General features: G+C 48.5%; 1 protein-coding gene and 1 long non-coding RNA gene across 3 annotated transcripts; one reads left to right on the forward strand and one right to left on the reverse strand.

Annotated features, from left to right (window-relative positions):
* Positions 1 to 4,893: 4,893 nt before the first annotated feature.
* Positions 4,894 to 6,778, reverse strand: LOC137428766 (uncharacterized). Of its 2 annotated transcripts, XR_013623424.1 has the most exons (3): positions 6,767 to 6,778; positions 6,505 to 6,645; positions 4,894 to 5,677 (listed from the first exon to the last, which is right to left on the reverse strand). It is a non-coding gene; the product is annotated as an uncharacterized LOC137428766 (long non-coding RNA). The 2 variants fall into 2 exon arrangements; XR_010984730.2 differs by lacking the exon at positions 6,767 to 6,778 and having other exon boundaries at positions 6,505 to 6,696.
* An 810-nt stretch (positions 6,779 to 7,588) lies between these two features.
* On the forward strand, positions 7,589 to 52,652 carry LOC137427880 (uncharacterized). The gene is made up of 4 exons (XM_068117678.2): positions 7,589 to 7,642; positions 9,287 to 9,719; positions 49,100 to 49,240; positions 49,370 to 52,652. The coding sequence occupies exons 2-4, from the start codon at positions 9,299 to 9,301 to the stop codon at positions 50,824 to 50,826; spliced, it is 2,019 nt and encodes a 672-aa protein (XP_067973779.2). The 5' UTR covers positions 7,589 to 7,642; positions 9,287 to 9,298; the 3' UTR covers positions 50,827 to 52,652.
* Positions 52,653 to 72,089: the final 19,437 nt, after the last annotated feature.

Consider the following 72,089-nt stretch of genomic DNA (forward strand, 5'->3'; position numbering starts at 1 on the left):
TACGCTTTGGCTGCCCGCAGCATTTTGTAACGCTTTGGTTGCCAGCAGCATTCGCTGCCCTTTGTTTGCTCGCTAGTCGAGTAACACGAGGTAGGCCTGAGAAGAGGGAGGACCGTGGGGTCAGGGTGGGGCGGCGTCAAGGAGCGCGTCAGAGGCGATGACGGTAAGGGCCACCAGCCAACCAGGGCTCTAAGGGCATGGCGTGATAGGGCGTGGGAAGGTGCGTCTCGTAAGTGCTAGAAGGTTCGTGAGGCATGCCTATAAAAGCCTTTGCACAAAGCCCATAAGGAGGACTTGCTACCAGGAGGACCCGTTGGGAAAGGACTTATGAGAAGACTTGCCAGAGCACGAGAGAGAGCACGAGTGAATGGTGAACAGGACTCGACTGAAGCAGCACTCGCTTTGGGGGGCATATACACGATATCTCAGTATTACATACGTGCCGAAGGAAAGGCAGCCAGACGCGCCGGTGGCGAATATCACCTATTCAGCCACGCGAGTGAACGCAGCAATAGCCGCCAGTGTTAACCACCAACCGCCAAAGCCCAGACCCTACCGTTCGCCCCGTATTATCCCGTGTGTGCTGAACGACACGCGGAGAGCTCCTGCCCCTCCACTTACCATCTGCCCGGGACGAACCGGAGGCCGGAGGGAGCTGCACGAGAGCCATCCCTGGACGTGGTGAACGTCATCCTGCAGCTGCAAGCCCCGTGTGAGTGTGTCTGTGTGTGAGACGGGCCCGTTTGTCCTGGGGATTAAGTAAGACTGTTTTTAAGGCTGCACTGTGTCCTTGTTTTCTCGGAATCATTGTAAATAGTGTGAATAAAGTCTGTTCTTCCTTCCTTCCCAATTCGACCGCTTCTGTGATTTCTCCATTGGCTAAGCATGGTACGAACGACATCGCTAGAACCGGGGTCACCATATAAACAGCACGAATTGCATGTACGCACCGCTTGGCGTCTCAGCACGCGTGATTCGTGCGGGGCTTATTTCCTCGTTTCAGGGCAGCGCGAGTAATTAGGTAATAGTGATTCTAGTCCTACGACCCTATTTCGCGCTGTCCGAGAAGGACCTCAAAGGTCCCGGGTCCCGTCGGCCAGTCAAAGACAAGGGGACTAATCCCCCCTTGGTAAGGGGAGAAGGCTGGCGCAGAGATCCGCAACAATATATATATTCCAGATACTTACCTTGCCTTACCTATTCTTCTTACCTTGCCAGAGGAGAGGGTATTGCATTGGGGCTCACTAGTTACTTGGAAAAAAAAAACCTGACATGTTGAAATGTGTCTGTCTGTCTGTCTGCACAGAACAGGAGTATGATTTTTCTCTGCAATTGTTGGTCCGATTGCCAAGAAATTTTCACCAGAGCAGCGGCCCCTCCTGTAGAATTTTTTATGATAGTTATGACGTCATATGTCATGTGGTACAGGTGCCATCTTGAGGGAAAAAAACTTTGCACCTCGATACTTCCAAAACCGCTGCATGGGAAAAAATTGAAACATGGCTCATTGTCAAGCACTCCCATGGCGAACAACATATATTCATGATGATGTCATCGGTGCCTTCATTATGACGTCATAATGACACAAGTATCAAGCTTGATCCGAGGAGTTTGAAATTTCTTGAGCATGGCCTGCACAAAAATTGCATGGGAGAATAAATTGTTGACGTCATCAGTCACGTGGGTGGGTAGCTATTGTGGAAGTGTAAATTTTATCGAGTGATTTATATGAGCCACAACCTGTCAAACGCGTGTGTTTATAACCTGCTCACCTCTTGTGCAATTTTTTTTGTGACTTCCATACAGAAGTTGAGATTTTCTCAAGTAGGTGAATTATCTCTGGCACCCTGATCAAAATTGTTTGCTCGAGTTCATAAACTCTTAAGAGGCAACGTTAGACCACATCTTGTCATAATTCTGTGGAGAACCACAGAATGGTAAAATCATTTTTTATGTCATGTTGGATCGGGTCTTCCCAGATGATAAATGATTCTGTGCAATATCGAATAATGATTCAGAAAATCATTATTGCGTTGTGTTTTAATACACTCAAATATAGAAATAAAATGTTTTTATACTAAGTTCTATAAGCAAATTGTAGAAAAATGAGGCTTTCTTGGTAAACAAGCATTCTGAGTATTGCGCTGCAATACATGTCCCCTACCGGCAGTCTGTCGTCCGGAAAACTGTTGGCGCACACTGAACAGATGGATCTCCAAAAATATGCAAATTTATGCACGGTTCATGCTGGTTTTCAAACTTGATCTGAGTTATGCTGAGACACATGTGTGTACAAAATTTTGTGGAAATCAGCCACTATTTCGTGGTTATCGCACGGAAACCAAAGTGTGACAGACGAACTTCATTAAATATGCAAATATATGCACGGTTGAATGTGGGCGCGGATGATGTGAGACCGGGTTATCCTGACCGGGTTATCCTGACCGGGTTATCCGTGGACCGTGGAAGCTAGGTTACTTCTGACGCATGCTGTATATACTGCTAAGAGGGCAGAGTGACAGGAATATCCTTTGTGAATGAATGAATGATCGTTGTAAGGCCATTTTTCCCTGCGAGAGCAGGGTTTAGCCTTGCAGGCCCCATGACAATCATGGTTCCCTTTTTGAGGCAATGTTTTTTGATGGCCGGATGCCCTTCCTGACGCCATTCATTCATTCATTCACATTCACGTAGTATAAAGTGAATGACTTTCACATTGTTCTTGAAGTCTCCAAGCAGAATTGGGAGAGTCTTGGCTCCGCGAGGTCTGATGCGAACAAAAGAACATATCTTCCTCATTAAGGATATTTTAATATGCATTCTTCAATCTCCCCACTCAGCGGGATATCCCTCCCACCCCAATATTTCATTCGACCAATCACAATGTATCCCTCGATCTTAGCGGCTTCCCACCCCAATATTTCATTTGACCAATCCCCACTGCCCTCATCCCTCCCACCTACACTTTGCTCAACCAATCCTACTATTCTCCTCCCCTTTTCTTCATGCGACCAATCCCATCTTCGCTCCTCCTTTTTGACTTGCTCCTCCCAATTCCAGCGAGTAGGGGAAGGCGGGGCAAGTTGAGCATTGGGGTACGTTGAGCCACCACCTCCCAGCCAGTTATGAATGAGTCAGACTTTGTGGTGGCGCCATCTATAGATGCCCCATTGCATAACTCCAAATTCTGCCATATTGTTTTCTAAATTGAAACAGAAACCAGTGTTGCAGAGGGAAAAATCCAATTTCAGCCATAAAAGTAAAAAGGTGTAAAACAGGTAAGTTCACGTTTCTTCCATATGCAGCATTGGGGTACGTTGAGCCACCACCTCCCAGCCAGTTATGAATGAGTCAGACTTTGTGGTGGCGCCATCTATAGATGCCCCATTGCATAACTCCAAATTCTGCCATATTGTTTTCTAAATTGAAACAGAAACCAGTGTTGCAGAGGGAAAAATCCAATTTTCAGCCATAAAAGTAAAAAGGTGTAAAACAGGTAAGTTCACGTTTCTTCCATATGCAGCATGGATATATAGATATAATATGGATATCAGATGACAATTGTTAGTCCAGGTATGTGTCTCCATTCTTGTCATAGACTTTAATACGATGGATGCATAGAATATGTGTGTATGTGGAGACATCTCAGAAAGTTCAGACTGGGGTAAGTTGAGGCAGACCCTACGGGGCAAATCGAGCCATGGCTCAACTTGCCCCGTAGGGTCTGGCTCAACTTGCCAACTCATGTTGGTGGAGATAATAATAATACGTATCACCATCTGATGTTCACCCATTTCCGAAAGCAACAGCAAGAAAGAAAACGAAAGCTGGTCGCAAAAAAGGCAGCACAAAGATTCTGACTGACACCCCAGTACGCCAGGGGCTTGCAGCCCTATCTGAAAATCGCAAACGGAAGCCATCAGCCAAGAAATCAAAGAGATGCTTGTTCAAAGCTAATGGGAAAAAGACATGTCCCCCAAGATCAAAAACCCCTAGTTCCAGTGAGACAGATGGTGATTCAGAAGTTGAGTATGATGACGAATCAGATGTGGACAGTGATATGGATATCATTGAAGGTGACTTTGTAGTTGTCAAATGTGCTGGCAAATCATGATTTGTGCATTACATTGCTCGGGTTGATGTACTGAATGGAGAGGAATTTCAGTTTGAAGGTGTCTTCCTGCAGAAGGTTGCTGGAAAAGTTGGATCTGACAACCCAGTGTTTGTTCCAAACCCAAAGGATGAAGCAGGATTTGAACTGGAAGACATCGTGCGTAAGCTGCCACAGCCTAAGTGCGTTGGCAGTTCTGCCCGTTGTTCTGGACAGCTTGTGTTCAATTGTGACTTGTCAGTTTGGCAGCTTAATTGACTTGATTTCTGACATGTTTTAGTTTTAGTTCCAGATCCAAATGATGAAGCTGGCATTGATGAGCAAGATATTGTGCCTTAATTGCCACAGTCTGACTGTTGGCCTTTCTGGGTGTATTTGGGACACTTTTGTTTTATTGTGACTTAAAACCTGTGGCAGCTGTTTTCAACTCAATCCAGCTGCCACATTGAATTATAACCATGAACACAAGGTACATGTAAATATTTCGTTTAGTGTTGTAACAAGTACATTAAATATTTTTCAGGCAGACCAATTTTTGTACTTCAGTTATCTTTATTTGGGGCAATGATCAACTATTTGGGATACTTTTTGTTTAATTGTGACTTGAAACTGTGACAGGTGGATTGAGTTGACTTTTCTTACCACAGTTGACAATATTGTTTTTCTATGAGAGTGACTCAATTTGTTCGTAACTGATTACTATAACCATGAACACAAGGTAATCATTTCGTTCAGTGTTGTAGAACTTTACAACATTAAATATTTTTCTGGCAAAACAATGGTTTTCTACTTTAGTTATCTTTATTTGGGGCAATGATCAACTTACCCCTATGTGGTACAACTTACCCCAGAGGTTGGATCAACTTACCCCATCAGGTGGGCAAGTTGAGCCATTTGGCCTCCGTTTTTTCAAAAGTCACAGTGACTTTCAGTGTGGGGATAGAAAGTAAGAACTAGCTACAAAATGTTTCCCAAGGATTAAATTAGAAGGCAAGATACTCATTTGTGCAAGATCATCAGTAAGTTCAGTCCTAACATTCCAAGAACAAAAACTGGCTCAACTTGCCCCACCTTCCCCTATTGTCCAAAATATCCACAACACTATATTGGATTGAACATAAATCTACATCAGCAATAAAACACAAAATACACCAAACAATCACATCCTGGGAGGGTATGCAATCTCTGCTCTTTCTTGTTTGCTTATGCGAGAGCTGAAGGTGTTGCTCTATTTATATGGCTTTGGCCAGTGAGAGCTAATCTCCCATATCGAGGAGTTTTTTCCGAGATCCTCTTTGCATCGGTATTCGGAATCCATGAAAATTATCCTCAGAATTTTTATTAAATGATCAAAAGAATCCCCACTCCGCTGGTGCCTTTGTTTCGGGTGGTGTCTGGCAACTCTCTTCGCTTTCTGGGTGGCACATCGTCCTGAAATTTGATGAGCATTTCCTCCAGATCGTCTTGGTCTCCTTCCCCCCCCCCAAGCGTGAGTTTAGTGGATTTGATGACCTCATTCGCTGTTCCACGGTCCGAGCCATCCTGCTTGACGAGGCTTCATTATACCTGCGGGCATCCCAGACAAGACAAAAAATGACGTGATTTCTTAAACGACGAAACTCCTCATGGAGATCGAGACAACAAAAGTGAAACTCCAACAACAAAAGATGTGTGTGTGTGTGTGTGTGTGTGTGTATATATGTGTGTGTGTCTCTTCCATAACTCCGAAGCCATAAAATGTATCAGCCCAAAACTCTGCATGCATCCGAAGGGAACTCCAAGGGGGGGCATGAATGAAAATTAAGTGTTTGGGTAAATAACCAGGTTGAACAAAGTATTTGATGGTTTCCATTCACAGGGATTTGTTGTAGCTGTGTCCAATAAGCTGACTGCTGTCGTAATCGAGGCAACACCGGTCAACGAGCGTATTATGAGGTGTGCACAGGTGTGCACTGTATCAAAGGAAGAGCAACACCTGTCATGATGCAACCAGCATCCTCAATTCAGGAATGAATCCCAGTCCAACATGAACTTGCTAATAACCACCAGGTGGTTGATCAAGGTTTACAAAGCGTGTTACTCCACCAATCCATTTTGAGACTTGTCCTGGTGAAAGTCACTGGTTTTGTTCATGAAACTCGCCTCAGGTTTACTGAAAGGGACCGCCATCTGAAAGGTAACAACAGAGCACCACCCAGACACACCACCACCATAACCTGACACATCAGAGTTGCCCCGTGCTTTACCTCCTGTCATCAAAGAATGGGGGTCCCTGAGGCTTTGGTCCAGTCACATCATCTGGTGAACTGTCGGGTTCATCGTACTTTTACTTGTGTTTTACGGGAGCCGGAGTTCAAATCTTGCCACATACCTCCTTGAAAAAGGTAACCCACCTGCAGGAGGACATCCGCAGACACAGTTGGGCACCAGATATGGATGGCTGTTGGCTCACGTGGAGCTCCTCCGCCCCTTGACGGGTTTTGTTTTTAATCCTGTTGGGTGTCCATATCCATACACCCTCCGAACCAGGACACCTGGTGGGGGAGTCGGTTTAGTCGGTGACAACCTGACCATGAAACAGGTTAGCACAGGTTTACATAGTACTTGCAGCAAGTGACAGGCATGACCTACAGGTTGTTAACTTCACGGACATACACGGCAGTCGACCTGTGCTGGGTTCCTGCCCACGTGGGCATTGGCGGGAATGAATCACGTGACTAGGCAGACAAACGCGCTCTCAGGTTGGATTCGGAACGCCCAGTTCCGCTGTTCTGGCAGGTCTCGAATTAACTAAACAGAATTTAATAATTTTCATTAATTCATAATAATATAAATTAATTAATAATTAAACAGAATTTAATAATAATTTAAAACGAATTTAATAATTTAATCAAATCAACAATGAATGGAAATCTCAATGGGAGTTTTCTCCACCAAGGGGAGATGGTGCCACGAGGTTCACCATTTGGTTCAATTCTCTGGGTCGTTCCCTGGCTCTCCCGAAGGGATCAGACAATCTTACATAAGCTGCGACTCGGACACTGTTCTCTCAACTTCTACCGACATCAGATATGACGTCACCCGACGCCGACGGGGTTGTGTGGCCGGTGTGAGGTTCCCGAGGATTTGGATCATGTTTTCTCTTTCTGCCCTCGGCATGAGGAGCTCAGATCGCGTCGACGTCGACCGCACACTGTCCGTCACGTGGGGATGACGTGGTGATCACGTGGTCAGGTCCACCCGATGTATTTCTCGGTCTAACTCAGAAGTATCCTCGATTCTGCAGATCAGTTTTAAGATTTATTAAAGGAACGGAGCAAGTAATATAATTATAAACCTCCAGTATCCATATCCGAGGTATTCAGGTGCGTGGCGTATATAGATCCTCGCGACGACTCTGAAAACACCAACAAATACTCATGAAAAATAGAAGAAGAAGAATTTATTAAAGACAAAGAACTTCCGGTTGAACTTCTCAACCTCGGACTGGAACTTCCTGTGACGAAGGTTCACGTGGTCTGATCGAAAGAGGTTTGTTCTGAGGTTGTCATTTTATTAATAATACTGAGAAATATCTGTGGAACGTTCATTTAAAGATAAAATAATTTCCTGTTCGTTGATGACGAGAAAGAAGGAAAGTTAAACGAGTTTATATTGAATGTGCGATGAGGTATTTGATTGTTCATTTAATGAGGTGTTTTTCACTCGTTTTGTTTCATTCACCACATTGTTTTATTTCACGTCATCACGAAACTTCCCACAACGATGATTAAACCTCTTTCTTCATTTTAACTACAAATCAGTCACAAAGTGTTTATAATTATCTTGTATATCCAATGTGACCTGTAAATGAGGAGGTGTAACTGTAACATTAACAAGGGTACGATGTACAATTTTATGTACAATTATGTATGTACGATGTACCGTAACGATGTACAATTATGTATGTACGATGTACCGTAACGATGTACAATTATGTATGTACGATGTACCGTAACGATGTACAATTATGTATGTACGATGTACCGTAACGATGTACAATTATGTATGTACGATGTACCGTAACGATGTACAATTATGTATGTACGATGTACCGTAACGATGTACAATTATGTATGTACGATGTACCGTAACGATGTACAATTATCTACTTTCCCTCTTCTGGTGGATATTTAACGTTCACAACCTAAATGTCGATGGAAAACCTGATTCGTAATCTCGAAATATCAAAAATGTCCTGTGGGTCTAAACTCTAAAATGTAACATTCCTGGTTTATCTTCCCACTGAGATTATATCCTTGCTTAAATTGGACTCAAGGAAATTAATCTGGAATTCCAGAACTGCGAGTCCGTGTCTGTGTTTGTCTCTGGCGTGCCGGTCTGTGTCTATCTCTGGCGTGCCGGTCTGTGTCTGTCTCTGCCGTGCCGGTCTGTGTCTGTGTCTGTGTCTATCTCTGGCGTACCCGTCTGTGTCTGTCTCTGCCATGCCGGTCTGTGTCTGTCTCTGGCGTGCTGGTCTGTGTCTGTCTCTGGCGTGCCGGTCTGTGTCTGTCTCTGGCGTGCCGGTCTGTGTCTGTCTCTGGCGTGCCGGTCTGTATCTGTCTCTGCCGTGCGAAGCGTACAACACCCAGCCTTCGATGTAGACGTCTCCCATCCAAGCACAAACCTAGTTTCTGGGATGACAGGATTATGCGTGTTGAACCTGAAAAGTTCAACTTCCAGGAAAGTGGAGACGCTTTGGAACGTGTGTGAGACAATTGCAGTGAGAGGAAAATAAAAAACATGTTTTATATGTCCATGTGTATTAAACAAGAGGAACTACTCTGACCCTGAACGCGACATGATGCTGATGTCGTTTTCGTAAATTATACCAACACATCAACTTCAGATTGGGAGAGCATCCATGTGGTACTCAGGTCTTTGAAGACGGATATTTTTGGTCACAAATACCTGGAATTAGATTGGCCGATCCAGCTTGCACCCTTATTATGGGCTCATCAGGATAACGTTATCCCAAATCAATATTTGTGGTGAACAAGCTGGATACGTTTACCGTTTAACTGGATATGTGATCAAATTGGATAAGATTATGACTCACAAAATATTCCAAACTGTGCAAAGAAAATAACATGTATAACCTTTCTGTGATTAACATGAGCTTTGTATCCCTGGCAGGTCATTTGTGAAATGGAGAGCTTCTTGGAATGGCTCCAATCACAAGGACTGAGAGCAGAAACAGCCCAAGCAGTGATCGAAAAGCTTGGAATTGAGAATCAGAAGGTTATTCGAGCTTGTACTGAGTCGGATCCATTGCGGGACGAGCTCCTCTCTCTCGCCAAAGAGAAATTTCAATTTGCAATGTATGCTGACTTCTGTAAATTTATGAATTCTTTTTCGAAGCCGCAAGATGTCCAGATTGCAGGTTCTTCTCTTTTGGGAAGCATTTTCGTCAACTTGGAGAATGTTATTCGGGAACTTTCCAGTTTCTGTGAAAAGATTTTCGCATCCCAAAATGTGCAGCTGGACCACGATTCTGGTTTCTGTCGAATCGGGCTCGGTGATTTCTGCAGTCTCCAATTTCAGGATGATGGATCAACACCCAAATCTGGTAGGTGACGTATTTTTATGCCTCCGTCGACCAAGTCAAAGGTCAAAGTCTGTAATATGTCTGTAAAGTGTAACTTGAGAATGGCGAAAGTGATCCAATTTAAACTTGTTACAGACATGCATAATGATGTAAGGATTAACTGATTAGATTTTGGAGTCCTCAGGTCAAAGAACAGAGGTCATGTCAGGTAAAAATGTGATTACTTGAGAACAGCTGAATTGATTTGTAGCAAACTTCGTACAAGTATTATAATGATGTAATAATATGGGCAGATGCATATCGGTCGATGTCGTGATGTCGAAGAGTGTCATTCTAGTTTAAATGTAACGCAGCATGTCAAGAAGTAACCTTTATTGGTTCACAGTTATCAAACAGAGTGACCACTATATTCGCCATGGGTGTGTGTGTGTGTGTCTGTGTGTCTGTCTGTCTGTCCGCAGCATAACTACCCGATGATATCATCCGATCTTGATGAAACTTTGGTGGGAGGTTGATATCATGATCTAGTTGTGTCCTGCCTAGAGTGGGCGTATTGCGCCCATTGTGGGCGGAGCAACGCCCGAAAAAGTCGTCTTTTTAGGGGGTAATCGAGTTCAAGCTACATCTTCTCCGAGGGAGTTGGTGGAATCTGACAGGGGTTTTGGTATTTGGTTAGGCCAATGTCACGTGTCCAGCCGCATTCTAGCTCGATTTTTCATTTTTGTCACAAGGTCACGAATTCTAGGAAAGTGGATTTTTGATGGTTTTCCATTGTTCGCTTCCTGATAGGGTGAAATGTCGTACATGATCTTATATTATCACATACATCATGAAATACAAGTTTTCCAACAAATTTCAGAATCTTCGACCTTTGACCTTTGAAAGTCACAAAGGTCACATTTTCAAAGTTGTCGGAATCTAACCAAATTTTCGGTATTGTGTGGCTAGCTAACCTCATAACTGATTATACATTATTAGTCCCCAACCGGTGTACACCGAAGGGGACGATAGCTTTGCACGCCGTCAGTCAGTCTGTCAGTCGTCGTGAAGTTCGAACTTGATCTGTAACTTATCATGAGGAAACCATGTGCTAAGTTTGAAATCATTAGCATTAAGCATTTAGAAAAAAAAGTCCGGTAAACTGTTCTTTGCGTGATGGACTGACAGACTGACTATAAAAAGCATCTAAAGGTGCGGCTGCGCGCCCCTACTCCGAGCCCGAAACTGCTGCGGGTGACCACCCCTACTACGCGACGCACCGCGTGGCCGCTGAACCTCCTGCAGGTGACCACCCCTACTACGCGACGCACCGCGTGGCCGCTGAACCTCCTGCGGGTGACCACCCCTACTACACGACGCACCGCGTGGCCGCGGAACCTCCTGCGGGTGACCACCCCTACTCCGAGGGGTGCCTCGTGGCGGCCGCCACGCCACGCCCACCTCCGCCGCCGCGGAAAAAACCGCAAGCCTGGTGCCGGTTTCACACCAAGTTCGGCCACGAGGCTCGGCAGTGTCGCCCGCCGTGCTCATTCGGCAGGTCGGGAAACGCCCAGGCCGGCCCTCGGTAGTGGCACTGAGCGCCGGCCGTTCAAACAGCCTACTGTTCATAACGGACACCTTGTCCGGGCGCCGTTACCTGTGCGACACGGGAGCGCAGGTGAGTGTCGTTCCCGCCGGTACGTCCGACAAGCAAACCGCGGGCTGGGGCCCCGCGCTGCTTGCTGCCAACGGTACGTCCATACGCACATACGGAAAACGCTGCCTCTCTCTGCGGTTCGGAGGGCAGGTTTTCCGGTGGTCGTTCGTCACTGCCGACGTGCGCATGGCACTGCTTGGCGCGGACTTCCTGTGTGCAAATGGGCTGTTGGTGGACGTAAAGCACAGAAGGCTCGTCCAGGCCGAGATGTTCAGCTCGCTCGCTTGCGCGCTGCCCGGCTCGCCGAGCGGCTTGCTGAGCGGTTCGGTTCCGGCCAGGTTGATCTGTACGCTTCCGGCAGTGGACGAATTCACCCACCTCCTCGCCGGCTTCCCGGCCCTCACGCGGCCCACCTTCTCAGCGGGGGCCGTGAAGCATGGGGTGGAACACCACATCCCCACCGCCGGGCCACCGGTCTACGCCCGGGCACGCCGCCTCGAGCCGACGAAGCTCGCTGTAGCTAAAGCGGAGTTCGCTACGCTGGAGCGGCTCGGCATCGTGCGGCGCTCTGAGAGTGTTTGGGCGTCGCCGCTCCACATCGTGCCAAAGCCCGGCGGGGGATGGCGACCGTGCGGGGACTACCGGCGCCTCAACGACGCCACCACCCCCGACCGCTACCCCGTCCCCCACATTCAGGACTTCACCCGGTTGGCGGGCATGTCCTTCTTTTCAAAGGTGGACCTCATACGCGGCTACCATCAGGTCCCCGTCAGGCCGGAGGACATCCCGAAGACGGCCGTCATCACGCCATTCGGACTTTTCGAATTTCTTCGGATGCCCTTCAGGTTGAAGAATGCGGCTCAGGCGTTCCAGCGACTAATGGACAGCGTCTTGCGCGACTTGGATTTCGTGTATGTCTACCTGGACGACATCCTCGTCACCAGCGCGTCCCGCGAAGAGCACCTCCACCATCTCCGCACGCTCTTCGAACGCCTGGGCCAGCATGGCCTCATCGTGAACCCTGCCAAGTGCCGGTTCGGCGTCGCCGACATCGACTTTTTGGGGCACTGCGTCACCAGGCACGGGGCCGTCCCCCTACCGGCCAAGGTGGAGGCGGTGAAGGGGTTTCCGCGCCCCCGCACGATCAAGGGGCTCCAGGAGTTCCTGGGCATGGTAAACTTTTACCATCGGTTCCTGCCCCGCATCGCCCAGCTCCTGCGCCCCCTGCACGAGGCCCTCTGAGGGAAGCCGGGCAAAGGTGACGTTACCTGGACCGAGCAGATGGACGCGGCGTTCGCGGGCGCGAAGCTCGCCTTGGCTAACGCCACCATGCTCGCGCACCCGGCGCCCCGATGCACCGATCGCCCTCACCACCGACGCCTCGGACTACGCGGTGGGCGCGGTGCACGAGCAATGGGTGCGTGGTGCCTGGCAACCGCTGGCGTTCTTCAGCCGGCAGCTTCGCCCCCGCCCGAACGCCGTTATAGTACCTTCGACCACGAGTTGCTCGGGCTTCACTTGGCGGTCAGGCACTTCCGCCATCTGCTCGAGGGCCGTGCGTTCACGGCCTTCGTCGACCATAAGCCACTGGTCTTCGCGATGGGCAAGGTCACCGAGCCGTGGCCAGCCCGGCAGCAGCGTCACCTCTCGGCCGTGTCCGAATATACGACGGACATCTGGCACGTCACGGGGAAGGACAACCCGGTGGCGGATTGCCTTTCCCGGTCCGTCGCCCACGCAGTCCACCTCGGCATCAACAATGCCCGGATGGCGGCGGACCAGGCCGCCGACCGCGGCGTCCAGGCCTTGCGGACCACCGTCATGGGCCTCCGCGTCACCGAGGTGCCGTTCGACGGCGCGGGCACGGCCCTCTTGTGCGACGTCTCCCTCGGGCGGCCTCGCCCCATCGTGCCCGCGGGCTGGCAGCTCCAGGTTTTTGACGCCATCCACGGTCTGTCCCACCCGGGCACGAAGGCCTCCCAGAGGCTGGTCGCCGACAAGTTTGTCTGGCATGGCCTCCGGAAGGCCGTCCGCGGCTGGACCAGGACGTGCCTCGTGTGCCAGCGCGCGAAGGTGCACCGACACACCCAGGCCCCATTGGCCCCGTTTACGGTGCCGGAACGTAGGTTCGACCACGTTCACGTGGACCTGGTGGGACCTCTGCCCCCCTCGCAGGGTTTCACCCATGTCCTCACAATGGTGGACCGCACCACCCGGTGGCCGGAGGCCGTGCCTTTGGCGGCGGCGGACGTCGCGCAGGCGTTCATCGCCACCTGGGTCGCCCGGTTCGGCGCCCCCTCGGACATCTCGTCCGACCGCGGCCCCCAGTTCACCTCGGAGCTCTGGGGGGCGGTCGCGCGGGGGCTCGGGGTCCAGCTGCACAGAACCACGGCCTACCACCCCCAGGCCAACGGCCTGTGCGAGCGGTTCTACCGCTCGTTGAAGGCCGCGCTCCGGGCCACCCTCCGCGACGGCGGCTGGGTCGACAGGCTCCCCTGGGTCCTGCTGGGCCTCCAGACGGCGCCCAAGGACGACCTGCGCGCATCCGCGGCGGAGTTGGTCTTCGGACAACCGCTGCGGGTGCCGGGCGAGTTCCTCCCCGACCCCACGGCACCATGGTCCGCGGCGCAGGAGCGCTCCGTGCTGCAGGAGACAGCCCGGAGGTTCGCCCCGGTGCCGACGGCGCACCACGGGCACCCACCTACCCACCTACGCACGTCGCCACGGAGCTTCACACCGCGGAGTACGTCTTCGTCCGGCACGACGCCCACCGGACACCACTGCGGCCCCCGTACGATGGGCCTTTCCGCGTGCTGGAGACCGGGGTGAAACATTTCACCTTGGACATCGGCGGTACTCCCGACCGCGTCTCAGTGGATCGCCTCAAGCCGGCCCACCTCGACATGGACCACCCACCGCCGGTGGCTCGGCCCCCGCGTCGGGGCCGCCCCCCTGCAGGCGGACCCCCGGCACCGCCCAGCCCCGCCGGCATGCCGCCCCCCGGTCCTGCACCCATCCCGGGTGCAGCAGGAGGCATCCCAGCTGGCATCCCTGCACCCCGGACGTCGCCAGTCGCCAGAGGGCGCTTCGGCCGGGTCATCCGTTTGCCCCGCAAACTGGCCCTCCAGGTGCGCGGGAATTCTGGGGGGGGCGCGTGTGGCGGACACGAAAGCTCACTGGCGTGATGGCATCATTCCGCGCACCAAGTGGGCGTCGGCCACGCCCGTGGGGTAGGCGTGGCCTCGGGATATACATGGGGCTCGCAGCCCCGAGCTCCTCAGTGCTACAGTAGGGCTCTTTCAATAAAGACTCTTTTGATTTACCGCGTTGTCCGCTTCCTCCTTGGTAAGCAAGTAGCGCGCGTAGCACCGCGCTTCAATATCACCTTTATCTATCAATAGTGTTGAAATTAAGATCAAATAGCTGTATGTTGAAATATGTTGAAAAAGTCAAAACTTTACATGGGGTGTACTTACTTTTTCAAGTGACTGTATACACATCGATCATTGATCGTGAACCGGAAAATATAATAAATTATTGATATTTAGCGACTCGAAAGGTTCTTTATCAACAACGTATTTTCTCGTGCTACAGGTGACCTGTCTGCAAGGTGTATAAATCGAAGTCCCAAGTGCGAATCACAGGTGAGCCCGTCCTGAGCTAATTAGCGATTGGGAACGATTCAGAACCTGTGGGTAAATAACCCTTGGTAATTTCCCCAACAGACGACAGACTGCCGGGAGGGGACGTGTATTGCAGCGCAATACTCAGAATGCTTGTTTTCTATCATTTCAATGTCATTGACCTTCGTTTTGACATTTGAAGGTCACAAAGGTCAAATTTTCAAAGTTGTCGGAATCAAACCGAATTTTCGAAATAAACCGAAGAATACCGCTCGCTCGTGAACCATCGTCGTCTCCTGACTTGTGTTCTGATTATTTTTTTTATTTTTTTTTACCTCTGCAACCAAAGGTGTACGGAGGTTATGTTTTCACCCCTGTCTCTGTTTGTTTCTTGTCAAACAAACATTTTTTGACAAGTATGTTGATCACTCCGGTTTGTGTGTTTGTACGTGAGCGGACAGACAAACACACAAACCGGAGTGATCAACATACTTGTCAAAAAATGTTTTTTTGACAAGAAACAAACAGACACAATTTTAAATCGTTCTTCACGAAACTTCACCAAATGGTAGAGTTGGTGCTCTAACAGAAACCGATTTATTTTTGAGGTCGAAGGTCAAAAGTCAACAAAGGCCAAAGATCAACCACTTTTTTTCAAATTTCTAAAGTCCTCAATTGTCATCTGATTGACTTGAAATTTGAATGGGATATGCACATCAGCTGACTGAATTCAACCTCCATCTATTTTCAAGGTCAACATCAGGCAAAGGTCAACACCTAACAACCTTTACAAACCTCTAAAATCTTCAATTTTCATCTGATTTACTTGAATTTGCATGGCATTTTCATGTCAGCTTGCTGAATTCAACCACCAACTATTTTTGAAATCGGTGTCGGCCAAAATGTCAAAATAGGCCAGATTTCTAAAATTTTCAATTTTCATCCGAATTAACGTAAAATTTGAAGTCTATTCACATATCAGGTCACTGAATTCAACCACCAATTATTTTTGAGGTCAAAAAGATACTCCACTGAATGCCATTCCATTTTATTATATTGTATTATTAGAGACATGCACACACAACAGGCATTTTAAGGCCATTTTCCCTGCTGTAGTAGGGGTTAGCCTTTCGAGCCCCATGACAATCTTCTCCAACAGTTGTTTTTGTTGTGGAGAGGATTCTTGAGAAAGTATATGGAGGGTTTTCCAGACGGTGCTTTCGGAGAGACATGGTGAGGGTGTGAGATTTGTCATGATTGAACGACATGCGAGAGGATTTTCCAGAGCATCGGAAAGATCATTAATTCAGATCAGAAAAAGCACAGGGCCCAGAACACTGTCTTGAGGAATAGAAGGGGAACAAACACCAGAAACAGATTTGACCAGACGACTGCAGGATTTGGAGGAAGGTGACAGGTTTGAGAGTTCAGTCTTGAGAGTAGAGAGCCGGATACTTTGTTATCTTTTGCCAAGTGTCGCTCTATGATTGATTTTTCGCTCATATGATTCATTTTTCACTCTGCGAATGATTGTTTGTTTGTCTGAACAAGATATCTGAAAAAATTGTGGACGGATTTGGACGACATTTGACAGAGAGGCAGCGTTATGTGACAAGGATGAAATGATTAGATTTTGGGGAGATCCGAATCCGGATCCGGCTTGTAGAATTTTAAAAGTGATTCTTCACCATTTGAAGATGGGGCCAAAACCGATATACAGCACGATATCTCAAAATGTTATGAACGGATTTGGACTAAACTTGGTGGACAGGTTGGGTGTGTGACAAGGACGAATCGATTCGATTTGGGTGAAGATCTGAATATGGTTTCGGATAAGAGAAATATATTCTTTTTAAGTGATTCTTCACTCTTGAGAGATCAGGTGAAAAGCGATATTTGAAAATATTTTAAACATGATATTTTAAAAAGTTGTGGATGAGTCATGGCAAAACTTGGGGGATGAGTTGTTTTGGTGACAAGAACAAACCGATTGGATTTTCGTTCATGTCCGAATCCAGATCCAGCCTATCAGTGGGACACAAAACATAAACTGTTCAGCCTGGCGGACGTGCATTGCATTCAGAAAGTATTCAGACCCCTTCACTTTTTCACATTTTGTTATGTTGCAGCCTTATGCTGAAATCGTTTAAATTCATTTTTTTCCCTCATAAATCTACACTCAATACCTCAGAATCACAAAGAGAAGACAGGATTTTAGAAAGTTTTGCAAATTTATTAAAAAGAAAAAACTGAAATATCACATTGACATAAGTATTCAGACCCTTTGTGATGACACTTGAAATTTAGCTCAGGTGCCTCCCATTTCTCTTGATCATCTTTGAGATGTTTCTACACCTTGATTGGAGTCAACCTGTGGTAAATTCAATTGATTGGACATGATTTGGAAAGGCACACACCTGTCTATATACGGTCTCATAGCTGACAATGCATATCGGAGCAAAAACCAAGCCATGAGGTCGAAGGAACTGCCTGCAGAGCTCAGAGACAGGATTGTGTCGAGGCACAGATCTGGGGAAGCCTCCAAAAAAAATTCTGCTGCATTGAAGGTTCCTAAGAGCACAGTGGCCTCCATAATTCTTAAATGGAAGAAGTTGGGAACAACGAGGACTCTTCCTCGAGCTGGCCGCCCGGCCAAACTGAGCAATCGGGGGAGAAGGGCCTTGGTAAGAGAGGTGACCAAGAACCCGATGGTCACTCTGGCTGAGCTCCAGAGATCCTGTGTGGAGATGGGAGAAACTTCCAGAAGGACAACCATCACTGCAACACTCCACCGATCTGGGCTTTATGGCAGAGTGGCCAGACGGAAGCCTCTCCTCAGTGAAAGACACATGAAAGCCCGCTTGGAGTTTGCAAAAAAGCACCGAAAGGACTCTCAAACTGTGAGAAACAAGATTCTGTGGTCTGATGAAACCAAGATTGAACTGTTTGGCCTCAATGCTAAGCATCATGTCTGGAGGAACCAGGCACTGCTCATCACCTGCCCAATACCATCCCAACGGTGAAGCATGGTGGTGGCAGCATCATGCTGTGGGGGTGTTTTTCAGCAGCAGGGACTGGGGGACTGGTCAGGGTTGAGGGAACAATGAACGGAGCAAAGTACAGAGATATCCTTAATGAAAACCTGAAACAGAGCGCTCAGGACCTCAGACTGGGCCGAAGGTTCACCTTCCAACAGGACAATGACCCGAAGCACACAGCCAAGACAACGCAGAAGTGGCTTCGGGACAACTCTGTGAAGGTCATTGAGTGGCCCAGCCAGAGCCTTGACTTGAACCCAATCGAACATCTCTGAAGAGACCTGAAAATGGCTGTCCACCAACGGTCCCCATCCAACATGACAGAGCTTGAGAGGATCTGCAGAGAAGAATGGCAGAAAATCCCGCGACTCATTTGGACTGACATCTGTCAATTTCCCGACCCGGATCTCAGTTAACGGTATCTCTTCTTGACTTGGTTATGACTAACTTCTCTGCAAATGTCTGCTGTTCTTCTTCTCCAATCAGTTCATATGATCATATGCTTGTTAAAGTGGACATCTCTGGGCCATATTCAGAGAGCCTCCTCATCACTGATGTCTAGCATTTCACTCAGGCCGACTGGCGAGGTTTTCACCAGCCACCGAACATCTTTTTTCTTTTCTTTTTTTTTCTTCTTTTTTTGCACACAGAATCGAGGCTCGTGAAAGAGCTAACATTTATCACACAAACAAACCAAACAGACAAACAAGCAAAGTACGTATATAAAAAGGGGAGCGGTAGACAAGATGGGGAGAGAAGGGGAAGCACATAAACACAACATTTGAGAGCAGAGACTTCGGGAATGTGTGGGTGGGAGAGGGCTTGGGGGGGAGGCGGCGTGGGAAGGGGGATGGGGGGAGGGGTGGGAGAAGTATAAACACCAGGACACCAAGGACTTCCAGGAAAGAAGTTGGTATTTCAAAAAAGTGGATTTGGGGTGAAATTAGCGGGGGTAGAAAAGATCAAGGTTTTGGATGGGGGAAGATGAGAGTTGGTGGTGAACAGCTGTTTCAAAGACCTGGAGGGAGGAGTGGGATTGAAGAGTGAGGGAGTTTGTTCCAGAGGCAGGAGAAAAGAGGAATGAAGGAGAGAAGGTGAGCAGAGAATCTTGATTTTGGCAGTTTAACCACAAGAGGGTTGCAGGCAGATCTTGTGCGACCTGTCGGAATATTTGGGGGACAGAGCCCAGAGAGAGCTGGGGGAGCAAGGCCAGAGAGGAGTCGGTAGAAGACAGAAAGACCACCATCCTGCCTGCAGTGAGTAAATGAAAGGCCCTCGGAGGTCGCTTCATCGCGGGAGATTCCAACGATTCTGAACGCTTTGGTTTCAACAGCGTGAAGACGAGCTTGGTGTGAGGCAGGAGCACCAGCCCAGAGGGGAGAGCAGTATTCCATTGAGCTGTGGATGAAAGCCTTGTATGTGGTGAGGAGCTCAGGTGTGCCAAGGAAGGACTTCGCACGACGGAGGATGCCCAGTCGGCGGCTGGCTTTGGAGGCCAGATTTGAAATGTGGTTTTCCCAGGAAAGATCATGGCAGATAGTGAGACCCAAAAGCTTGAGTGACAGAACTTCTCGGAGAGGATTATTCAGAAAGTGGATGGGAGGGTTGTCCAGTCGGTCTTTTCGGAGAGACATGGTAAGAGTGTGCGATTTGTCAGGATTGAAAGGCATGTTCCACTTGTTTGCCCAGTCTGTGATTTTGTCCAGGTCTGCAGAGATTGAGGAGGCCGCAGACGGCCAATCTGAGGGATGAGGATTGGAGTGGAAGAGAGTGGAGTCATCAGCAAAGAGATAGAGAGGATTTTCAAGAGAGTCGGAGAGATCATTGATACAACAACAACAACATGCATTTTAAAGGCCATTTTCCCTACTAGAGCGGGGGTTAGCCTTGCGGTCCCCATGACAATCTTCTCCATTTTGCCCTATTTTCTGCATCTCTCCTTGTTAAACCCCTTGCCCGCATTTCTTCTTCCATCTTTAGCCAAGTCTTTCTCGGTCTTCCCCGTCCTCTACTTCCTTCTACATTCATTTCCATCACTCTTCTCAACCAGTCACTTTCATCCTTCCTCAACACGTGACCAAACCATCTCAACCTGTTCCTCTTCACAGCATCAATCACAGGCTCTATTCCCATCATCTTTCGCAATTCATCATTTGTCTTCCTCTCTCTCAACGATACTCCGCACATCCGTCGAACCATTCGCATTTCCACCCTTTCCAACCTTCGTTGCTGCTCTACGTTCATTACCCAAGTCTCGCTCCCATAAATCATAACAATTCTCACACATGCAGCATACACCTTTCCCTTCAGCTTCAACGACACTCCCCTCATCATCAGCACGCCACTCAGTTCCCGAAACTTCTTCCATGCACATCTCACTCTAGCAACCGTTGCCGAGTCTGATCCACCTTCTCCATTCAGCATGTCTCGGAGGTAGCAAAATGTTTTCACACCTTCCAGCTTCACGCCGTCTCCAAGATCCAACTCAACATTTGCTCCATCTGTAGCTCCCTCTGTGCACACCTTACATTTGAATGTAGCTGCCACACTGGTTAATGACCCTGTCAGACCACTACATTTTTGATGAACCCACTCAGCGCACATTGTACATTGAATGGAGTTCACTCCGACACCCTTCCGACACACAGCACAGGGCCACTTCCCAGTTCTTTCCACCTTACCACATGCTTTACCACTTGCCATCACCTTCGTCTTTCCGATATTCACCTTCAGACCTTTTGTCTCCATACATTCCTTCCACTTGTTCATCTTTTCCTTCAGTTCATCCATACTTTCCGCAATCAACACCAGATCATCTGCATACAACAACTCCCATGGTAAACCCTCCTTTACGTTCTGAGCCAGCACTTCCATCACAGCTACAAATAGTCGTGGACTTAGTACCGACCCCTGATGCACTCCCACCTTCACCTCAAACTCACCACTGTTCCCATTCTTCGTCCTTTCAGCTGTGCGCGCTCTTTTGTACATTGCCATCACTACTCTGATCAACCATTCCTCCACTCCTAACTTCCTCAATGCCCATGTCAATACTTTGCGTGGAACCCTATCGAATGCTTTCTCCAGATCAACAAACTCAAGAAACAACTTCTTCCTCTTCTCCATGTACTTCTCCTGCAACTGCCTCACAATGAAAATCACGTCTGTCGTTCCTCTTCCTGGCATGAATCAAAACTGCATTTCGTCGATCTTCACTTTCTTCCTTATCCTCCTCTCCAACACCCTTTCCAATACCTTCATTCCATGCTCCAATAACTTTATCGCTCGGTACGAGCCACACCAGAGGGTCCCCTTTCCCCTTGTATAGAGGGATGAGGGTACTCGGTTCCCAATCCACTGGAATGCGGCCATCTTTCACCACGAGATTACAGATCTCTGTCATTCTCTTCACACCCCAACTTCCTGCTGCCTTCAACATATCTCACACAACTCCCGTCGGCCCTCCCGCTTTTCTACCCTCCATTGCTTTTGTCGCTTCCTCAGCTTCCTTCTCAGTTATCTTCTCTGCCGGTCCTAAAACTGGGTTACTCTCTATGTTGCCATCCCATTCATTCTCTGTATTCAACAGCATTTCCATATATCTTTTCCATCTTCCTTTAATTCCATCTGGGTTGACAACGATTTGTCCCACTTCATCCTTCAAGCAACTCACCCCCATCACATCACACCTCTCTTTCGCTATCTGCTTTGCAATCCTAAATACTGCTTTGTGACCCTCTTCCAAATCCAAGCGTTCTCCGAACATTTTCCTACATGCCTCCTGCGCCTTTGCTACCTCTCTTTTTGCAACAATCCTGGCTGCCTTATAACTTTCATGCTCTGTTGTTTCTGCTCCCGTACCCTTCGCCTTCTGCCACTCCTTGAACTTCTTCCTCTTCTCGTCAATCCTCTTTCCAACTTAATCATCTCACCACCATGTTTCTGAGTGCCTCGGTGGTCCTTTTGTCCATCCACATACCTCACCAACGGCTCCCAACAGACGAGCTTTCATTGACATCCAACCACTTTCAAGCTCAACCACATCATCCTCGACCCTACTCAGCCTCTCTTTTAATGCCTTCCTTACTGTCACCTCTTTCAACCTCCACACCTCCACACCTTCATTCTCGGTTGGTACTTCACCCGCCGAGCTCTCCTCACACCTTTCACCCTTATGTCGCAGACAACCAAGTGGTGCTGTGAAACAGCCTCCTCCCCCGGGATCACCTTTGTGTCCCGGAGGTGCCCCCTAGCTTGCCTACGCACCATCAGGTCGTCAACGGTTGTCGTCGATCCACCTGACGTGTATGTAACAAGCTTATTATCCTCTTTCTGGAACTGAGTATAACAAATCAGCTCCATCAGCAAACTCCAAAATCCTTTCACCTTCTCCATTTCTCACACCATATCCGTAACCCCCATGAACTCCCTCAAAACCATCCATACTCCTTCCCATATGTCCATTTAGGTCTCCTCCTACCACAACAACTTCCTCATCTTTCACGTTTTCCATCAGCTTCTCTATCGCACACCAGAACTTGTCCTTCTCTTCATCACTCCGACCAACCTGCGGAGCATATACCGAGATGACGTTCACTAAGAGCTTTCCAATCATCATTTTCACCATCATCAACCTATCACTCACTCTAGTCACACTCACCACACTGTCTACAAACTCATCAGAAAACAGGACACCAATACCATTCACGCCCTCCGGGCACCCTTGCCACATAAACCTGAATTTCTGTCCCTGCCTACCTTTCACCATTCTCACACCACTTCCCTTCCATCTCGTCTCTTGCACACAACATATGTCCACTCTTCTTCTGACCAATACTTCCACCACTTCTCCTGATCTCCCTGTCATTGTCCCTACATTCCATGTCCCAAACCTCAGAAACCGATCTCCACTTTGGGCTGTACCCTGCCCATATGTAGTTGTTATTGTCATGGTTCTCTTTTTGAGGCAATGTTTTTATGGTCGAATGCCCTTCCTGACGCCAACCCTCTTAGTCGTCTCTTACGACACGCAGGGATACGGTGTATCTATTCTAATCCAGGGTACACACTGGGAAACGTTTAAAACATGGAAATTCTGGGGGGGGGGGGGGGGGGGGGGGGAGGGGTCGGTCAGCATCACGGCTGCGGTTTAAACATATTTAAACAAAACCATGAAAAAACAATATGGGAAAAGTCTCTAAGTGAGAACGTGGATTTGAGAAAGCAGGAGCAGAGGTGGAAGAAAAACGAGATATAGGGGGCGGGGCACAAGTCGAGACGAGGAGGAGAGCGAACAAGCACGTGTCCGGGAGGAGAGAAAGAATTAATATAGAAATTTTTTTTTTTGCTTGTTTATTTGTTACCTTCGCAAAAGCGGAAGGTTATGTTTTGATCGCTGTGTATTTATTTGTATGTGTGTGTGTGTATGTTAATCGCATAACTCAAAAAGTATTCAACCGAATTGCATGAAATTTGGTGGGATGATTGGTTATTATACGGGACACATTTGATTAGATTTTGGGAGCAATCGGGTCAAAGGTCAAGGTCAAGGTCACGAAAAGGTCAAAATCGTATTTTTGTTGTTCTGTTCCCTACACTCCCATGCCAAGTACAGAACAGTAGCTGCGGCGAAGGTATGCGCTCTACCGAGTGCCCGAGTTCTAGTTTGTTCTGTTTTCAAAACGCTGGACAAAGGGTAAGATATTCGTGAGAGGTAGGGGGGAGAAAAGAAACAAGCAAATACGATGAAGGAAAGAACCCATATTCACAAAACACTGACGGGGGGGGGGGGGGGGAGGGAGCCCAGAGAGACCAGGCCACGCATGAGGCGTGAACAAAAAAAAAAAACGACTAATTACACACAAATTTGCAACAACTACAAAACCAAAACCAAATAGAAACACACAATAACACATACACAACCAAATACCCAGCGGAAATTTGACAGACACGAACGGGAAAACACTCAAACTTTGATGCCGTGGAGAGATCGAAGCAAGCCTCGTCGCTCGAGGGACCGGAAGTTGCGTCGGAGAGATCATTGATGAAGACCAGAAAAAGCACATGGCCCAGAACACTGCCTTGGGGAACTCCAGCCTGAACAGGAAGAGGAGATGAGATAAACCCATTCAGGGCCACACGTTGACTACGACTGAAGAGGAAGTCCGCCAGCCATGCGTGGAGATTTCCATGGACACCATAGGAGGAGAGTTTGGTGAGCAGAGCTGGGTGCCAGACCGTATCGAAGGCACGTGATATGTCAAGGGAGACAGCTCTAATTTCCTGTTTGGCATTGAGGACCTCCATCCATTGTTGGGACAGCAGAAGCAGCATGTCCAGAGTAGAGTGACCTGGTCTGAAACCAAATTGATGATCAGAGATCAAGCCATTGGAGAAGAGGAAAAGTTTCATATCCGAAGCAATGATGGATTCCATGACTTTGCTGATAATTGGGAGAAGGCTGATTGGTCTGTAGTTGCTCGGATCTGGTTTTGCACCTTTTTTGTGTAAAGCAGTGATGTTGGCTGATTTCCAAGCAGATGGCAGATGGCCTTGAGCAAAAGAGAGGGTGAACAGCACAGAGAGAGGGAGTGAAAGAGCGGAAGAACAGGGTTTTAGGACCCGTGGGCTGATGCCGTCAGGTCCAGTTGCAGAATCAGAGTCGAAGGTTGACAAACTTTTCCACCTTCTCAGGAGGAAAGGACACAGAGTCCAGGAGCAGCTGGGTACGACTCGGTATGGTGGGTGCAGAGAGGGATGGGTTTGGGAGACAAGATTTAAAGGCAAACACAGAGTTGAGGCATTCAGCTTTTTCACGTGCGGAGTCAGCTGTGTAGCCGTTTGAGGTAAGGGAGGGGATAGAGGGGGAACAAAAACACCAGAAACAGATTTGACCAGACACCACCAGGATTTGGAGGAAGGAGACAGCTTTGAGAGTTCATTCGTGAGTGTGGAGAGATAGTGCTTCCTGGCTCTCCTGAGGGTGGACACACACTTGTTTCGGGCTTTGTGAAAGGAAATGAGATTTCCTTCCATTGGATTTGCTTTCCAGGAGACGAAGGCAAGTTGTTTCTGGGCAACAGCCTCACCACAAGATTCCGTGTACCACGGATGGGAGGAAGGGTATGACAATTGAAGACGAGATGGGATAAATCTGTGCATGAGAGAGAGCAATTTACTTTGGAAGAATTCCCAGGATGAGTTGATGTCAGAGGCGGTAGAGATGGGAGACCAGTCCAGATGATTGATGGCTGCTTGAAGACAGTGCCAGTTGGCCTGAGTGAAATGCCAGACTCATCGACACTGAGGAGGCTCCCTGAGAATGGTCAGAGAGATGTCCACTTTAACAAGCACATGATCATATCATCCGATTTGAGCAGAATAAGAGCAGCAGACATTTTCAGGTAAGGTAGTCTGGACTCTGGACTGGTCTCTCAGCTCCACTGTCTGATATCAACTCATCCTGGGAATTCTTCCAAAGAAAATGCCTCTCTCATGCACAGATTTATCCCATCTCATCTTCAGTTGTCACCCCCTTCCTCCGATCCATGGTACACTGAATCTTGTGGTGAGGCAGGTGCCCTCAAAACAACTTGCCTTTGTCTCATGGAAGGCGAATCCAACTGAAGGCAATCTCAGTTCCTTTCAGAAAGCTCAAAAGAAGTGAGCGTCTCCCCTCAGGAGAGCCAGGAAACAATATATATACAGTCACGTGAAAAAGTTAGTACACCCCGTGTAAAGTTTTGACTTTTTCAACATATTTCAACATACAGCTATTTGATCTTCATTTCAACAATATTGATAGATAAAGGTGATATAATATAACAAATATCATGAAACATTTACATATTGTAGTCCATTTAAATTTACATTTGTGTTTGTATTTACATTTTGTCGCCCTCGCATGTGGAAAAAGTAAGTACACCCCGTGAAATGTTTAAAAAAAATCTTTTTAACATATGTGGACATATCAATTTAAATCTTCATTTAAACAGTATCAATAGATGAAGGTGATCTAATTGAAAAAAAAAACAATGAAAAGTTGATTTTGCAATAATTTCTTCAACAAAAAATTAACAGAGACGCCATTTCCTTCTGTGGAAAAAGTAAGTACACCCTTGGCTCTAATAGGTGGTATTGCCCCCTTTGGCAGAAACAACCTCAAGTAGGCGTTTCTTAAAACTGTCTACCAGTCTCTGACATCGACTGGGAGAAATTTTTGCCCACTCCTCCATGGAGAATTCTTTCAGCTGTGCGATGTTTGAGGGGTTTCTTGCTTGCACAGCTCGTTTCAAATCCCCCCACAACATCTCGATGGGATTTAGATCCGGGCTTTGACTTGGCCATTCCAGAACCCTCCATTTCTTTCTTTTCAGCCATTCCTTGGGGGATTTATTGGTATGTTTAGGGTCATTGTCATGTTGCAAGGTCCACCTTCGGTTGATCTTCAACTTTCCGACCGATGGCCTCACATTATCCTCAAGCACCCTCTGGTACAATGAAGAATTCATCGTGGATTCTATGATGGTGAGCTGCCCAGGCCCTGATGCAGCAAAGGTGCCCCGGCCAAGATGCAGCAAAGCTGCCCCAAACCATAATATTTCCACCACCATGCTTTACAGTTGGTATCAGGTTCTTGTGGTCAAATGCTGTCTTTGGTTTTCGCCAAACATGTCTTCTGGTACTGTGGCCAAATAGCTCTACCTTTGACTCATCTGTCCAGAGCACATTGTTCCAGAAGTGCTGGTCTTTGCCGAGGTGTTCATTGGCAAACTTTAGTCTTGCCCTGATGTTCTTGTCCTGGCACACCTCCCATGTGGATTAAATTTGTGCAGCCTCTTTCTAACGGTAGACTCGTGCACTTTGACATCAGCAGTGGCAAGAGCTACCTGTCGGTCCCGTGATGACATTCTGGGGTTTTTAGAGACTTCTTTCAGCATCTTGCGGTCTGCTCTCTGGCTGAACTTGCTGGGGCGGCCTGGCCTGAACAAGTTGGCAGTTGTTTGGAATCTTCTCCACTTGTATATGATCTTCCTGACAGTCGAATGATTGATTTCAAATTGTTTGGAGATCTTTTTTAATCCCTTCCCAGACTTGTAGGCATCTATAACCTTCTTTCTGAAGGCTTCAGAGAGCTCTTTTGATCTCGGCATGGTGACGCCGCACACTTCAACAACAAAGAGCAAACCAAACGAAATGTCTGAGGTTTAAATAAGACAGGTTACTCCAAGATCCTCTCTAACAATGTTCTAATCATGTGCACCTGAGTTGGTGCACCTGATTCTAATTTTAGGTATTTGAAGTTGTGATAAATGTCGGGGTGTACTTACTTTTTCCACATGCGAAATTTGCATTTATGTTTATTTAAATTATACAATGGACTACAAAATGTAAATGGTTCATGATATCTGTTATATTATATCACCTTTATCTATCAATATTGTTGAAATGAAGATCAAATAGCTGTATGTTGAAATATGTTGAAAAAGTCAAAACGTTACATGGAGTGTACTTACTTTTTCATGTGACTGTATCTCTCTGCTCTCAAGACTGAACTCTCAAACCTGTCTCCCTCCTCCAAATCCTGGTGGCATCTGGTCAAATCTGTTTCTGGTGTTTGAGTTAAAGGAGGGGATGGACTGGGAACAAACAGCTGCACAGCTGACATTGTACGTGAAAAAGCTGAATGCCTCAACTCTCTGTTTGCCTCAAAATATTGTGTCCCAAACCCATCTTTCTCTGTACCCACCTTACCCAGTCATACCCAGCAGCTGCTCCTGGATTTTGTGTCATTCTCGACCGACAAGGTGGAGAAGTTTCTGTCAAACCTCTACTGATTCTGCAACTGGACCAGGCGGCATCAGCCCACGGGTCCTAAAATCCTGCTCTGCCGCTCTATCTCACTCTCTCTCTGCTCTCTTCACCCTTTCTTTTGCTCAAGGTCATCTGGCATCTGCTTGGAAATCGGCCAACATTACCACTTTGCACAAAGAAAGTACAAAAACAGATCCCTACAACGACATACTCATCAGCCTGCTCCCAATCATCAACAATGTCAGGGAATCCATCATCGCTTCTAATATGAAATGCCTCATCCTCTCCAATGGCTTAATCTCTGATCATCAATTTGGTTTCTGACAAGGCCACTCTACTCTGGACATTCTGCTTCTGCTCTCTCAACAATCGATGGAGGGAGGTCCTCAATGCCACACAGGAAATCAGAGCCGTCTCCCTTTTCATATCTCGTGCCTTCGACACGGTCTTCTTTTTTTGTTTTTTTTGTTTACAAGATCGAGGCTCGTGAAAGAGCGGACTTTAATCACACAAAAAGTCAAATCGACACATAAAACACAAAATAAGGGGAGTGGTCGACAAGATGGGGAGAGAGGGGGAAGGTCACAAATACAACATTTGAGAGCAGGGACATCGGGAGAAATTTGGGAGGGAGAGGGCTTGGGGGGGACGTGGGAGAGGTATAAAACATATGAACACTGCAAGGACTTCCAGGAAAGAAGTTGGAATTTCAAAAAAAGTGCATCTGGGGTGAATTATCGGGGGTAGAAAATATCAAGGTTTTGGATGGGGGAAGATAAGAGATGGTGGTAAACAGCTGTTTTAAAGACCTGGAGGGAGAAGTGGGATTGAACGGAGTGGAGGAGTTTGTTCCAGAGGCGGGAGAAAAGGGGAATGAAAGAGTGAAGGTGAGCAGAGAGCCTAGATTTTGGCAGTTTAACCATAAGAGGGTTGCTGGCAGAGATTGTGCGACCTGCAGGAATATTTTTGGGGAGCAAGAACATAGCACAGAGAGCTGGGGGAGCAAGGCCGGAGAGGAGTCGGTAGAAGACAGAAAGACCACCAAACCTGCCTGCGGTGAGTGAGTGAAAGGCCCTCGGAGTTAGCTTCATCACAGGAGATTCCAATGATTCTGAAAGCTTTGGTTTCAACAGCGTGAAGCCGAGCTAGGTGTGAGGCAGGAGCACCGGCCCAGAGGGGTGAACAGTATTTCATTGAGCTGCAGATGAAAGCCTTGTATGTGGTGAGGAGCTCAGGTGTGTCAAGGAAGGACTTCGCACGAGGGAGGATGCCCAGTCGGCGACTGGCTTTGGAGGCCAGCTTGGAAATGTGATGTTCCCAAGAAAGATCATGGCAGATAGTGAGACCCAAAAGCTCGAGCGACAGAACTTCTTGGAGAGGATTGTTGAGGAAGCAGATGTTTTATTTGAGAAAGTAGATGGTTTTCCAGACGGTATTTATGGAGAGACTTTGTGAGGGTGTGCGATTTGTCAGGATTGAAAGACATGTTCCACTTGTTTGACCAGTTTGTGATTTTATCCAGGTCTGCAGACAGTGAAGAGGCTGCTGCCTGCCTATCTGAGGGTTGAGATATGGAGCGGCAGAGGGTGGAGTCATCAGCATAAAGATAGAGAGGATTTTCCAGAGTCAGAGAGATTATTGATGAAGACCAGAAATCGCACAGGGCCCAGAACAATGCCTTGAGGAACTCAAGCCTCGACAGGAAGCGGAGATGAGAGAATTCCATTCAGAGCCACACGTTGACTACGACCGGAGAGGAAGTCTGCAAGCCATGCGTGGATATTTCCATGGATACTGCAAGAGGAGAGTTTGGTGAGCAGGGTGGGGTGCCAGACTGGTCAAACAAGTGGAACATGTCTTTCAATCCTGACAAATCTCACACTCTTACTATGTCTCTCCGAAAAGACCGACTGGAAAACCCTCCCACCAGTACAAAATCCTCCTCTTGACCTACAAAGCCCTCCATAACCTGGCCCCATCCTACCTGACTGACCTCCTCTCCAGACACACTCCCACCCGCAACCTCCGCTCTGCTGGTACCAACCTCCTGACCCCCCCCCCCCCCCCCCACATCCGGACCAAATTCAGATCCTGGGGGGACAGGGCCTTCTCCATCGCTGCTCCCACCCTCTGGAACTCACTACCTCACACCATCAGAGACTCCTCCTCACTCACCACATTCAAAACATCACTCAAGACCCACCTGTTCAACACTGCATTCAACATTTAACCCTCAGCATGTAACCCCTGAATATCTCTTCTCCTTCTCCTTCCTTTTGCTTTGATTATTTACCGATTGATTTTTGTCTTTTTGTACTTGTTTTTTGTACTCTGTCAAAGTGCCTTTGGGCTTCTTGAAAAGCGCTATATAAAATAAATGTATTATTATTATTATTAATGTTTGGTGTAGAGGATTTAAATCGATGAAGAATTCAAGTTTATAAAGAAATTCAGAACTTATCATCATCATCATCATCATCATCATCATCATCATCATCATCATCTTCATTATCATCATCTTCATCATCATCATCTTCATCATCATCTTCATCATCATCATCTTCATCATCATCATCACCACCACATGGCATCTGCAGCGAGTTCGTGCAGCCAGATCCCCTGCAGTTTCCACAAGCTGGAGTACACTCAATGTTATTTTTCTTTCATGTGCATCTCAGGGTGCTGCAGTCAACCTGACAGTTGCACCTGATCACCTGCAGCAGTTTTTCAGGAGCAGGAGCTCGGGCTATCTGGAATGGCACAAGCCCCTCGTCACACTCATGCCACCCCCACTCAGTCGGACGAAGTCCATCTGCCGATCCCTTCCATTCTTGAACTTGCACGTACACATGCAGGCTGTGGTACATTGCTGCTCCTGCTGTTGGTGGCAACATCTGTGGTTGAACGGGAGATGAGCTTGAAGCCACCTTCTCACAGAAGCGCTGATGACGGAGGAAGTCCAAGGTGTCAGTGGGTTTTCCATTGTAGAGGATCACCAATGCTTTTGCTCCTGCATCTGCGACATCCAGCTTCGAAGCAAAAGGTGTGTCAAACACCTTGGCCTGGTCACGGAATGCGCTGCTTGCTTTGAATCACTTGAGAGACGCTCCCTTTCCTATTCCATGGAGGCAAGATGTTGTGTCGCATCCAAGAACTGCATGTATAAAGAGCGCGTGCTTGCATATGTCTGGACCAAGTCGTTGTTTTGTAGCTTTGATGTTCCAAATGCGAGGCTTATTTCTGTTATTTTTTGGCTCAGGACAAAAGAAGATGTCATGGGATTCCAGACTTGCATGGTAGATGAGGAGGATGAGGTCTGTGTCATCACCAACTAGCTCAGTGTTGGTGGCAGCAGCAGTCTGCACGGCCTTCTGCACAATCAGGAGGTCAGCATCCCCTGAAGCATGGTGCGTCTCACAGTTTTTTTTCTGCAGCTCTTCACTCAGCATGAAAATGAATCGCTGCTTATTCTGTTTGTTTGCAAGGAACTGCTCCTTCTTCATTGTGAGAGGCATGTCAGCTGCAAATGTCACAGTTGCGCCAGCATTTCCTTTCGATCGTCTCTGGTGTGTCATGTCCTTTGTGTTGGTGCTCTCATAATCATCGAACACGACAATGGCATTTCCATACCTCTTCGTCACATATTCCGTGTACTGGTGACAGATGTCTTTGTATGTTGCTCTGCGAGACCATGGGATGCGTTGAAGAAGTGCTCCTCCATCCAAGACATACTGGGTGTCATCATCGGGGATAATTGCAGGAACATCAGATCCGAGGAGATCCCTGATGGCACCAGCAAGGGCTGGCTTGTGTGCTTCTCTGAGAAAAAGAGAGGAATCAAAGAGCGCTGGTGGATAGCTGCATAGTTCATGCTTGAAGGCTGACTCTAGTTCATCAGCTTTTTGCGCAACTGTAATTAGTCTCTGGAAGAGAAGCTGTGGGTCAACCTGGACTTGATCACTATCAATCTTGACAGACGACTTCATGCCGAATGTGACTGCTTGGTCTTTCTTCTTGAAGGTGTACTCAGCTGTTGTTCTTTCATCCATTGACCTTAATATCGATTCCCCAACCGACTGAGCTGAATCGACGTTAACAGTTGGGTGGGCATGGACTCCAGTGGCAAGCTCCGCAGACTTGAGTCATTGCTGAATGGATTTCGCTCTTGTAGATACTCGAGAACTGACAGAGTGTCCTTCCAGTCACGGGCTTGTCTTGCTGTGGTCATGTCCTTGTTTTGTTCGCCGGTGTTGTAGTTCACCCCTGTGAGCTCCTGCATTGCCTGGTTTACTTCTGCACAGGCAGGCATCGAAAGCAGCCACAGCAAGCGTTGTTGCTCCGTCATTCCTCGACCACGTGTGAGCCCTCCGCTGATCTTCAGACTTCTCATCAGCTTTAGGCCTTCCAGGCTTTGCTCTCTTGGAGATTTCCATGTTCATCTGCTGAGCCATGGGTATCTGCTTCTTTGTGTGGAAATTGACGCTGCAAGTCTGATGGTACACTGCATCTGCAGCCTGCAGGTCGTGAAAATGCAGAATTCGCGCCTTGACAGTACCTGGCCAATCATCTGCTCGTTCGCGACATGTTGGCAGGAGCGTTTCTTTGAATTCATGGTCTTGACTTGAAGAACTTGCTGCTTCTTCCTCTTTCTTCCAAACGTTGCTGGTCTACCACAAAAAAGGCAATCAGTCTGGAAAGAGAACCTCTCCTCAGATGACCTAAGTACTTGTCTGTCATTGCTTGTGCTTGGCTTTGACTCTTCTTGCTTGGTGTCCTTGGCTATCTGTTGTGGGTGACAGTATGTGCGGCGACAGTCTTTGTGTACCTTTTCTCCAGGCACAGTGTGAATGCTGTCTTTTCTTGCGTTGCTGGCCTGGTTGATGGCAGAACTTCCCTTTTCTCCAAGAGTTGATGCCGTTGACCCTCTCTCGTCTATATATTTTTTGCAGATGGCACACACTTCAGATACCTCCATGACTGAAAACAGAAACCACTATCTACACTTCGTAAACAGCAAACCCTTCATATTATCACAACTGAAAGATGCCCATTGCAAAAAAATATAACATGGAAAAATATTGCTCTTACTACTAACTGCACGCTTTCTTACACTACTTGTTTTACAAATTTTTGTTTTACTTAAAACGAAATCTTTTCAGAAGATATACAAGAATATCCTTTTTGACTCCAATAAAGAATGAGCATGACCTCTAATCATCAAAATAAGATCAGAAGCAGATTCCCCACTGCTAAAAAAAAAAAATACATAGATGCATTATGCATTATTCTTATCTTGTTGTCCCACAATGACCTTGATGGTGACCTCATAGAGTTTCTGTGACCTTATATCACCAAAATAAGATCAGAATTTGATTCCTCGACCTCAAAAACCCATAAAAAGTGGTCTTACTCATGATTGTTTTGCTTTTGATTTTTTTAATAACAATTGTCGATTAGACGGATAGCGGCCATATTGGATTTTGCCGATTTGAGAACTTCCCCCCAGAGGATCTCTGAAGACTTTTTTGGGGTCAAAGAGGATATATTCAGGGACACAAAACAAGTGAGCGAGTTTTTGTTGCAATTAGTGTGAGGTCTTAAATACAAAATGCCTGCACGATCACAGCCGTGGTTCACTCCGGCTTGTCATCGCAATCACTTTTTCAAACAGTATGATTGTGTTGGTTCGAGTGAGGCACATCATTTGTTTCACCTTACGAACAACCACTCCAAACGTGTATGAGAGAATGCCAAGCGACAGTATGCAGAATCTGTTTGTCATTCTATGTCAAATAAACATCTCGGTTCTCGAGATTTTTGGAGAATTGCTCATAGCATTCTCAACCATAATCAATCATCGATTCCTGTCCTCTTCAATTGCCCTGAAGTGCTTTCTTCTTTTGATAAAGTCGACCTCTTTGCTGAGCATTTTGCTGCAAACTCCACACTTGAAGACCACAGACAAACATTGCCTCTTTGTCTTTCCCATCTTGACACCAGGCTTTCCACTGTCATCAGCACATGCAGGAAAGTTGCTAAGATTATTCAAAGGCTTGACATTTCAAAATCGACTGCACCAGATAGAATCCCTGCAATTGCTTCGAAGATGTGTTCACTTGATCTGTCTTCTGTTCTCTCAAAACTGGATTGCTTTTGCATGTCAGTTTGTGTTTCCACTTAGCTGAAATCATGCTTCTGTCGTCCCTGTCTTTAACGGCTCAGGTGAGTAATCGGATCTTTCCTACTAACTATCGGCCTGTTAGCCTTCTACCCATTATCAGCAAAGTGTTTGAATCCTTGATAAATCGACAACTCATGACTCATCTGGAAACCCGCAACATCCAAAATGATGTTCAGCATGGCTTTAGACATTAAAGGTCGACTGGTTGGCTGAACATGTAAATTCAATTCCCAGCATTCAATGACTGGAAATGTGAATCGGGCTTTGGATCGTCGTGGAGAAGCCAGGGTTGTTGCTCTTGACATCTCCAAGGCTAAATTATATGGCATTTCTGGAAAATTGCTTGGTACAATCTCTGACTTCCTTGCAAATTGTCAAAGCTCTGTGGTACATGAGGGACAGCAAGTAATCACCTGTCCATAACACATATGTAAGTTATCTGTGTCTCGTTCAACATCAACTTGTTTTCCAACCCCGTCTCTGGATTCTTCACCTTTGCAGGAACTCCCTGTTATCCCTCTGTTTGGAATGGATATCAGCTCAAACCTCAGCTCAGAAATGTACATCTCTTGTTGAGCTAAAAGCACCTCCCAGCGCCTTGAAGCTTATTTCGTTGCCAGTGATACCTTTCTCAAGCTGCTATGCTCCATCTATACAAGGCCACTATATGTCCTGTCATGGAGTATCATTGCCATATTTGGGCTGGTGCTCCAGCCTGTTACCTATCTCTTCTTGACAGAATCCAGCGACGTGCTGCCATTTTGGTGGGACAGGGATTGATATCATCCCTGGAACCTCTCTCAATCTGCCGCTCTGTTGCTTCCTTGAGCCCTTTCTACAGATATTACAACGGAATGTGCTCTGAGGGTCTATCAGGTTGTTCCACCTGAGCACACGTTCAGTTGCTCAACATGTTTGGCAGTTCGCACACTATAATTTGGCAGTTCATACAGTTCATACATTATACAATTCCCATCCATACACTATAACTGTCCCAAGGAGTAAGACTATAATGGAGAAGGTATTCTTCTGGTTTTTTTCCCCCCTGCACAGCATCACTCTGGAACACCTTACCTGCATCCTGCTTTCCCCTCTATCCCAACCTCCCGCAATTCAAGAGGAATGTCAAAAGATTCCTCCTTTCTGTCTCATGTGTAATATCTCTACTTTCCTTTGTGTAGGCCTCACCTCGAGTGGCCTTGAAGGCTTTGTTGCAGGGCGATATCTCATTAAAAAAAAAAAATACGTGGGTGTGCATTGAGGGTACGTACCTCAGTTGGCACTGCCAAACCGTGCGGCACCAAAAGGAAACACGTTTTTAGCTGCGACGAGAAGCTCGATGAGAGCACCGCGTTGTTGTTGTTGTTGGGGTGCCTTTTTAGCTGCGACGAGCAGCTCTGTGGGAGGACCGCGTTGTTGTTGTTGTTGGGGTGCCTTTTTGAATAGTGCATGCGCATACACTCGGACGTGCGTTGGTATGCGGTAAGATCATCGCTGACTAAAATCGCGATTTGTTTTTAAGAAACCAGAATAAATTTAGCAACAAAGACAACATGAATGTTTCCATATCGATCTCATTTCACAGAACTTGACACAAATTAGGTGTAATTATTGAATAGCGCATGCGCATACACTCGGTGTGTGTACCCCGGTTTAGAATAGGTACACTGTATCCCTGCGTGTTGTAAGAGGAGACTAAAAGGGTTGGCGTCAGGAAGGGCATCCGGCCACAAAAACATTGCCTCAAAAAGAGAACCATGCCAATTACAACTACATGTGGGCAGGGTACAGCCCGAAGTACCCCGTGGGGGACCCCAATCTCTCTCGTCAAAACTCAAGGTGGGGAACCCGATCGAAGCAAGGGTGGAAATCACTCCTTTTATGACGACGAAACGTCTGATGCCCGACGTGGAGATCGGTTTCTGAGGTTTGGGAAATGGAATGTAGGGACAATGACAGGGAGATCAGGAGAAGTGGTGGAAGTATTGGTCAGAAGAAGAGTGGACATATGTTGTGTGCAGGAGATGAGATGGAAGGGAAGTGGTGTGAGAATGGTGAAGGGTATGCAGGGACAGAAATACAAGTTTGTGTGGCAAGGGTGCCCAGAAGGTGTGAATGGTGTTGGTATCCTGTTTTCTGAGGAGTTTGCAGACGGTGTGGTGAGTGTGACTAGAGTGAGTGAAAGGTTGATGATGGTGAAAATGATGATTGGAAAGCTCTTAGTGAACGTCATCTCGGGATATGCTCTGCAGGTTGGTCGGAGCGATGAAGAGAAGGACAAGTTCTGGTGTGCAATGGAGAAGCTGATTGAAAACGTGAAAGATGAGGAAGTTGTTGTGGTAGGAGGAGACCTAAATCGACATGTGGGAAGGAGTATGGATGGTTTTGAGGGAGTTAATGGGGATAGTTCCTCAGTTCAGGAAAGAGGATAATAAGCTTGTTGCATACACGTCAGGTGGGTCGACGACAACCGTTGACTACCTGCTGGTGCATAGGTGAGATAGTGGGCACCTCCGGGAAAGAAAGGTGATCCCGAGGGAGGAGGCTGTTTCACAGCACCACTTGGTTGTTTGCGACATAAGGGTGAAAGGTGTGAGGAGAGCTCGGCGGGGGAAGTACCAACCGAGAATGAAGGTGTGGAGGTTGAAAGAGGTGACAGTGAGGCAGGCATTAATAGAGAGGCTGAGTATGGTAGAGGATGATGTGGTGGAGCTTGAAAGTGGTTGGATGTCAATGAAAGATAGTCTGTTGGTAGCCGTTGGTGATGTATGTGGATGGACAAAAGGACCACGGAGGCACTCGGAAACATGGTGGTGGGATGATGAAGTCAGAAAGAAGATTGACGAGAAGAGGAATAAGTTCAAGGAGTGGCAGAAGGCTCGGGGTATGGGGGCAGAAAAGGCAGAGCATGAAAGTTATAAGGCAGCCAAGAAGGCTGCAAAGAAAGAGGTAGCAAAGGTGCAGGAGGCATGTAAGAACATGTTCGGAGAACGCTTGGATTTGGAAGAGGGTCAGAGAGCGGTATTCAGGATTGCAAAGCAGACAGCGAAAGAGGTGTGATGTGATGTGGGTGAGTTGCTTGAAGGATGAAATGGGACAAATCGTTGTGGGCCCAGATGGAATTAAAGGAAGATGGAAGAGATCTATGGAAATGCTGTTGAATGCAGAGAATCAATGGGATGGCAACATAGAGAGTAACCCAGTTTTAGGACCAGCAGAGAAGATAAACGAGAAGGAAGTTGGGGGAGCGATAAAAGCAATGAAGAGTAGAAAAGCGGGAGGGCCGATGGGAGTTGTGGGAGATATGTTGAAGGCAGCGGGAAGTTGGGGTGTGAAGAGAATGACAGAGATCTGCAATCTGGTGGTGGAAGAAGGCCACATTCCAGTGGATTGGGAACTGAGTACCCTCGTCCCTCTATACAAGGGGAAAGGTGACCCTCTGGAGTGTGGCTCGTATCGAGCGATAAAGTTACTGGAGCATGGAATGAAGGTATTGGAAAGGGTGTTGGAGAGGAGGATAAGAAAGAAAGTGAAGATTGACGAAATGCAGTTTGGATTCATGCCAGGAAGAGGAACGACAGACGTGCTTTTTATTGTGAGGCAGTTGCAGGAGAAGTACATGGAGAAGAGGAAGAAGTTGTTTCTTAGGTTTGTTGATCTGGAGAAAGCATTCGATAGGGTTCCACGTGAAGTAGTGACATGGGCATTGAGGAAGTTAGGAGTGGAGGAATGGTTGACCATGACCAGAGTATTGATGTCAATGTACAAAAGCGCACACAGCTGCAAGGACGTAGGACGGGAACAGTGGTGAGTTTGAGGTGAAGGTGGGAGTGCATCAGGGGTCTGAACAAAGTCCACTACTATTTGTAGTTGTGATGGAGGTGCTGGCTCGGAACGTAAAGGAGGGTTTATTGTGGGAGTTGTTGTATGCAGATGATCTGGTGTTGATTGCAGAAAGTATGGATGGACTGAAGGAGAAGATGAACAAGTGGAAGGAATGTATGGAGACAAAAGGTCTGAAGGTGAGTATCGGAAAAACGAAGGTGATGGCAAGTGGGAAAGCATGTGGTGAGGTGGAAAGAACTGGGGCGTGGCCGTGTCCTGTGTGCAGGAAGGGTGTCGGAGTGAATTCCATTCAATGTACAATGTGTGCTGAGTGGGTTCATCAAAAATGTAGTGGTTTGAGAGGGTCATTAACCAGTGTGGCAGCTACATTCAAGTGTAAGGTGTGTACAGAGGGAGCTGCAGATGGAGGAAATGTTGAGTTGGATCTTGGAGATGGTGTGAAGCTGGAAGGTGTGAAAACATTTTGTTACCTAGGAGACATGCTGAATGGAGAAGGTGGATCAGACTCGGCAACGGTTGCGAGAGTGAGATGTGCATGGAAGAAGTTTCGGGAACTGAGTGCCGTGCTGACGAGGAGGGGGTCTCGTTGAAGCTGTCAATTAATTAAAATTTTCGCACCCACATTCTCCGAATTTCCTAGAGGGAACTCCGACGTGTTTTCCACACCACTGCTCATGCTGCGGAACCACTGTGGACGTCACACCCATAAGCGCCACCCTGTAACCTTCACCACGCCCACTCTCGCACCGTGGTGCTTCCCCCAAACAATGCACACTCGCAAGCCTCTTCCTGGTTGAGCACACACAACTTTCACACCCGGCCGTCTCACGATCCCTCGCACACCATTTATTCACACAATGCACTCCACAGTCATTCTCACTCCATTCACACACATGGGTCACCCCATGATAGTTTACACACGACTTTACATATGAGCCATCCTGCCGAGGTTCCACAGCTGAATTTGTCATTCATGTCAGGTGCACCATCCGTGCCACGCACGCTCAGCCGCACACCATTCCTTGGGAAATCTTTGTTCAATCATCTGCACACGGGCATTTCTCCCGGCATGGACCATTCACACACCGTGACATGCAGTGCATTGAACTCTGACCTCCCTTGTTCCGGAACGGATTACAAACTTGTTCTTTTTAATCTCCCGCACACAGGACCAGAACAACAACAACAACAACAACAACATGCATTTTAAGGCCATTTTCCCTGCAAGAGCGGGGGTTAGCCTTGCGGGCCCCATGACAATCTTCTCCATTTTGCCCTATTTTCTGCATCTCTCCTTGTTAACCCCCTTGCCCGCATGTCTTCTTCCACCGTCTTTAGCCAAGTCTTTCTCGGTCTTCCCCGTCCTCTACTTCCTTCTACATTTATTTCCATCACTCTTCTCAACCAGTCACTTTCATCCTTCCTCAACACATGACCAAACCATCTCAACCTGTTCCTCTTCACAACATCAATCACAGGCTCTATTCCCATCATCTTTCGGAATTCATCATTTGTCTTCCCCTCTCTCAACGATACTCCGCACATCCACCGAACCATTCGCATTTCCACCCTTTCCAGCCTTCGTTGCTGCTCTACATTCATGACCCATGTCTCGCTCCCATAAATCATAACACTTCTCACACATGCAGCATACACCTTTCCCTTCAGCTTCAACGACACTCCCCTCCTCATCAGCACGCCACTCAGTTCCCGAAACTTCTTACATGCACATCTCACTCAAGCAACCATTGCCGAGTCCTGATCCACCTTCTCCATTCAGCATGTCTCCGAGATAGCAAAATGTTTTCACACCTTCCAGCTTCACGCCGTCTCCAAGATCCAACTCAACATTTCCTCCATCTGCAGCTCCCTCTGTGCACACCTTACATATGAATGTAGCTGCCACACTGGTTATTGACCCTCTCAGACCACTACATTTTTGATGAACCCACTCAGCGCACATTGTACATTGAATGGAGTTCACTCCGACATCCTTCCTGCACACAGCACATGGCCACTTCCCAGTTCTTTCCACCTCACCACATGCTTTACCACTTGCCATCACCTTCGTCTTTCCTATATTCACCTTCAGACCTTTTGTCTCCATACTTTCCTTCCACTTGTTCATCTTTTCCTTCAGTCCATCCATACTTTCCGCAATCAACACCAGATCATCTGCATACAACAACTCCCACGGTAAAACCCTCCTTTACAGTCTGAGCCAGCACCTCCATCACAGCTACAAATAGTAGTGGACTTAGTACCGACCCCTGATGCACTCCCACCTTCACCTCAAACTCACCACTGTTCCCATTCTTCGTCCTTTCAGCTGTGCGCGCTCTTTTGTACATTGCCATCGTATCCTTACGACACGCAGGGATACGGTGTACCTATTCTAACCAGGGTACACACCGTACACACTGGTCCAAGTCAATTCATGTAAAACTAAAAGCACAAGGATGGCCGAGTCGTCCTCCCAAATACATTACACATACAAGCTCCTCCACAAGCTTGGGATCACCATTGATAACAAAGAAAAGGTTCGTTTACACTGCACGTTAAGTAGCTAAGATGGCCAGGCGTACAGAATGTAAACGCAACACTTTCGAAGGTGATGATGCACGAAAGAAAATGCTTGATGCTTGATGAAATGAAAATGAAAATGCTTGATGAAAATGCTTGGTGCACGAAAAAACGATCAATAAACTATATTCCCAAATGGAGCACTACCAAACATACCCAAATACAGACAAAGGGAAATCCAACTGAAAAACAGAGGTGTGATTTAGTCGGCACTTAGTCTTAAATCGGCTGGTGTATCTCGTCAGGAATCATCAAAGATCGTCCGAGGCCCTGGCGTCTTTGCGCATGAAACACACTCCTTGGCACGAAGTAGGCCTTCCGTGTGAAGCGAACGGCCTTGGCGTGCAGCTCGCTCTTCCCAGCCGTGCTTGTCCTCACGATGTCTGCACGGAAACCACAGCTCTCTGTCCACAGTTCCCCTCCTCACGACCGACCCCAGCAAGACGTCAGAAGACGACCGCTCCTGATGAAGCCGGGACCCGAACTCGCATGACGTGAGAATGTCTTGCCTGATCGATGTACCTCCAAATTGGCTGGTGTATCTCGTCAGGAATCGTCAAAGATCGTCTGAGGCCTTGGCGGGAAAATGTGTTCGTTGGCGCGAACTAGGCCTCGCTGCGTGTCCGCTCCATGCACAGTTTAAGAAGGTCCGCAGGACGAACCGCCGTCCGCAGGACACAGGACCGCAGGACACAGGACCAGAACATACAGCTATTTTATATTTTTCACGCTCGGGCGGCTCAACCCTCCTGTTAGTCAAGCTAACGGTTACCCACGTCTGGGTCTGTGCATGACCCGTACTCTCACGCGTTCATGCACTCCACTCTGCACGCTCCCGGCACACACCCTTTCACACCATGCATTCGCTCCAGCTGACACAGCCTCACCTCATCGTGGTCCGCTTTGATCGCTCATATCCTCTCCACCTGCACCTGACATGCGTTATCCCGATCTTTACACTTTTTGCTGCACATTCCATGATCTCTTCCTTCACATTCTTTGCCCTCCAGCTTGTCTCTCATCATTCTTCTTTGCCTTTATCCATTTCATCTTTTATCTTTATTATTTCCCGATTTGAATCCTTTGGTTCTTCTTCTGAGATTACTTTAGTGTCTTCCATTCGTTTTTCATTTTCCGTTCTATCTTCTCCATTGTTCGTCCCATTTTTTCTGTCTTCTGTGTTTGGTCATCATGTCCCATTTTACATTCCTTCTTACTTGCCAACATTTCCCTTTTTACGTCCTTCTGAGCTGCCCTTAGATCCTGCATTTCTTCTGATTGGCTTGTTCAGTTCTTTTTGCCCATCTGCAAGTCCTTTTACTCCCTGTTTGGGTTAATTTACCTCTTGTTTAATCCCATTTATCTCCTCAATCATTCCAGCCTCACCTGCCCTCATCTCATTACGTTCACATTCTTCCTCACCTCACCTAACCTCATGCATGTCACCCTTTATGCCAGCCAGCCTGGCTCTCCTCCATTTTCTTCATCATCTGTTCCATAAGATGACTAATCAACAACATCAAATGGTCGCTGCCAGACTGCGATGACAAGGTGACCCACTATTCCGTGCCATTGGTGCTGCCTTGTCCAGGGGCTGGTGGATCCAAAACCTTGATCTTTTCTACCCCCGCTAATTCACCCCAGATACATTTTTATGAAATTCCAACTTCTTTCCTGGAAGTCCTTGCAGGGTCCATATGTTTTATACCTCTCCCATCTCCCCCCAAGCCCTCTCCCTCCCACACTTCTCTCGATGTCCCTGCTCTCAAATGTTGTGTTTGTGTCCTTCCCCCTCTGTCCCCATATTGTCTACCGCTCCCCTTATTTTGTGTTTTATGTGTCGGTTTGACTTTTCATGTGATTAATGTTAGCTCTTTCGCAAGCCTCGATGTTGTATGCAAAAAAAAAAAAAAAAAAAACCCTCAAAACCGTCTATACTCCTTCCCACATGTCCATTTAGGTCTCCTCCAACCACAACAACTTCCTCATCTTGAGAGAGGAGGCTTGGGTCCTCGATCGCAATCAGCACAATCACTGCTGCCCTCCCTGGTCCTTCTCCCACAATGTTACATTCATGTACAGCTTCCTGGGCCATTAGCTCCTCCATATCCTCCTCAAGTAAGCCCACTTGATCCTGCTCACCTTGACTTGACAAAGCTGGACAATTTTTTAAAGTCCAAGTTCATCCTACACACCTTACAATTTTTGGTGTGCCGCTTATAGCTCCCCATTTTAGGATCTCACTCCTGACATCAATTGTTCTGGACGCAGGGTTCTCCCTCTTTTAACGAGAGAAAAATGACCACAGTGTGATCACCAGCTGCGACGTGTAGAATCATGAGGATATCCGTTGCAATATGCACGAACAAATTCGACCAGTCATAAAATTATGCGCATGCACTCGCGTCTTTTTGTCTTTCAGTTCTGGTCTTGTCCTTTGTTTTGCGACGCAACATGCTTCATCAATTGATTACACCTAATTTGTGTCAAGTTCTGTGAAATGAGATTTATATGAAAACATTCATGTTGTCTTTGTTGCTAAATTTATTCTGGTTTTTTCAGACAAATCGCGATTTTAGTCCGCGATGTTCTTACCTCATACCAACGCACGTCCGAGTGTATGCGCATGCAACAACAACAATCAGTCATTTTAAGGCCATTTTCCCTGCAAGAGCGGGGGTTAGCCTTGCGGGCCCCATGACAATCTTCTCCATTTTGCCCTATTTTCTGCATCTCCCCTTGTTAATCCACTTGCCCGCATTTCTTCTTCCACCACCTTTAGCCAAGTCTTTCTCGGTCTGCCCCGTCCTCTACCTCCTTCTGCATTCATTTCCATCACTCTTCTCAACCAGTCACTTTCATCCTTCCTCAACACGTGACCAAACCATCTCAACCTGTTTCTGTTCACAGCATCCATCACAGACTCTATTCCCACCATCTTTCGCAATTGATCATTTGCCTTCCTCTCTCCCAACGAGACTCCGCACATCCACCGAACCATTCGCTTTTCCACCTTTTCCAGTCTTCGTTGCTGCTCTTCGTTCATTACCTATGTCTCGCTCCCAGAAATCATAACACTTCTCACATGCAGCATACACCTTTCCAGGGATTATCCTGGGGGATTATAGCAATGGGAGAAAATCTCCCTGTGTACAAAACAATGAGATTTTTTTCCAAACACGATGGGATTATACAAAATTAAATTAAAATTGAAATTAAATTAAAAGGGAAACCCATGCATATACTTAACATGAATTGGCTGGTGTATATATATGAAACAGCAACACATTGACTTTTAGAGTGTATCAGTGTTTTGTTTTTAACATTAAACACTAACAGTAAGCACGTTTTCTTTACAATATAGTAAATATTCATTTTTTGGTATCTGAACAGTAATTACTTTTGACATAAAAGATTTTCTCTGATTATGCGTGAAAATTGAAACCATTTAACTGATATAATCGAAAGGAAAAAAAGTTTAAAGTTTTTACCTGATACTTGGGCCGTGGGAATCTTCCTCTCTGATAGATGTTGTTGGATGGCTTTAAATATGCCACTTCCCGTTGCCGAAGTGATATGCAGATCCGTCAAAAATAGAGTGAAGGGCGTCATAGTTTTTGGATCCAAAATTCTGGCTGTTACACACAGCTTGTGATGTACAGCAATGTCTGTACTCTCATCCATCATAATTGTAATGGCAGGTGACTTGTGGAGCTTCTCGCTGACGGATTTGTCAATTGTTGTGGAAATGGCATCCAGAAAACCACAGGCTGATTTATAACTCGCATATGTCACATGTTTGTTCACTTTTAAATTCTCCAGATTTGTGGTATTAAGCTCTGACAACAAGGTCAGCAAGCTGTTATACTTAGACAGGGGAATTGCTTCCTTCGACATCCAATACACCACTTTCAGACACGTCAAAATACTTTCCTCTTCTTTTGATTTAGACCCTCAACCGTGAGTTGAAGATTTGTTCTCGCCAGTGGTGCTGCAATCGCTCGTTGGTGATCAGATGACGATATATGTCAGGTTATTGTAGTCGTTTTGAAATTATTTGTACCTTCACTTAGACTGTTGACCAACTTCTCCGATCTACACAGTGAACAATACATTTTGTTCTGATCGGCATCATATTTCAGCCAGTCTCCGAATTTAAGGACCCAGCTATCTTGAAACGTTATTAAAGTTTTGCCGGAAGTAGATGTCTGCACTGTGGTGGCCCTGGCCACTGTCCCGCTTTCGCCCTGCACACAGTCACTAGCTGGATCATCCTGGTTGTGCTCGGTGTTAGAACTACTGCTGGTACCTATGAAGAATCGTTTTATGCTTTGCCCATCAGGCTGTGGTTGCGGAGGTCTCTTTTTCGGCGGCATTTTCGGAAAACGCGTAATCCAGAAACTACTGCACACAGCGAACACGTGGTTGCCGAAAAGCCGTCGTTTAATGCCGCAAAATATTGTCACGGCTACCGCAAAGCGTGAAAGTGAAATTAAAACGGCTACGGTCTGTTTACAGTTGAGAATAGCTTCGTCTTTGACAACTTCCAGACCTGACAAAAGCAGTAGTAAGTACACGATTTCAGCCTGTTTCACCTGAAAACTACACCGTGACAACTGACACGCTCCATGCGATTTTTTTAATTATTTTTTTTAAATCGCTCTGGCCAAAATTGTATGCGATATTTTCCAACTTTATGTGAGAATATCGCGGAATCATGGCCAAAGTCAATCCCAGCCTTTCCCTTCTGCTTCAACAACACTCCCCTCCTCGTCGGCATGCCACTCAGTTCCCGAAACTTCTTCCATGCACATCTCACTCCAGCAATCGTTGCCGAGTCTGATCCACTTTCTCCATTCAGCATGTCTCCGAGGTAGCAAAATGTTTTCACACCTTCCAGCTTCATGCCGTCTCCAAGATCCTACTCAACATTTCCTCCATCTGCAGCTCCCTCTGTGCACACCTTACTATTGAATGTAGCTGCCACACTGGTTAATGACCCTCGCAGACCACGACAATTTTGATGAACCCAATCGGTGCACATTGTACATTGAATGGAGTTCACTCCGACACCCTTCCTGCACACAGCACACGGCCACTTCCCAGTTCTTTCCATGTCACCGCATGCTTTACCACCTGCCATCACCTTCGTTTTTCCGATATTCACCTTCAGACCTTTTGGCTCCAGACATTCCTTCCACTTGTTCATCTTCTCCTTCAATCCATCCATACTTTCCTCAATAAACACCAGATCATCTGCAAACAACAACTCCCACAGTAAACCCTCCTTTACGTTCGGAGCCAGCACCTCCATCACAGCTACAAAGGGTAGTGGACTTACTACCGACCCCTGATGCACTCCCACCATCACCTCAAACTCACCACTGTTCCCGTCCTTTGTCCTTACAGCTGTGCGTGCTCTTCCGTACATTGCCATCACTACTCTGATCAACCATTCCTCCACTCCTAACTTCCTCAATGCCCATGTCACTAATTCACGTGGAACCCTATCAAATGCTTTCTCCAGGTCAACAAACCCAAGAAAAAACTTCTTCCTCTTCTCCATGTACTTCTCCTGCAACTGCCTCACAATAAAAAGCACGTCTGTCGTTCTTCTTCCTGGCATGAATCCAAACTGCATTTCTTCCATGTTCACTTTCTTCCTTTTGACAAGGAAATTCGGAGATTGCCGAACTCGTTCCCAAGACTTGCCCCTTCTGCTTGTGACCTGAGGGAGGGAGAAGTTTTTGTCTTTACCTGGAGGTGATCAAATCAATTCCCCTTTAGAAATTAGGGTTAGGGCAATTTCTGTTGATGGCGTGTGCCGTGCGTAGGTCGGATACGCACGTGAGCGGGCACGTCATACGTCACAGCGAGTGTGAGTGGCATCCGAAAAGTGTGGACAACGTAGTGAGTGAGTGGGCAACTTTTTGGGAGAACTGGGGACCGGCCGAACGTGGCCGCGATGGGATCGGCCGAGGTCACGCGACCGATCCTGTGTCTTAATTGTGGAAGAAGAAATGCGGGCAAGGGGGTTAACAAGGAGAGATGCAGAAAATAGGGCAAAATGGAGAAGATTGTCATGGGGACCGCAAGGCTAACCCCCACTCTAGCAGGGAAAATGGCCTTAAAATGCATGTTGTGTGTGTGTGTGTTGTGTTCACTTTCTTCCTTTTCCTCCTCTCCAACACCCTTTCCAATACCTTCATTCCATGCTCCAATAACTTTTTCGCTCAATACTAGCCACAGTCCAGAGGGCCACCTTTCCCCTTGTATAGAGGGACGAGGGTACTCAGTTCCCAATCCACTGGAATGCGGCCTTCTTTCACCACCAGAATACAGATCTGTCATTCTCTTCACACCCCAACTTCCCGCTGCCTTCAACATGTCTCCCACAACTCCCGTCGGCCCTCCCGCTTTTCTACTCTTCATTGCTTTTATCGCTTAGCCTGGTGTTGGCTTAGCGGTTAGGGTGCCGGCTTGGGATCCTAGGATCCTGGGTTCGAATCCCGGTCGATCGCTGAATTTACGCCAGGGGGGTTGACTCAGCCTGTCATCCTTCCGAGGTCGGCAAATTGAGTACCAGCTTGCTGGGATGAATGATCACAGTGTGTACCCCGGTTTAGAATAGGTACACCGTATCCCTGCACATCGTAAGAGCGTGACCAAGGGTTGGCGTCAGGAAGGGCATCCGGCCATAAAAACATTGCCTCAAAACAGGGAACCATGATTGTCATGGGGCCCGCAAGGCTAACCCCTGCTCTAGCGGGGAAAATGGCCTTAAAACGATCATTCATTCATATATTCATTGCTTTTATCGCTTCCTCAACTTCCTTCTCAGTTATTTTCTCTGCTGGTCCTAAAACTGGGTTACTCTCCATGTTGCCATCCCATTCATTCTCTGCATTCAACAGCATTTCCATATATCTCTTCCATCTTCCTTTAATTCCATCTGGGTCCACAACAATTTGTCCCACTTCATCCTTCAAGCAACTCACCCCCATCACATCACACCTCTCTTTCGCTATCTGCTTTGCAATCCTGAATACCTCTCTCTGACCCTCTTCCGAATCCAAGCGTTCTCCGAACATTTCCCTTGATGCCTCCTGCGCCTTTGCTGCCTCTTCTCTTTGCAGCCTTCTTGGCTGCCTTATAACTTTCAGGCTCTGCCCCCATACCCTTCACCTCCTGCCACTCCTTGAACTTCTTCCTCTTCTCGTCGAGCCTCTTTCCAACTTCATTTTCCCACCACCATGTTTCCGAGTGCCTCGGTGGTCCTTTTGCCCATCCACATACCTCACCAACGGCTCCCAACAGACTATCTTTCATTGACATCCAACCACTTTCAAGCTCAACCACATCATCCTCTGCCATACTCGGCCTCTCTTTTAATGCCTCCCTCACTGTCACCTCTTTCAACCTCCACACCTTCATTCTCGGTTGGTTGAAACCAAAGCTTTCAGAATCATTGGAATCTCCTGCGATGAAGCTAACTCCGAGGGCCTTTCACTCACTCAACGCAGGCAGGTTGGTGGTCTTTCTGTTTTCTACCGACTCCTCTCCGGCCTTGCTCCCCCAGCTCTCTCTGTGCTCTGTCCCCCAAATATTCCCACAGGTCGCACAAGATCTGTCAGCAACACTCTTGGTTATACTGCCAAAATCTAGGCTCTCTGCTCACCTTCACTCCTCTTTTCTCCTGCCTCTGGAACAAACTCCCCCACTCCCTTCAATCCCACGCCTCCCTCCAGGTCTTTAAAACAGCTGTTCACCACCATCTCTTATCTTCCCCCATCCAAAACCTTGATCTTTTCTACCCCCGCTAATTCACCCCAGATACACTTTTATGAAATTCCAACTTCTTTCCTTGAAGTCCTTGCAGGGTCCATATGTTTTATACCTCTCCCATCTCCCCCCAAGCCCTCTCCCTCTCACACTTCTCTCGATGTCCCTGCTCTCAAATGTTGCGTTTGTGTCCTTCCCCCTCTGTCCCCATCTTGTCTACTGCTCCCCTTATTTTGTGTTTTATGTGTTGGTTTGACTTTTCGTGTGATTAATGTTAGTTCTTTCGCGAGCCTCGATCTTGTATACAAAAACCCCCCCCCCAAAACACCTCAAAACCGTCTATACTTCCCACATGTCCATTTAGGTCTCCTCCTACCACAACAACTTCCTCATCTTTCACGTTTCCCATCAGCTTCTCCATTGCACACCAGAACTTGTCCTTTTCTTCATCACTCTGACCGACCTGCGGAGCATATCCCAAGATGACGTTCACCAAGAGCTTTCCAATCATCAACCTTTCACTCACTCTCGTCACACTCACCACACTGTTCACAAATTCCTCAGAAAACAGGACACTAACACTATGCACGCCTTCTGGGCGCCCTTGCCACACATACTTGTATTTCTGTATAATACTTGAACACAAATCGCCTTCTTCTTATTTCCAATAATCTCCAGTTTAGCAGTACTTGGACATGTTAAATGGGGTGGTGTATAAGGGTGATGCAGAAGACTGCTTCAATTGGACTTAACATCCGGAATTTTTATTTCACAATCTTTAACTTCATTATTATCTTTAAATTGAAGTATACCTTCCATGGCGTAACATGTTCGATGAACTCCCGAGATGGTTCTCAAACTCATTTCCCTGCAAAATACTGACACTGATTTATACACAGGTGATGTCTATCCTGTAAATGTGGAAGGCAAACAACACGACAACGATTCATCTGTCACAGAAGATTCAAAATGTGCTTCTGCAAAGGAAGGTTCAGATGATATTGACATGACAAACGGAAGTGCTTCCTGTTTTGCAACTGGTGAGTGGAAACATAAAAAAAGAACATAAAGCCTTTTGTATGGAGAAAATATAAAAATTTCCAGAAAAGTGTTAAATATTTTGCATTTTGATTTTGACAAAAAAGAAAATGTGTTTTTTGTTTCTGTAGAACAATCAAGAAGTAATATGGGACAAATAAGGTCCATTGGCAGCTTGACAGTGAGGAAGAAGCCTTTTTTGAAGAAACAATCACGAGATCAAGTCTTGCTTCCTGTAAAATACAAATACTTGTCTGGGCCTCGCAACACCAAGATTAATATGAAATTAAACAAACACAGAAAGGTTCAAGAAAAGCGAATATGTTATCAGTGTAATGTGTGCAGAAAGGATTTTGCTTCAACGAGTAAAATCAAAATACACATGAGGATCCACACTGGAAAACGTCCTCACAAATGCTCTGTATGTGATAAAGGTTTCTCTGCAAACAGCCATTTGAAATTACACATGAGGGTCCATACAGGAGAGCGACCACACAAATGCTCGATATGTGATACAGGTTTCTCTCAAAACAGCTATTTTAAATTACACATGAGGGTCCATACAGGAGAGCAACCTTACAAATGCTCGATATGTGATAAAGGTTTCTCTCGAAGCAGCAATTTTAAATTACATATGAGGATCCATACAGGAGAGCAACCTTACAAATGCTTGATATGTGATAAAGGTTTCTCTCGAAGCAGCAATTTGAAATTACATATGAGGATCCATACAGGAGAGCGACCTTACAAATGCTCTGTCTGTGATAAAGGTTTCTCTCAAAACAGCTATTTGAAATTACACATGAGGGTCCATACAGGAGAGCAACCTTACAAATGCTCGATATGTGATAAAGGTTTCTCTCAAAGCAGCAATTTGAAATTACATATGAGGATCCACACAGGAGAGCGACCTTACAAATGCTCATTATGTGATAAAGGTTTCTCTGTAAACAGCAGTTTTAAATTACATATGAGGATCCATACAGGAGAGCAACCTTACAAATGCTTGATATGTGATAAAGGTTTCTCTGTAAACAGCAGTTTGAAATTACATATGAGGATCCATACAGGAGAGCGACCCCACAAGTGCTCAATATGTGATAAAGGTTTCTCTGTAAACAGCAGATTGAAAAGACATATGAGGATCCATACAGGAGAGCAACCTTACAAATGCTTGATATGTGATAAAGGTTTCTCTGTAAACAGCAGTTTGAAATTACATAGGATGATCCATACAGGAGAGCGACCTTACAAATGCTTGATATGTGATAAAGGTTTCTCTGAAAACAGCAATTTGAAAAAACATATGATGGTCCATACAGGAGAGCGACCTTACAAATGCTTGATATGTGATAAAGGTTTCTCTGTAAACAGCAGTTTGAAATTACATATGATGATCCATACAGGAGAGCAACCTTACAAATGCTTGATATGTGATAAAGGTTTCTCTCAAAACAGCGATTTGAAAAAACATATGATGGTCCATACAGGAGAGCGACCTTACAAATGCTTGATATGTGATAAAGGTTTCTCTGTAAACAGCAGTTTGAAATTACATATGATGATCCATACAGGAGAGCGACCCTAACAAATGCTCGAAATGTGATAAAGGTTTCTCTCAAAACAGCGATTTGAAAAAACATATGATGGTCCATACAGGAGAGCGACCTAACAAATATTCGATGTCATTTTTTTTTTTTTTTTTTTTTTTGTGTATTGAATCGAGGCTCGTGAAAGAGCTAACATTTATTTCACAAACAAATCAACCCGACAAACAAAATATACAGGTTTCTCTCAAGGTATACGGGCTCTCAAAATAGCCATTTGAAAAGTCATATCAAGATCCACACAGCAGAAGTGAAATCTGAAATACCAAGATGTGAAAAATGACGTCGAGGATTTCAAGATTGAAGAAACCTGAAATTGTACCAGTGATAGTCGGAGCAACAGGAAATCCGGATGTTCAAGAAAACCCCAACTGAGCGCTTAAAAAGCATTCCGGGGAATATCACGACAAACATGCAACAGGTGGAGGCTGTCAAAGGTTCAGTGAGGATTCTAAAACGAGCCCTTGGAACAAAGAATTCTGGGGAATATCACGACAAACATGCTGCAGGTGGAGGCTGTCAAAGGTTCAGTGAGGATTCTAAAACGAGCCCTTGGAACAAAGCATTCTGGGGAATATCATGACAAACATGCTGCAGGTGGAGGCTGTCAAAGGTTCAGTGAGGATTCTAAAACGAGCCCTTGGAACAAAGCATTCTGGTGAATATCACGACAAACATGCTTCAGGTGGAGGCTGTCAAAGGTTCAGTGAGGATTCTAAAACGAGCCCTTGGAACAAAACTATGAGAATGAAGTTTCACAAACTGGTTCATGAATAATGATCCTTTACCGAAAAAGGAGGTGGAGATTTTGATTTCTGGGAGACTTTCTCCCACCTCCTAAAACCCGCATGTTGAGATAACAACCAACGAGAGCGTCCTGACAAATGTTCCGTTTGTGATAAGGATTTTATTTCAAAACGGAGCTTGAACTTCCAGAGTGCAACCCACCTGGAGTGCTCGCGTAAAAAAGTGCTCCGACTGTGGGAAGGGATTTGCTGATAAAAGGTTTGTTAAATTCACGTGGCATTACCTGTGCGAGGTTGTACGTGCCCCCACCCCCCCCCCCTCCCCCTTGTAAGCGTTCCTGAGCAGTCGGCAAGGTATTCAGTGAACCAGGAAGGAGAAAGCTATCGTGTAAGCGTACAGACCTTTGGACACATACCTTGTGAGCACAACTCCTCAGAGTACCACCTGTATCCAGAATGTCCACAACAATGATTGCACACTAGTGCCAAAAGACAGCAAGAATCTCAAAATGCTAAGCCCATCCACGTCCACTCAACTCAAACTGCAGTTAAAGAAAATGACACATTTAAAAAAATGTGTAAAATTTCTTAATTTGATTCTCCACGTTGTCATCACAGCGGATTGTTGAAAATTTGAAGCCAAAATCTCAAATGGTAACAAAACTGAATCTCTCAACATGATCTTGTATCTCACTGTGCTTCTTCCAGGGCCTTCCTTCGGTTGTCAATTTGTAATTCTTGTCTCTGTCCTTCCCATGTTTCCAGCCAAGTTCCATTTGAGTTTTTTGATCGTGACCAGTGTCTCGAAAATTTGTTTTCTCTCTGATTTAGTTGTTTTTCTTGTCCCTTTTGGTTGTGCTCAGATGGAATCTTTCCATGGTGGTTTGGACATCAATTTTAACTCAATCTTTGCTGTAGTCCATGTTTCATTGCCATGTGTGATATGGGGAGAACATCCTTGCTGTAAAATTGTTTATCAGAAGAAGACTCCTGCCCATGTTTTTCATGAAACTTGAATTTATGAAGTGTGTCACAATAAAGAGAGCTTCTCAAAGTGTAAATGCCCTGTCTGTGTCATTGTGAATATGTAATGGGTGCATGATCAATTTATATTGTCAGTCAGTGGAGAGTTTGGAGTTGTCCACATCCCCATGAGTAATCCTGATCAAACCGAGAGTTGTTCACCAAACCAGGTGAAAGCCTTGCAGAGATAGCATTTACCATCATAGCTTGACTGCATTTCATCCCATCACTCATTGATCTCGAGCAGCTCAGCTTCACAGGCCCCAATGTGGAAGGCCACACAGCTAGTTGCGCCCACATTTTTGTCAACATCAATGGAAAAGCATTGTTAATGGAGGGAATACCTTTGAACACAGAACGTAAACGTATTTTAAACAGTATCATGGTATTTTGAACCAATTTCAATGGTTGCTCGAAGACAGGGCAGCATGTATGTACAATCATACTGACAATCATAAGACTTCAAACAAAAAAACAATATACCTATTTTGGGGGGCAACCCCCTCTCCCATGCCCCACCCCACCCGATTTTGATAATGCCTTGAACAAACCTTGGTGTATCATGGGTGATGAAGGTTGTGATCAAGTTTCATCAAAATTGTGTGTAGTTTCTGAGAAAAGAACAAATACTTATTCTGCGGGGCAACCCCCCATGGACCCCCTTATACCCCGACTTTTTAAATGCCAGGAACAATCGTTGGGACATCACGGGTGACGAACACAACGTTATGGTGAAGTTTCATCGGAATTGTAAGTGTAGTTTCTGAGAAGAAAGTAAATTCCTATTTTGGGGGGCAACCCCCTCCCCTCCCCAGTGGCTTATCGAGGAAAAATGACGCTCGGGCGAGATGTCAAATTTCCGCCCCTCACAACTCACATGCTGAATTCAACACAAAGCCCAATGAAATAACTTTATTACAAATCAAATTAGGTGCAGTGCATTTGCAAGTTAACAGTCAAAGTTTTGTTTTCTGCCTTTGTTACCTTCGCAAAAGCGGAAGGTTATGTTTTGATCGCTGTGTATTTATTTGTATGTCTGTGTGTGTGTATGTTAATCGCATAACTCAAAAAGTATTCAACCGAATTGCATGAAATTTGGTGGGATGATTGGTTATTATACGGGACACATTTGATTAGATTTTGGGAAACAGATTTGCTCAAATTCTGACTATTTTTAACTCGATCGTATTTCACTCAAAGTTATGAGCGACTGAAGAAGAAGATGTCCATCCAGGACGTCATCACTATAACGCGATCTCCCGCGATCATTTCAACCTCAAAAAAAATTATAATTGCAGATTTGACAATAGATGAGGCATATTAACAAACGAATGAAACAGATTTGCTCAAATTCTGACTATTTTTAACTCGATCGTATTTCACTCAAAGTTATGAGCGACTGAAGAAGAGGATGTCCATCCAAGACGTCATCACTATAACGCGATCTCCCGCAATCATTTCAACCTCAAAAAAAATTATAATTGCAGATTTGTCAAGAGATGAGGCATATTAACAAACGAATGAAACAGATTTGCTCAAATTCTGACTATTTTTAACTCGATCGTATTTCACTCAAAGTTATGAGCGACTGAAGAAGAAGATGTCCATCCAGGACGTCATCACTATAACGCGATCTCCCGCGATCATTTCAACCTCAAAAAAAATTATAATTGCAGATTTGTCAAGAGATGAGGCATATTAACAAACGAATGAAACAGATTTGCTCAAATTCTGACTATTTTTAACTCGATCGTATTTCACTCAAAGTTATGAGCGACTGAAGAAGAAGATGTCCATCCAGGACGTCATCACTATAACGCGATCTCCCGCGATCATTTCAACCTCAAAAAAAATTATAATTGCAGATTTGTCAAGAGATGAGGCATATTAACAAACGAATGAAACAGATTTGCTCAAATTCTGACTATTTTTAACTCGATCGTATTTCACTCAAAGTTATGAGCGACTGAAGAAGAGGATGTCCATCCAAGACGTCATCACTATAACGCGATCTCCCGCAATCATTTCAACCTCAAATGAAATTCAAATTGCAGATTTGTCAATCGGGGAGGCATATTAACAGACGAATGAAACAGATTTGCTCAAATTCTGATTTTTAAAAATCGATCGCATTTCACATAAAGTTTCACATCGCATACACTCCCATGCCAAGTACAGAACAGTAGCTGCGGCGAAGGTATGCGCTCTACCGAGTGCCCGGATTCTAGTTTTGTTTTGTTTTCAGAAAATTGTGGAAATTATTTTATAAAATGAATCTTTGATAAAAATTGGCCCAACTTATTCAATAGGATGACAGAAGTATTCCAAAAGCATACATGCAATGTCAGTTCCACGTCTTCGCGTTCGCAGAAGAAAAACATAGGTGCAATACACCTGTTGCTCACCTGGCAGAATAAACAGTATGCTGCACTGACTGAAGTTATTGTTACGTCGGTAGGGTAAAGCAATATCTAGAGTCAGGTAGATCTGAATAGGTAACATGCTTCAACTGTCGCGATAGGGAATCTACCTTTCATAAGTTATATGTTAGTCGGGTTAAGATGTCTGCTTGTGAACATACCAGGATGTTTGAGTGTTAGATCGTGTAAGGATTAAGATAAACCCCTGTGTGTCACACCTGGTAATCAAACCTTTGTCCCTTATGGCAATGCACACCAACATAAACACTTAGGCCCTGCAGTGCAACATTAAATAATTCCCTTCCCTGACGAGGACTTTGGAAGAAAACAGGCAAGGGGCCAGTTCGGGTCACCGCCGCATTGGCCGCAGCCAGCTACACATCTGGCAGGCCTTGGAACATGGAGTGACACGAGCTATCACCACGCTACAGGCCTGTGATTGATCAGCGCGGTGGGCGCGAACCTCCAGCCAAGGAATGCTGGAGGCGCGAAGCTGGAAGGTTCGGTGGAGGGCACTGATTGGGTTGCGGGCCAAGGCTGACGTCACCGCCACAAGGTTATATCAGGGTGCGCCGAACGACATTTGCGCTCTTGCACATAGGGTTCGCTCTTGCACAGCACGTCCCTCTGGCCCTCTTGCACATCCAGCTCGAACCCTTGTGCTTTCTGGCTGTCTCTGGCTGTCTTGTGCTCTCTGCGCTTCCCTTCTTTGTCTTGGGATATCTCTGGTGGTCGTTGGCTCACCATCTTCGTGGTGCTCGGAGCGGTGCTCAATGTTTTGGAGCTGAGAGTTGTCCACGGACCTCGTTGGCGGTTGACGAGGAGCCTGGGGTGGGCGTTGGCTCGGGCCTTCGCGGTGCAGCGGAGCTTGGAGCCAAGTGGGGACGACAGATCACAGACAGATAAGGATGCACAACAGAACATTACATGACGAGACATTTCCTTTCGTAATCCATTCCTGTGTGGCGTATTTGAAGTGCGGTGTGTGGGATCCCAAATTAGGACTTTTATTTGATTACCGTCGCGTTTCATTGTTATCGGGTGCCGGGAATAAACGTCTTTATTTTTGTACATTCTGATTTGTCGTTCGTGAGTTCATTAATTTCCCTGCAGGATCGAAGCTGCCGTCGGTTCGCCTTCCACAGGTACGCGCTTTTACCGCAGTTTCCATTTCCCTTCTTCCTCCCGCGTTTTATCGCCGAATCCGTGTTTGGTCGTCGCCTCGAGTAAATCCGTTCTGTTCCATCCGCAGTCCCTGGTCTTAACCGAAGGGTCCGCGTGATAGTATTCTAAACCAATTTGAATGGTTGCGAGAAGACAAGGGCAGCATGTCGAATGATATTGTTGCGGATATGGGATTTACATCCATCCATATCCGCTTGTAAATATTCCCCTATTTCCCCAATACTTCCCAACTATCCCCAATCCCCCATTCCCTAGTCCCATTTTCTGTAAACCACACTCTGTAGACCCGACCTTCCCCTATTTCCCCCATTAAATGTCGCATCCAGGTCCACCGCATCTCACGTAGACAACTATAGGACATCTTGCTAGTTATTCTTAGTCTATGTCAGTTAAGGACTCGTTTCCATTAATTCTGACTCTTCGTTGCACCAGAATGTGATTGTATGGCACCTGTTAGGAAGTTTAGGACCTCCCAATACCTCCCCGCAGCTCTTCCTCACGGTTCAACAACAACCACAACAACAGCGGCGGCGGCGCGGGGAGTGCGCGTCCTCACTCCGGCTTGGTTAGCCGCCATCAAACATGTGCTCGACGGGGTTACCCAGTAGGGGCTTGCTGTCAGCTCCTCGTCAAGGGCGGAGCCCCGGGTAACCCCCGCACCCAATGGAAGCGGCGGACCGATTCCGTCTGGGGCGGAGCCAACGAGCCGAGGGCGTGTCACTCCCCGCTGAGCATGCGCAGGAAGAGGGAGGTGACGTGAGATGCGCCCTCAGCTTGGAGAGAGAAGACGCCACCCCCCGAGCGCTGCAATACCTCCCCGCATCTCTGGACCGGGCCGTGTTTGATTCGGCCCCTGAGCCAAGGTGCACCTTGTGCTATCGACTGCCTGTCCTTCCTTGCCATCAATCCCTGTGTAAGTCAGTCTTGTCCCGTTTATCTGTGGTCTGTCTGGGGTAAGATAAGCTTGGATTTAAGTGCCTATCTTTCTGTGCTTTACCTCTTACCGTGTAATCTACCCGTTTCTGCATCACCAATTATATCCTCCTCCGGAGGTCTTGAGAACTGTACCCTTTGTGTCGTTGCATTAATCCCAGCCGTTGTGTCCTTTCCTTCATTGATTTAGCGTAGCGCGACTTGGTCAACGTCGGGTGGAATCGGGTAAACTGTGCGAACACGGCGGCCATTCCGCTCGGCCCATCATAACATCTAAGCCGTGTCCGTAACAATATCAACATAATCATAAGACTTTAAGCAAACAAACAAAATCCTATTTTGGGGGTCAGCCCCCATCCTCATCCCTGTCTACCTCTTCAGACCCCAATTTTTCCAATGCCTTGAACACAAACATTGGTACATCATGGATGATGAAGGTTGTGGTGAAATTTCATCAAAACCGCGTGTGTTGGTTCTGAGAAGAAAGCAAATACCGATTTTAGGGACGGACTGTGACTGACTGATGGAATAATGGACTGACTGATGGACTAACGGAGTGACTGATGGACTAACGGACTGACTGATTGACTGACTGATGGACTAACGGACTGACTGATGGACTAACGGACTGACTGATTGATGGACTAAAGGACGGACTGATGGACTAATGAACTGACTGACTGATGGACTAATCGACTGACTGATGGACTGACGGACTAATGAAGTGACGGACTGACTGATGGACTGGCGGACAATGCTCCATCACATAAACTCCCATGAACTTCGTTCCAGGTGAGCGAAAAAGAGAACAAAAACGTCTGCAGAAGAAACCTCAGCACGCCAACCCTGCAAAGATGGAAGCAGAGAGAACGAGAGCTCCGCGGTGATGATTACATCGATCACAAGAGAATCCTGACACTGGGGTGAAGAGCATTTTTACAAGTACGACTTCTCAAGATTTTGCTGAGATGACGATCAGCAGCAAGACCCTGAGGTCATGTGGCTTCTCCCCTCCATGAAGCGCCATGTCGCATCAGCCCGCCACTCCTCGACCTTCTCAAGGGGAATTCTACCATTTTTGCTTTCGTAATAAATAGATGATATCGTGTTTTATCTGACAGGATTTTTTTTTAAAATAAAGAAAATTCATTTTCAACCTTCAAAAATCGTGCGAATAAATTCTGCTTTTTTGTTGGTATCCTTTTCTCATCTGTACAAATGAGCCGAGAACATGAATGACGCGTGAACGGCGAACAAAAATGAACACGAACGCCTCGTTCGCTTAGTTTCCCGGCATGCCACGCGCTCCTTTGCAAGCCGCCTCCCCCCGGGATATCATTGGCCACAACCATTGGTCAGCAAACTAAGGGCGGGGCCATTTGCACAGTTTAACTCCTTCCTTCGCTTGCGCTTTTATGCGTTGCGGCAAAATGGTACGAAATGTCCATAATGATAAATGTAAAACAAGCGTTACGCCTAGGTCCCCCGTCGGGGAAGTGATGTGAGTAGACAAAGTGGAAGACGCAGAAAACATGCTATGATATGATATTTCGCTCACAAGGTTCAGACATACATGGAGGCGGCCATCTTGGATTTTGACGTGGCGAACCAATTTTCAATAGCGTTCTTCCTTATGCCAAGATAAACGCACACACCAGATTAGAAGTTAGTAGTTCGTTTATTTTTCAAGATATTTCGCTCACAAGGTTCAGACATATGTATGGTGGTGGCCATCTTGGATTTTGACGTGGCGACCCAATTTTCAATAGCGTTCTTCCTTATGCCGAGATACACCCACACACCAGATTAGAAGTTGGTACTTCGCTTATTAGTCCCCTACCGGTGTACACCGGAGGAGACTATAGGTTTGCACGCCGTCCGTCAGTCTGTCAGTCCCTCAGTCCGTCAGTCCGTCGCACAAAGAACAGTCTTCTGGACTTTTTTTCTAAACGCTTAATGCTAATGATTTCAAACTTGGTACATGGTTTCCTCATGATAAATTACAGATCAAGTTCGAACTACACGACGTTTCGATCATTTTTGACAAAGTTATGGCACTTTGAACTTTGGGAATTCTGATAATTCTGATGATCCTCAACTCAGTGCCATTTTAAGTTTTAATTTCCTTTTAAAAAGATTTTCTCTGCAATAATTGGACCGATTGAGATCAAATTTTTACCATATGAGGGACTCGGTCTGTAGAATATTTTAACGGTAATTATGACGTCACGGGTCACTTGCTTCGGCCGCCATATTGTTTTTTGTGAAAACACGAAAACCCCTTTTTCTCTGCAACGGCTGAACAGATCGAAGCCAAACTTTGCAGGCAGAATCGCATACCCATGACGAACAAAAAAGTCAACGAGCATGACGTCATTCGTCACATGGTTTCAGAGTTATGACGTTTTTAAGCATGAACCTTTAAAACTGAGCTCCTCCCTCATTTTTGATCAAATCAAGGGGAAACTTCACAGATCTGTTCAGCATGTCAATCTACTAAAATGTCTTTTTGGAATTTGCGATCGGGCGCGTGGTTTGGCAGATATCGTTAATTAAACGAATTTTTTTTTTTTTTTAAGGATATCTCTTGTTTATTCTCGAGTTCTCCTCAAGCTGCACTGCGCGTCCTCAACCTCGTCTTGCGAACGTCAACAGCGCGACAGCGCACGCTTTCCGGAGGGGCGGAGCCAAGCCGAGCAACATATATATACACATCGATCATTGATCGTGAACGGGAAAATAAAATAAATTACTGATATTTAGCGACTCGAAAGGTTCTTTGTCAACAACTTATTTTCTCGTGCTTCTGCTGACCTGTCTGCAAGGTGTATAAATCGAAGTCCCAAGTGCGAATCACAGGTGAGCCCGTCCTGAGGTAATTAGTGATTGGGAACGATTCAGAACCTGTAGGTAAATAACCCTTGGTAATTTCCCCAACAGTTTTCCGGAATATAATTTGGAGTGCGGTAAGTCAAAGCTGTTAATATTCCTTGTGTACAATATGCTGTAATCGTGGACTTGAGGGGCTGTGCTCCTAAGCGAGTCGAAAGGATTGACGCGACAAAAGACGGGAATTCGTCCGAGCTCCTTTATTGGTAAAACGAAAACTCTGGTACTTTCAAAATCCCGTTTATCGGGTAGCAATATATATAAGCACAATCAAACACGTCATGCCGGAAGCCATGCCTCAAAAGCCGGGCGCGGCATGCCGATCGGAGCGTTTGCCCGGGAAAGGCGAGTCTGGGCATGCCCGGGCGGCCTGGGCGAGCCCGGGAAAGGCGAGTCTGGGCATGCCCGGGCGGCCTGGGCGAGCCCGGTACAGTGATCGCACCCTGGTTGCGTCATCGGCAGGTGTAAGGCGATTGTGTATGCTCAGCGGCAACCGCTACACGTGCCCCCCCAGAATCGACTTGCACCGGCAGGGTCAATTTAAGGGGGGTCCTGATGACCCGGCCGAAGCGACCCCTGGAGGGTCGTGGGGGGGGGGGCCGGGTCCGGTGTGGTGGTGGGTGGTCGAGCGGAGGGAACCGTGGACGGGGGGCGGCCTCGCCGCGGAGGAAGGGCCAACCGTGGTGGTTGGTAGACGTCCAAGTGCGCCGGCTTGAGGTGGTCCACCGAAATCCGGTCCGACCTGCCGCCGACATCGACGACGAAGGACTTGTCGTCCCGTCGCAGGACCCGGAAGGGCCCGTCGTACGGCGGCCGGAGTGGCCCCCGGTGTGCGTCATGGCGCACAAAAACGTACTCCGCTGTGCGAAGCGCTGGGGGGACGTAGGACTGGGGGCCACCGTGGCGGGACGTTGGCACGGGGGCAAACCATTGGGCGGCCTCCTGGAGGTCCGAGCGCTGGCGAGCCGCGGACCAGGGACTGGTAGCGTCGGGCACTAACTCGCCCGGGACGCGTAGCGGCTGGCCATAGACGAGCTCGGCGGTGGACGCCTGGAGGTCCTCCTTGGGGGCCGTGCGGAGGCCCAAAAGGACCCACGGCAGCCGGTCGGCCCAACCGCCGTCCTGAAGGCCGGCCATGAGCACGGCCTTCATGGAGCGGTGAAAACGCTCGCACAATCCGTTGGCTTGGGGGTGGTAGGCCGTGGTACGGTGGAGCTTGACCCCCAGGTTGCGGGCGACCACGCCCCAAAGCTCGGAGGTGAACTGCGGACCGCGGTCCGAAGAGATGTCTGCCGGTGCGCCGAAACGGGCGACCCAGGTGGCGATGAAAGCCTGCGCCACGTCGGCGGTTGTGGTGGAAGTGAGGGGAACGGCCTCCGGCCACCTGGTGGTCCTGTCCACCATGGTGAGCAGGTGTGTGAAACCTCGTGATGGGGGAAGGGGGCCCACCAAGTCCACGTTGACGTGGTCGAAACGACGTTTGGGCACGGTGAAAGGTGCCAGCGGGGCCTGGATGTGGCGGTGGACCTTGGCCCGCTGGCAGGCCGTGTAGGCGTTGGCCCAGTCGCGGACGTCCCGTCGAAGTCCGTGCCAGACGAAATGCGCCGACACCAGCTTCTGGGAAGCTTTCTGGCCTGGGTGAGAAAGGCCGTGGAGAGAGGCGAAAATGCGGCGCTGCCAGGTAACGGGCACGACGGGGCGAGGCTGGCCTTGGGAGACGTCGCAGAGCAGGACAGTGTCCGCGAAGGGGACGTCGGCTAGGAGGAGGCCCGTGTCCACCGCCCGGAGGGCTTGCACCGTCGTGTCGGCGGTCTGGTCGGCCGCCATAAGCGCGAAGTCCACGCCCAGGTGGACTGCGTTCGCGCTGGCCCGAGAAAGACAGTGGGCCACGGCGTTGTCTTTTCCGGCGGCGTGCCGGATGTCCGTGGTAAACTCCGACACGGCGGAGAGGTGGCGCTGCTGGCGGGCCGACCACGGCCCCGTGACTTTGGCCATCGTGTAAACCAACGGTTTGTGGTCGACGAAAGCCGTGAACGGGCGGCCCTCCAGGAGGTGGCGGAAATGGCGAACGGCCAGGTATAGACCGAGGTGCTGGCGGTCAAATGTGCTATATTTTAGCTCGTTCGGCCGGAGTTGCCGGCTAAAAAAAGTGAGTGGCTACCAAACCCCGTTCACCCATTGTTCATGTACGGCGCCCACCGCGTAGTCGGAGGCGTCCGTAGTGAGGGCGATGGGAGCGTCGAGCACCAGGTGAGCAAGCAGCGTTGCGTCGGCGAGGGCCAGCTTTGCGCCTGTGAATGCCGCGTCCATGTCTGCGGACCAGACTACGTCATGCTTGGCCGGCTTGCCCCGGAGGGCTTCGTAAAGGGGCCGCATGAGCTGAGCAGCGCGGGGCACGAAACGGTGATAAAAATTCACCATGCCGAGGAACTCCTGCAGGGTCTTGATGGAGCGGGGACGCGGGAACTTGGTGATGGCCTCGACCTTAGTTGGCAGCGGCACGGCCCCGTTCTTGGTGATGTGGTGGCCCAAAAAGTCAACGGCCGTCGTGCCGAAGTGGCATTTGGCCGGGTTGACGATTAAGCCGTGCTCGCTGAGGCGTCCGAACAGTGTTCGGAGGTGGAGGAGGTGCTCGGTCCGGGACGTGCTGGTGATGAGGATGTCGTCCAGGTAGACGAAGAGGAACGGCAGGTCGCGCAGCCCGCCGTCCATCAAGCGCTGGAACGCCTGGGCCGCATTCTTGAAGCCAAATGGCATCCTCAGGAATTCGAACAGGCCGAAAGGTGTGATGACGGCTGTTTTTGGGGTGTCGGCCGGCCTGACAGGTACCTGGTGGTATCCCCGTATCAAGTCAATTTTCGAGAAAATGACCCGCCCCGCCAAACGGGCGGAAAAGTCCTGGATATGCGGGACAGGATACCTGTCGGGGGTGGTAACGTCGTTGAGGCGGCGGTAGTCGCCACATGGGCGCCAGCCGCCCCCCGGCTTCGGCACGATGTGCAGAGGTGAGGCCCACGCGCTATCGGAGCGCCGCACGATGCCGAGGTGCTCCAACGCGTCGAACTCGGCCTTTGCCACGGCGAGCTTGGCCGGGTCGAGGCGGCGGGCTCTGGCGTAGACCAGCGGGCCCGTAGTTGGTATGTGGTGCTCGATACCATGTCTCACTGCGACGGCCGAAAACGTCGGCCGCGTGAGGGCCGGGAACTCTGCGAGCAGGCGAGCGAACTCGTTTGCCGCCGGGAGGGCGCATGATAGTTCGGTCGGCGCGGAGCTGCTCATTGTGCATGCCAGGGAGCTGAAAGTCTCGGCATTGACGAGGCGACGCCGTTTTACGTCGACTAGCAGCCCGTGCGCGCAGAGGAAATCGGCGCCGAGCAAAGCCATGGGCACGCTTGCCGTCACAAAGGTCCAATTAAAGCGCTGGCTGCCGAAGCAGAGGGTGACGTTGCGCGGGCCGAAGGTGCGGATGGCCGATCCGTTGGCAGTGACCAAGGAGGGGCCGCAAACGGCGGTCTGCCTGTCCTGCTCGGAAGCGGGTATGACGCTCAGTTGGGCGCCGGTGTCACAAAGAAAACGCCGCCCGGACGCTTTGTCCTTGATGAAAAGCAAGTTGCCCGAGTGGCCGGTGCTCATGGCTGGTAATGAACGCCGGACCGGCCGTTTCCCGACTCGCCGAAAGTGCACGGGGGTCGGCACGTCCGAGCCTTTTGTCCGAACCTAGCGTGGTAATAACACCATGCCTGGTCAGGTGGAGGCCCCGGCCGTCGTGTTGGAATCGGTTGGCGCGGCGTGGCGGCCGCCAGTCGCACTCTCAGTTCGGCCTCCAACCGCACCGGGCGCTCGGGCGCCATGGGCGTCGCCTCGGACGGCGGCGGGCTCCAGGTAGCTGCCCCGATGTGCTGGCCTGCCGAGGAGATCTTGTCGGCTTCCCTGGCGAGGGCGCGGGGATCCGCGATCTGCGTGCCTGCCAGGGCGAAGCGTACCTGGCTAGGTAGCTGGCGGAGGAACAGCTCCCGGAAAAGAAAATCCGAGGAGTGCTCACCTAGCAGCGAGAGCATGTAGTCCATCCGCTCGGACGGGCGCGTGTCGCCGAGCTTGGGCAGGTCGAGCAGGCGTCGTGCGCGCGTTCTGCCCGGTGAGAGGGCGAATGCGTCGAGGAGGAGCGTCTTGATCGCGCCATATTTGTCAGCGGCCGGCGGGTGCTGGAAGAGGCTCAGGGCGCTGGCCGCGGTGGCGGAGCTGAGTGCCGCTACCACATGGTGGAAGCGGGTGTCGTCTGCGGTAATGCCTCGCAGGGCAAACTGGGAGTCTGCCTGGGCGAACCAAACCGCCGTGTGAGCCTCCCAGAAGGAAGGCAGTTTAAGGGTAACTGCCGTGTGCATGTCGGGGGTCACCAGTGAGGGGCTGTGCTCCTACGCGAGTCGAAAGGATTGACGCGACAAAAGACGGGAATTCGTCCGAGCTCCTTTATTGGTAAAACGAAAACTCGGGTACTCTCAAAAGCCCGTTTATCCGGTAGCAATATATATAAGCACAATTAAATGTCATGCTGGAAGCCACGCCTCCCAAGCCGGGCGCGGCATGCCGATCGGAGCGTTTGCCTGGGAAAGGCGAGTCTGGGCATGCCCGGGCGGCCTGGGCGAGCCCGGGAAAGGCGAGTCTGGGCATGCCCGGGCGGCCTGGGCGAGCCCAGCACAGTGATCGCTCCCTGGTTGCGTCATCGGCAGGTGTAAGGCGATTGTGTATGCTCAGCGGCAACCGCTACAGACTGTTCTTTAAAATGCTTTCCTAGAATAAGCATCAAGTCAAAAACGTTTTCACTGAATTTTGTTTCCATTGACACAATTCTTCATATCAGGCAAGAATACATTGAATTCACATAGTTTACCAATAAATCAACAATACATCTAGGGAGGTTGGAGTGTCACTTTACCATATGCTTCTGTGCGTATAATCTGCGTGAATACTTCTTTAAATATGTATCTGATACTCTGCCCTCTTAGCAGTATACACAGTACGCGTCAGAAGTAACCTAGTTTCCACGGTCCGCGGATAACCTGGTCAGGATAACCCGGTCAGGATAACCCGTTCAGGATAACCCGGTCAGGATAACCCGGTCAGGATAACCCGGTCTCACATCATTCGCGCCCACATTCAACCGTGCATAAATTTGCATATTTAATGAGGTTCGTCTGACACAATTTGGTTTCGTGCGATAACTCCACCAAACATTGGCTGATTTCAACCAAATTTTGTACACACGTGTGTCTCAGCATAACTCAGATCAAGTTTGAAAACTAGCATGAAACGTGCATAAATTTGCATATTTAATTAGATCCGTCTGTTCGTCTGTCACAGTTTGGTTTCCGTACGATAACTGCACCAAACATTGGCTGATTTCAACAAAATTTTGTACACACGTGTGTCTCAGCATAACGCAGATCAAGTTTGAAAACCAGCATCAACCGTGCATAAATTTGCATATTCGATCATTTTTGACAAAGTTATGGCACTTTGAACTTTGGTAGGGGACATGTATTGCAGCGCAATACTCAGAATGCTTGTTTTTCAAGATATTCAGCTCACAAGGTTCAGACATACATGGCGGCGGCCATCTTGGATTTTGACGTGGCGACCCAATTTTCAATAGGGTTCTTCCTTATGCCTAGATACACCCACACACCAGATTAGAAGTTGGTACTTCGCTTATTTTTCAAGATATTTCGCTCACAAGGTTCAGACATAAATGGCGTCAGACATACATGGCGGCGGCCATCTTGAATTTTGACGTGGGTTGCACCCACACACCAAATTCAAATGCGGTCCTTTGCTTACGCACGCACGCACACACGCACGTATGCACGCCCGCACGCACGGACGGACGGACACACGGACGGAGGGGAAAACCACAGTCCCCCTTTCGCTCCGCGGTGCGACGGGGGACAATAACAAATTTGCCGCCCCCCAAAAGTGCCGCTCGGGGCGATCGCCCCTTGCACCCCCTCCCCCCCCACACGCTACACCAGTGCCCTCCCCCTCAATCACTACGCCAGTCCCCCCCCCCCCCACTCGCAACGCCAGTGCCCCCCCCCCACCCCCCGTCCCACAGGGCCTCATTTTTTTATATTCCATGATCAAACTTTGGTGCATCACGGGAGATGTAGGTTGTGGTCAAGTTTGTTCATCGGAATTTAGTGTGTAGTTTCGTAGAAGAAAGTAAATACCTGTTTTGGGTCCGGGGAATCCTCCCTCTCCCCCCAGCAGGCGCCCCCAATGTGCGCAGATTTTGATGCGGTCATTCACCCACTGACTCACTCGCACTCACTCACTTGCTGACTAACTCGCACTCACTCACTTGCTGACTCACTCACTTATACTGACTCACTCACATTCACTCACTTGCTGACTCACTCACACTCACTTGCTGACTCACTCTCACTCACTCACTTACTGACTCACTCTCACTCACTGACTCACTCTCACTCACTCACTCACTTACCGACTCACTCTCACTCACTCACTTACTGGCTCACTCACTCACTCACTTACTGACTCACTCACCCTCACTTGCTGACTCACTCGCACTCACTCACTTGCTGACTCACTCGCACTCACTCACTTGCTGACTCACTCGCACTCACTCACTTGCTGACTCACTCGCACTCACTCACTTACTGACTCACATTCACTCACTTGCTGACTCACTCGCACTCACTTGCTGACTCACTCTCACTCACTCTCTTACTGACTCACTCGCACTCACTCATTTACTCATTTCAAATCTTTACCAGATTAGAACCTTTACCCTCTTCGAACATTTACCCTCTTCGAACCTTTACCCTGTTCGAACCTTTACCCTCTTCGAACCTTTACCCTGTTCGAACCTTTACCCTCTTCGAAGCTTAACCCTCTTCGAACCTTTACCCTGTTCGAACCTTTACCCTGTTCGAACCTTTACCCTGTTCGAACCTTTACCCTGTTCGAACCTTTACCCTGTTCGAACATTTACCCACTTCGAACATTTACCCTCTTCGAACATTTACCCTCTTCGAACCTTTACCCTCTTCGAACCTTTACCCTGTTCGAACCTTTACCCTCTTCAAACCTGTTCGAACCTTTACCCTCTTCGAAACTTTACCCTCTTCGAACCTTTACCCTGTTCGAACCTTTACCCTCTTCGAACCTTTACCCTCTTCGAACCTTTACCCTGTTCGAACCTTTACCCTCTTCGAACCTTTACCCTTTTCGAACCTTTACCCCCTTCGAACCTTTACCCCCTTCGAACCTTTACCCCCTTCGAACCGTTACCCCCTTTGAACCTTTACCCTCTTCGAACCTTTACCCCCTTCGAACCTTTACCCTGTTCGAACCTTTACCCTGTTCGAACCTTTACCCCCTTCGAACCTTTACCCTGTTCGAACCTTTACCCTGTTCGAACCTTTACCCTCTTGAAACCTTTACCCTGTTCGAACCTTTACCCTGTTCGAACCTTTACCCTCTTCGAACTTTTACCCTGTTCGAACCTTTACCCTCTTCGAACCTTTACCCTCTACGAACCTTTACCCTCTTCGAACCTTTACCCTGTTCGAACCTTTACCCTGTTCGAACCTTTACCCTCTTCGAACCTTTACCCTGTTCGAACCTTTACCCTGTTCGAACCTTTACCCTCTTCGAACCTTTACCCCCTTCGAACCTTTACCCCCTTCGAACCTTTACCCCCTTCGAACCTTTGCCCTCTTCGAACCTTTACCCCGTTCGAACCTTTACCCCCTTCGAACCTTTACCCTCTTCGAACCTTTACCCTCTTCGAACCTTTACCCTCTTCGAACCTTTACCCTGTTCGAACCTTTTCCCTGTTCGAAAATTTTACCCTCATTAACAATGTCGTCTTCGGCGACATTAATTTAACCCCAAATTTGGTTCGTAGCAAGTCCTCCACCTGGTATTAATAACTTGAGTTAACGAACCTTGTTTTGCTTTGAGAACTTTTGCCCGTGTTGATCAGATTTTAATTTGATGACTTGTTCTTGAGGTCATCCATTTAATGATCAAGGATTGTCATTGGTCCGTGCAGCATCCACTCAGAAGCCCAAGATTGGACCACCACCACCATCTTGGTGAGTAAAGTCGTGCATCTTCCTCATTAATTATTACAGTAAAATATTTCTTTCATCGTTTTGATGATGAGGAAATAATCCATCAATAGAATTAATAATTAATTGAACACCTTTCCCAAAGGAGAGCAATCAACCTTGTTAAGATGGATCAGAGAAACTGGGATGGTGTGAGTTTTGAGCCAGGGGACCCGACACATCATGTTGTGTGAGCTGTGCTCGCACGATAAAATCGGACAAAATGGACGACGCCAGGAATTAAGTTTCTCTGAGCTATTTATTTCCAGCTCACTCGAAAGAACTCAAAAAGCACTGAATCAGCCCATCGAACGGGCGGCAATATCTATCAGAAACTCAACACACAAAAGCAACGCCTCTCAGGCGGGGCGTGGTATGCAAATAGATAAGCCACGCTTCTCAACGGGGCGTGGTATGCAAGGCAAGCGTTCGCCCGGTAAAGGCAAGTCTCAACACGCCCGGCCGAGTCCGGACACGTGACCGCTCGCCGGTTGCGTCATCGGCCGGTGCAGGGTAATTGTGTCATGCTACCGGGAACCGCTACACGCGCCCCCCCAGAATTAACATGCACCGGGAGATTCAGTTTGAGGGGGGTCTTGATGACCCGGCCGAAACGACCCCTGACGATTCGTGTAGGGGTGGTAGGTGGCGGGCCGGTGGATGGTCGGGCGGGGGGCCTGGTTGACGGGGGACGGCCCCGTCGTGGAGGAAGGGCCAACCGTGGAGGTTGGTCGAGGTCCAAATGGGCCGGCTTGAGGTGGTCCACGGAGATGCGGGCCGCCTTGCCGCCGATGTCGATGGTGAACGACTTGTCGTCCCTCTTCAGGACCCGGAAAGGTCCATCGTACGGCGGCCGAAGCGGTCCCCGGTGTGCGTCGTGCCGGATAGAAACGTACTCCGCAGTGCGAAGTGCTGGGGGGAAGTGGGGTTGGGGGCAGCCGTGGTGGGACGTGGGCATGGGGGCAAATCTCCTGGCGGCCTCCTGGAGGACCGAGCGTTGGCGAGCCGCGGACCAGGGGCCGGTGGCGTCAGGGATGAATTCGCCCAGCACGCGCAGTGGCTGGCCGTAGACCAGCTCGGCAGTGGAAGCCTGGAGGTCCTCTTTAGGGGCCGTTCGGAGGCCCAATAGGACCCACGGGAGCCTGTCGGCCCAACCGTCGTCCTGGAGGCTGGCCCTGAGAGCGGCCTTCATCGAGCGGTGGAACTGCTCGCACAAGCCGTTGGCTTGGGGGTGGTAGGCCGTGGTGCGGTGAAGCTTGACCCCCAAGGCCTGGGCGACCGCGCCCCAAAGCTCGGAGGTGAATTGTGGGCCTCTGTCGGAGGAGATGTCCGAGGGGGCGCCGAAACGGGCAATCCAGGTGCCAATGAAGGCCTGCGCCACGTCGGCGGATGTTGTTGATGCCAGCGAGACGGCCTCCGACCACCTGGTGGTCCTGTCCACCATTGTGAGAAGGTGGGTGAAGCCCCGCGAGGAGGGAAGGGGTCTCACCAGGTCCACATTGACGTGGTCGAAGCGCCATGGGGGCACGTCGAATGGTGCCAACGGGGCCTGGGTGTGCCGGTGGACCTTCGCCCGCTGGCAGGCGACACAGGCATTGGCACAGTCGCGGACGTCTTTACGGAGCCCGTGCCAGACGAATTTCGCTGCCACGAGCTTCTGTGATGCTTTCCGGCCCGGGTGGGAAAGGCCGTGGAGGGCATCAAAAATGTGCCGCCGCCATCCGGTGGGCACGATGGGGCGAGGTTGGCCCAGGGAGACGTCGCACAGGAGAACTGTGCCTGTGTCCTCGAAGGGGACGTCGGCCAACCGCAGGCCTGTGTCCGCTGTCCGGAGGGCTTGCACCGTGGGGTCGGCGGTCTGGTCAGCCGCCATGCGGGCGAAGTCCACACCCAGGTGGACGGCGTTCGCGCCGGACCGGGAGAGGCAATCGGCCACAGCGTTGTCCTTGCCCGCGACGTGACGGATGTCCGTCGTAAATTCGGGCACAGCGGGGAGGTGGCGCTGCTGGCGGGCCGACTACGGCTCCATAACCTTGGCCATGGCGAAGACCAGGGGTTTGTGGTCCACAAACGCCGTGAACGGGCGGCCCTCCAAAAGATGGCGGAAGTGGCGAACAGCCAGGTAAAGGCCGAGGAGCTCGCGGTCGAAAGCGCTATACTTGCGCTCGTTAGGGCGAAGCTGCCGGCTGAAGAAGGCCAGCGGTTGCCAAGCTCCGTTCACACACTGTTCATGCACGGCGCCCACCACGTAGTCGGAAGCGTCCGTGGTGAGGGCGATGGGTGCGTCGAGCGCCGGGTGCGCCAGCATGGTCGCGTTGGCGAGGGCCAGCTTAGTGCCCGTGAACGCCGCGTCCATCTCTGTGGTCCAGGCGACGTCGTGCTTGGCCGGCTTGCCCCGGAGGGCTTCGTACAGGGGGCGCATGAGTTGGACGGCGCGAGGCACGAACCGGTGGTAGAAATTTACCATCCCCAAAAATTCCTGTAGGGCCTTGATGGAGCGAGGGCGCGGGAAACTTGTGACTGCCTCCTCCTTGGTAGGCAGCGGGACGGCCCCGCGCTTCGTGATGCGGTGCCCCAGGAAGTCGACGGCCGTTACGCCAAACTGGCATTTCGCCAGGTTGATGATGAGGCCGTGCTGGCCGAGGCGATCAAAAAGCGTGCGCAGGTGGACGAGGTGCTCCGCCCGGGAAGTGCTGGCGATGAGAATGTCATCCAGGTAGACAAACAGAAAGGTGAGATCGCGCAGCACACTGTCCAGTGTCCATCAGCCGCTGCAAGGCCTGGGCCACGTTCTTAAGGCCGAACGGCATTCGGAGGAACTCGAAGAGGCCAAAAGGTGTAATTACAGCCGTCTTCGGAACGTCGGCCGGCCGGACAGGTACCTGGTGGTAGCCCCGAATGAGGTCGACCTGGGAGAAGATCACCCGCCCCGCCAAACGGGCGGAAAAGTCCTGCATGTGTGGTATCGGGTACTGGTCGGGGGTGGTGGCGTCGTTGTGGCGGTGGTAATCGCCGCATGGTCGCCATCCGCCACCCGGTTTGGGCACGATGTGCAGGGGCGAGGCCCACGCGCTATTCGAGCGTCGCACAATTCCCAATCGCTCCAGCGCGTCGAATTCCGCCTTCGCCACGGCGAGTTTAGCCGGGTCGAGGCGGCGAGCCCTGGCGTAGACCGGTGGACCTGTGGTCGGGATGTGGTGTTCGACGCCGTGCTTGACGGCGACGGCCGAAAACGTCGGCTGCGTGAGGGCGGGAAACTCGGCGAGCAGGCGGGTGAAATCGTCCGTGGCCGGGAACGCGCAGGCTAGCTTGGTCGGAGCGGAGCCGCTCAATGAGCAAGCGAGCGAGCGAGCTGAAGGTCTCCGCATTGATGAGCATGAGCCGACGCCGTTTGACGTCGACCAAAAGCCCATGCGCGCAAAGAAAATCTGCACCCAGCAAGGCCATGGGCAAGTTCGCCGTGATGAAGTCCCACCTGAAGCGCTGGCCCCCGAAGCAGAATTCGACGCTGCGCGAACCGAAGGTGCGGGTGGAGGAACCGTTTGCGGCGACCAAAGCGGGGCCGCAAAGCGCGGCCTGTTTGTCCTCCACCGAGGCAGGTATCACACTCAGCTGAGCGCCGGTGTCGCACAAAAAACGCCGCCCGGACTCCGTATCCGTGATAAACAGAAGGCTGCCTGAATGGCCGATGCTCATGGCAGGCAACGAGCGCCGGCCTGGCCGTTTCCCGACCCGCCAAAAGTGCACGGTGGGCGGCACGTTCTGGCCTTCTGCCCGAACCTGGCGTGGTAATAGCACATGGTCCGCTCTGGTGGAGGCTCCGGCGGTCGCGTCGGGTTCGGTCGACGGGGCGTCGCGGCGGCCGCAGCCGTCAGTGGCGCGGACTCGGCCGGTGGTGGCGCCGGTCATGGTGCGG

Source organism: Myxine glutinosa, chromosome 5, assembly GCF_964187855.1.
Source record: "Myxine glutinosa chromosome 5, kmMyxGlut1.1, whole genome shotgun sequence".
NCBI classification, from domain to species: domain Eukaryota; kingdom Metazoa; phylum Chordata; class Myxini; order Myxiniformes; family Myxinidae; genus Myxine; species Myxine glutinosa.

Excerpts from the sequence above, each read along its gene's own strand:
- LOC137427880 (XM_068117678.2), top strand. The coding sequence starts at position 9,299 with ATGGAGAGCTTCTTGGAATGGCTCCAATCACAAGGACTGAGAGCAGAA. Across the intron at positions 9,720-49,099 it reads TGGATCAACACCCAAATCTG|GTGATGTCTATCCTGTAAAT; the intron begins GTAGGTGACGTA and ends ATTTATACACAG. Across the intron at positions 49,241-49,369 it reads TGCTTCCTGTTTTGCAACTG|AACAATCAAGAAGTAATATG; the intron begins GTGAGTGGAAAC and ends TTGTTTCTGTAG.